This window comes from Xenopus laevis, chromosome 2L, assembly GCF_017654675.1.
Source record: "Xenopus laevis strain J_2021 chromosome 2L, Xenopus_laevis_v10.1, whole genome shotgun sequence".
NCBI classification, from domain to species: domain Eukaryota; kingdom Metazoa; phylum Chordata; class Amphibia; order Anura; family Pipidae; genus Xenopus; species Xenopus laevis.
In genome coordinates, this window is record NC_054373.1 from 156,472,343 (window position 1) to 156,544,431 (window position 72,089).

Below are 72,089 nucleotides of genomic sequence, written 5' to 3' on the forward strand. Positions count from 1 at the left end.
AGTGAATTTGTCCCCAGGTGTACTGCCAAATAAAGCCTCCTGTAGGCTGCCAGTCCATATAGGGACTAACTTAGTTGATCACTTCAAGATGGGCCACTATTGCTTCTTGTTGCTTTGTTCCTACTGCTCTGGTGCAATTTTCCTTTACAAACAAATATGTATTTTGAACAGTTTGCCTTCTTTTCCTGGTCACTCCATATCAGCAATACACCCGGGAGGCCCCTCCCATTCCTGCCCCTAGCTCAGATAGTCCCTCCCTCTCTAGACTTAAAAGGCACCCCAGATACTCACCTCCTTGTCTTTTTCTTTTCTGTTTCTGTCTATAGCAGGAGGGCTGGTTTGAGTTCCTTCTATCGGTGGTAAACCTTTCAAAGGAACACTAAGGCTAGAGAGGGGTCCCTTCCTCCGTTCCTGGTGAGGGTCTGGAGAGGGAAAGTGGAAGAAGGTCAGACTAATAGAGAACTATATAGTCACCTTCTATATATCCCCAGAGGCGTGCCAGGTGGGTGGCTGTGAAAGTTGCCCCTGTCACAAGTGATCCGACGGCTGTGTCTCAGGGTGCCTGAGGAGCGTGGATGTCTATAGCTCTCAGTATGTTTCTGCCCTATGCCGCTGTTATTGCCCTTTCAGCAGGCTTAGTGACCTGAGCTAACCTCACTATCATACTGCCTGGGGGCTCGTCTACATGCGAGGAAAGGCAGAAACAGGTCCCATAGGAGTTTTGAGTTAGGGCTGGGGGATCGAGAGCCTAAGGGCCTTCTACCTACTCAGCTCTTACCTTCTATAAGGGCCTTGCGATCTCTTTCCCCCAGCCGTTCCTTCCTCATCTGCAGATCCTGGGCAGCATTGGCGGTAGTACAAGCGCCAGACCCAGGAGATCGCGTTTTCCATTAGGCGCATTGGAATGACGTCAGTCTGGCTGCAGGGTGCGCACGGAGGAAGTGGCAGACGGTTGCGGGGGAAAGAGAGTAGGATCGGAGAGGACGTCTTCCTCTTCGTTAGCGTCTCTGTGCTATCCGCTATCCGGTAGCGGTAGCCAGAGAATGGAGCTAGATATTGATTGCCTGACACGCCAGTATGGGGGCATCATAGGCCGTTTTGGTTCTCTGCCTCCTCCAAGATGGCGGCGCGTTCAGGTAGCCTGCAGCAGTAGCGACCATCTTGGGGGAGGGGTTAGCTCCCCCAGTGGTTATAAGGGACGTCCTGGTTTTCACTACACTGGCTATTCTGCACTGCTGCTGCTAGGAATCGATTGCCTGTGCTTCAGGTAAGCCTCTACCTGTCTCTATCCGTTGGAGGAACGGGTGAGTGTTTTTCTCCATTGTTGGGAAAGTATTCTTGTTAAGTATATTATTTTATGTTGTTTTTAGAGGTGTTAGTTGGAACTATTGTGATGGATCATTCAGCCTCAAGTGCCTCTGCCTTTCAAGCTAGGTAAGTCCCTCCTTAAGTTGTGTATTGTTTTAGTAAGCCTTTTCTTATCTTCTCTCTCTCTCTCTCTCTCTCTCTTCTCTTCTTGGTCTTAGCTTGCCTGAGGATTCTCGTAGTAGAAAACGCAAGACTAAGGGAGCACCTATTTCTGAATGTGTGGGATGCTTCAAACCTCCCCTATTGGGCAAAAAATTTTGCGACACCTGCTGGAAGGATCTCTGCAGGTCAGCCTCTGAGCCCACAGGAGGGGATCGAGAGACCTCTGAGGAAGGTCAGGGGTCAGTTCAAGAAACTTGGAGAGATAATGAGGACTCATCGGAAGAGGAAGGATTGCCGCATGCCAATGCGATTATCTTTACAGATTCAGAAGAGGAATCTGAGATGGCCCATGAGTCATTTGATTTTGCATTAGTCTCTCCCCTGATTAAAGCCTTGAAGCTTACTTTAGGAGTAGAAGAAGAAGCAGCGGAATCAGCTAAGACCCCCAGGGTGTTGCCTACTCCTTCCAAGAATCGACAGACATTTCCATTGTTTGGGGAAGTGGCAGATTTAATTAAGGCAGAATGGCAGAAGGCAGCAAAAAAGGTCTCTTTTGTTTCGCCAGGTACCAGATTTGCCAAACTGTATCCATTCAAGGAGTCAGAAGTAAGGGACTGGTCCATTCCTCCTTCAGTAGACCCTGCAGTTATTCACTTGGCCAAGAAAACTACTCTGCCGATTGACGATTGTTCTGCCTTAAAAGATCCGATGGACAGAAGAGTGGAATCGGATCTCAGAAAAGCCTTTATAGTGGCGGGAGCAGCATGTAAGCCAGCTGTTGCCTTAGTGTCTGTAGCCAAAGCCATGTCTTGTTGGATTGAATCCATTGACAAAGCTGTGAATGACAAGGCAGACATTAAAGAAATTTCAGCAAGTCTAGCAGAGCTGAAAATCGCTGCAGGTTTTATTTCAGAAGGAGCAGTAGATTTGACAAGACTGTCCGCTCGCTCGATGGCTATTTCAGTGGCAGCAAGACGAGCACTATGGCTCAGGTCATGGTCTGCGGATACCTCATCTAAGATGAGTTTGTGTACTCTTCCTTTTGAGGGTTCTCGTCTTTTTGGAGTGAAACTGGATGAGGTCATAACGAAAGCTTCAGGAGGAAAGAGCCAGTTTTTGCCACAGGAGAAAAAGAAATCAAATTTTCATCCTTTCAGGTTCAGTGGCCCTCGCGGGGCGTCAGTGGGAGGTTCCTCCCACCATTCCTTTAGAGGGAATAGGGAGACATTCAAGCCCTTTGCTTGGAAGCGGGGCCAGTATACCTTTCCTAGGGGATTTAAGTCCAGGCCGACTCAACATCCTAAGAAATCTTCCTGACTATCCGTTGGAGGAAGTAAGGGTAGGAGCGAGAATAGGGGAGTTCTATCAGGTCTGGCAAAATACTATCTCAGACCAGTGGGTTCTGGATATTTTGAGAAGGGGATATCGCCTGGAATTTTCTTCTGTCCCAGGGAGGGACAGATTCATAGTATCACCTTACCCGGCCTCAAAGGCCAAAAGAGAGGCCTTGGATCAGTACGTACAGTGGTTGTTAGCAGTCAAAGCAGTAATTCCAGTCCCAGAAAGGGAACTAAGGAAAGGCATTTATTCTATCTTGTTCCTGGCAAAGAAGAGTTCAGGGGGGTGGAGACCGATTCTGAATCTTCAGGAAGTCAACAAATATCTGAAGTATCAGAAATTCAAAATGGAGTCCATCTTCTCCATCATTCAGGCAGTCCTACCGGAGGATTGGCTTCTGTCTATAGATCTTCAAGATGCCTATCTTCATATTCCAGTCATGCAAGCCCATCAGCGCTTTCTACGCTTTGCACTGGCAGGAAGGCACTTCCAGTTCCGGTGTCTACCCTTCGGCCTTTCAACTGCTCCAAGGGTTTTTTCCAAGGTTTTGGTAACGCTGATAGCGGCCTTAAGACTGGAGGGGATTTCCATATGGCATTATTTAGACGATATTCTGATGTCAGCAAGGAACAAGGAAACTCTTATTCTTCATCGGGAACGAGTCTTGGAGTGTCTACAGGCCCATGGCTGGTTAATAAACTGGGAAAAGAGCCAGCTTCTTCCCTCACAGACATTGCAGTATCTAGGAGCAATGTTCAACACCAGAAAGGGAAGAGTGTCGCTTCCTCTTCAGAGAGCACAAGACTTAGCTTGCTCATCAGCAGGCATAATAGAACGGAATCATGCCTCAGCCAAGGAATTAATGTCTCTGATAGGCTCCATGGCGGCGACCATCCCTGTCACGAAATGGGCCAGGTGGCACATGAGACCAGCTCAGTGGTTCTTTCTGGATCATTGGGACAAAGCAAGGAGAGATTGGAATCAGCAGATTCGGATGTCTCAAGCATTCAAACAATCTCTCAGATGGTGGATGTCAATAGAGAATCTCTGTACAGGCCTTCCCTTAACCCAACCCCAATGGAGGATTCTAGTCTCAGATGCTTCCACATTGGGTTGGGGAGCACATCTGGAAGAGGATTGGATCCAGGGTCTGTGGTCCTCACAGCAGATAGGAGTACCGTCCAACATACTGGAAATCAGGGCAGGAAGGAATGCCCTGTTTTCTTTTGCCCAGGTGCTAGAGGGTTCGGCAGTCAAGATGCTGATAGACAACACCTCAGCAGTGTCCTACGTCAGAAGGCAGGGGGGAACAAAGAGCCGATCTCTGCTATGCGAGGTACAACCAATTGTGGAATGGGCAGAGAAGAATCTAACCCACTTAACAGCAGCTTATCTCCCAGGAGTGCAGAATCAAAAAGCAGATTTCCTGAGTCGGAATATCCTGTCAGTCCACGAGTGGGCATTACATCAGGAAGTATTTCAGATGCTGGGGGAGAGATGGGGTCTCCCAGAGGTAGATTTGATGGCAACAAACAACAACACACAGTGTCCGACTTTCTTCTCCAGGAGAGTCTGTCCCAAGGCAAAGGCAACGGATGCTCTTCTACAGAGCTGGGATTTTCAGCTAATGTATGTCTTCCCTCCGTTTCCACTAATTCTTCAGACTCTTCAGAAGGTTATTCAGGAGAGAGCAGAAGTAATCTTGATAGCTCCAAGATGGCCACGCAGGCCATGGTACCCGCTTTTGTTAAAATTAGCAATGGCTCCACCATGGCCCCTTCCCAGGAGGAAGGACCTGTTAAGTCAGGGACCAATCTTACATCCAGATCCAGGAGCCTTATCTCTCCAGGCTTGGAGACTGAGCGCAAGAGATTGGAGTCCTTGGGATTTTCAGAGAGTGTGATCTCTACGCTCTTAAGATCAAGAAAGCCTTCAACTTCTACAACTTATTATAGAATTTGGGAGAGATTCATGGAATGGAAACTGTTACAGGAAGAATCAGTAGAGATTTCAATATCTCATGTCCTGGGTTTTTTGCAAGAAGGATTGGAGAAGGGTCTTCAATATAGAACCCTAAAGGTCCATGTTTCAGCGATATCAGCTCTATCAAATAGGGCATGGGCTGAGGACCCTATGGTTAAAAGATTTTTTACGGCGGCCCTCAAATTACGACCACCACGGAAGCCTGCTCCAGTAGTCTGGAGTCTTCCTTTAGTCCTTAAGGCCTTAGCCTCGGAATCTTTTGAGCCACTGGAAACCTTATCACCATGGTGTCTGACTCTTAAAACCCTTTTTCTGGTGGCAATAGCTTCCGCATCCAGAGTGGGGGAATTGCAGGCGCTCCAGGACATATTCTTTTCTTACATGACAGAGTTATTCTAAAACCAGATAAAGCCTTTCTACCAAAGGTGGTGTCATCTTTTCATTTAAAGAAAGAAGTCATTCTCCCCAAATTCAGATCAGAGGAGTCAGAGTTGGAAGAGATGCTTAAGATTGATCCAGTCCGATGTCTGGTTCGTTATTTGGAAATAACGAGACCCTTTAGGATTTCCAACAGGTTGTTCATAATTCCGGCAGGTTGTCACAGAGGACAGGCTGCTTCTACGACAACGATCAGTAGATGGATATGTCTCTGTATATCAAAAGCATATGAGTCTCAAGGCAAGCTAGCTCCGGAAGGTTTAAAGGCTCATTCGTCTAGGGCGTCTAGGAACTCAACTTGCATTTGTCTCTTAAAATAAAATATATTTTTTGCAGTATTGGAGTTGGAGTTTTGGTTCTTCCCACCCTTCTTAAGTTATGGCTTGGTAAATCCAGGTGTATTGCTGATATGGAGTGACCAGGAAAAGGGAGAATTGTTTCATACTTACCGTAATTCTCCTTTCCTGGTCACTCTCCATATCAGCATTTCCCACCCTAGAAGTGTAAACTTGGTATTAGACAAGGAGGTGAGTATCTGGGGTGCCTTTTAAGTCTAGAGAGGGAGGGACTATCTGAGCTAGGGGCAGGAATGGGAGGGGCCTCCCGGGTGTATTGCTGATATGGAGAGTGACCAGGAAAGGAGAATTACGGTAAGTATGAAACAATTCTCCCTTTTCTATGTTACATAAAAACTGCCTCAAAAGCCAGCAACAGTCTGTGTTACAGGCTGCTGGTGTTATTGCCCCACACTTGACTACCCAGAACTTTAAAAGCTATTTAAAGCTAGGACCCCCATTAGTGCAGATAATGGGTTCTCTTGGCCAATAACCTGTGAATCAGTCAATCAGATCAGTGGAATTTGTCAATGACTGATCCCGAAACAACCCTAACTAAGGGACACTGCAGCTAGTACATGTATCAATAATAAAATAGTTTTCATATATGATTGCCATAAGTGACAAGGGTGGTTCACCTTTAAGTTGAATGGCCAATTCTAAGCAACTTTTCAATTGGCCTTCATTATTTTTGTAATCATTTTAGAATTATTTGCCTTCTTCTTTTGACTCTTATTGCTTTCAAATGGGGGTCACTGACCCCATCTAAAAAGAAATGTTCTGTATAGCTACACATTTATTGTTATTGCTATTTTTGATTACTCGTCTATCCATGTGTCTCCTAATCATATTCCAGTCTCTTATTCAAATCAATACATGGTTGCCATTTTGAAAACAGATGCTATCTAAATAACACATTATTATTGCTACTATTTACTACTCATCTTTCTATTCAGTTCATCTGTTATTCATATTCTCTTATTCAAATCAATGTCTGGTTGCTAGAGTCATTTGCATCCTAGAAACCAGATTGCTGAAATAGCAAACTGGAGAGCTGCTGAATAAAAAGCTAAATGACTCAAAAACCGCAAATAATAAAAGATGAAAACCAATTGCAAAGTGTCTCAGAATATTACTCCCTACGTCATACTAAAAGTTAACTCAAAGGTAAACAACCCCCTTTAACACTGATTTTCCTATGGTTCGATAATCTTTAATAATGACTTCAACATCATGTGATATAGAGAGAAAATGACTGTGCTTTATTGTTCTTCAAAAGCAACCCATCTGATCATGTTTAGCTATGATTTTATATATATATATATATATATATATATATATATATATACATAAATACATACATAATCAGTGGCAGCAGAGTGGAGCTGACTTCAATTGCCTGCACCATAACAAAATATTTTTTTTCTGTCAATTTTGATTGGCAGCAAGGTGTAACTTTGTGGCTTTGGATTGGTGGCTTGATAGTATAATAATCATGGATTTCTTTTTGGCTGTCGAGCATTGTACAATATCAATCAAATAATGCCCGAGGTAATACATAAAGAGGTATATATATATATATATATATATATTTCCAGTGAACCTTATGTGCATATTTCTATGAGAACGTTGAAATGTTATATTCACTGGTGCCACTGACTGATCTACTTTGCTGCTTTAAGGATATGCATTGGCCTGAGGATGGGAACTACACAAGCTCTCTACCGATACAGCTCTCTGCTCTCCCACGGCTTTTACTAACCCAGCTCTTGGATTGAACACACAAAGCAACAGGTATGACATGTTCCTTACTTGTACAGTTTAGAGTGGGATTAAGGACTAAGTAGATGCCGTGGGGTTCAGACAAACATAGGACAAATACATATTCATAAATTATTACACTAGTAATGGAACCCCGGGCAACAAAATAGTTGTTTTCATCAAAGGGGTTGTTCACCTTTGAATTTACTTTTTAGTATGATGTAGAGAGTGATATTCTGAGACAACTTGAAATTAGTTTTCATTTTTTATTATGTGCAGTTTTTGAGTTTTTTTTAGCTTTTTATTCAGCAGCTCTCCAGTTTGCAGTTTCAGCAATCTGGTTGCTAGGGTCCAAATTACCCTAGCAACTATGCACTGATTTGAATAAGGGACTGGAATATAAATAAGGGAGGCCTGGATAGAAAGATGAGTAATCAAAAGTAGCAATAACAATAAATGTGGAGCTATACAGAACATTACTTTTTAGATGGGGTCAGTTTAGATTTGAAAGGTGGAAAGAGTCAGAAGAAGGGGAATCATTCAAAAACTATAAAATATAAATGTTGCAAAGACCAATTGAAAAGTGCTTGGAATTGGTCATTCTATAATATACTAAAAGTTAACTTCAAGGTGAACCACCTCTTTTCCAGTACAAATATAAGGATCATTTCTATTTGCTGGCTACAAGTGTTTGGGTGGCTTATGTGCAAAGTAAAGTAGATACTACAATGGTCAATTCTCATAGAGACCAGATGTGCCGATTTTTGGATCGTGTGTGGAGAGTGCCGACATCTTTCGTCCGGCGGAGATCGGTCGTTTGGTTGATTGGACAGGTTTGATTTTGACCCGACCAATCCAGCCGGAGCCCATTTCGCATCGTAATCGGATCGTTCGGCCATATGGCCGAACGTTCAGACTACCCCCGATATAGACATGCTTGTTAATGGCATATCGGGGAAAGATCCGCTCGTTTGGCAATATCGCCAAACGAGCGGATCTTTGTGTCTATGACCACCTTAAGATGCATAAATCCATATCGGTGCAACCCTTTGGTGGTTTTTAATGTTTTAAAGGGGTGGTTCACCTTTACAATAGCCCATTCCATGCAACTTTTCAATTGGTCTTCATTATTTTTTTGTACAGCTTTTGAATTATTTGCCTTTTACTTCTGACTCTGACCCATCTAAAAACAAATGCTCTGTAAAGCTACAAATGTATTGTTATTGCTACTTTTTATTACTCATCTTTCTATTCAGATCCTCTCCTAGTCATATCCCAGTCTCCTATTCAAATCAATGCAGGGGGCCATTTGTTTGTAAATGATGGATAACAAACCCTTGTTTGTTATCCACCATTTATTCCCTGTTTGTTATAACTAAGGTAAAGCACTGTGTATCTTGTCGGCGCTATATAAATAAATTATGATGATGATGATGATGATGATGATGAATATCACTCTCTTCATCATACTAAAAGTTAACGCAAAGGTGAACAACCCCTTTAATGTTTTGTTAGTAGACTTATGGCATGATGTCATGAGTTATGGAAAGACAAATGGGGGTCATTTATCAACACTGGGCCAATTTGCCATGGCAACCAATCAAATTGTTGCACTCATGGTTCTACCTGCAACTGGCTGAAGAAAGCCAATCACTGATTGGTTGATATGTCTTACTGCCCATGGGCAAATATGCCCAGTGTTGATAAATTATCCCCACTGTCTGGAAAATCATAGATCTCAAGCATTCCTGATAATAGATCTCATACCTGCCATTTATTTGTCATCAGACAGCTGACTCTGTGACTTGCAAGCCTGTTGATTTGAGTACTACAAGACTTCTCTAAGGCCTCTTTTCTCTGGAACTCTCTGCCTCGAGCTGTCAGACTTTCTCCTTCTTTCCGAACTTTCAAATGCTTCTTAAAGACCCACCTGTTTAAAGAAGCTTATTCAATGTACCTTAATTAATCAATCATTGCTGTATCATGAATCACAAAATTGTTTCTATAATCCAAATATCTCAATTGTCCAGTAACCTTTAGTCAATAAACTCTCGCACGTAGGCCCCTCTAATCCTATTGTACTCTGTAAAGCCTTGTTTGTTATCCCCCATTTATCCCCTGTTTGTTACAACTAAGGTTAAGCACTGTGTAACCTGTCAGCGCTATATAAATAAATGATGATGAGTACGAAATGGGGTATAGAGAGGTAATAAGCACATCCTCGGCTGTCAGGACAGAATGCCTGAGCCAGCAGAGGTTGCTGGTAGCTGTAGGAATTTTCAGAGACATGTACAGTAGTTGAGAGCACACAGTTTGGCGTTTACTTTTTAGGCGTGTGGTGCTACCTGACACATGCTAAGAATTCCATTCGCATAATGTATATAACTGGTTCCCAGGAGGCGACCTCCCTGATGAAAATAACAAGCAGCCTTTGCTTTGTTACCCAGGGAAACAGGAAAAGGTCTCCCTGCCCCTGTTCTCTGCCACTTTCTATGGAAGCATTGAAACCAGAATGCCTTTAGGCTTAGGCTTTACCTAAGGCATCAACTGACCAAACCAGTTCCCTGATCCCTCTTCATTCCATAGATATAAGCCATGCTGAAGATTCCTCCCAGGGGTATGAAAGACAGGTATCTGTTGAATTCTGACTTTCAGACCCAGAGAAGTATTTACAAACTCCAAAGTATTTACAAATCTCGTTCTGATTTGTGAGAATGGGCACATAGTTTATAGTGGTATGACCACCCCAAATGACGCCAGCAGTCGACTTCCTTATATCTTGAGCTGTTCGGCTGCATTCCTGCATTACAATGCACAGCACAACTGACTCTTGACCAAGTAAAATGTGTAAATGAAAATGCCTTGTCCAGATCTGAAAAACAGCAAATGCAGTGATTTGTCTTCGGGTTTTTATCAAGTTCTGCACATAAAGTTCGAGGAATATTGCTACAAATGTACAGCAAAATTAAAAACTGGTTAATGTCTTTCCACTGCAATAATATATTTTTGCTAAAGTTTGCAGGATTTATGTCTGAAAATAGACTCAAGACAAAGTCCTCTCATTTTCCTTCTCACATTTTCTTTATTATATAAATATGAATACCACAAAGCACCTCAACAGTTTGATACCAATATACATAGGACTAGGATATAGGATACCTGGTGTGTAAGAAACCCTGTAAACAAAACAAACCACCCTTGTTTTATGAGTTGTAAAAGCCCATATTAGTAAGTTGCCTCCATAAAACCATATATTTTTGGAAAGTACACTTCCTGAAGAATTACAAAACAAACTGGTAAATATTTCCTTGTACACAACAGGTTTCTGCAGATCGAGTCAAAAGTCTTATTTCACACATGTTCTTTGGTAGAAATAATAAAGTGGTCGGGGTTTAGGCAGAAAGTAACTGGGTAACACGCCTGGCTATCCTGCTAAGGTGCACCGTCCCCTGTGTTTTTAGCATTTTTTTCCATTACTTTGCTGATCTGGCACCAGAGTGATATCACTTCTGGTTTTACTGGTGCTGAGTTGAAATGTATGTGAATTATTTTAAAGCCGAGTTGGGTAGAAGCTATGGTTAGAGGAACATATCGGGTGGAGCGTGCAGGTTGGGTTAGGGCTCAGCAGTAGGTCCAACACAGGACTGCTAACCAGACCTGTACAGGACTGTACCATGAGCCTTCTTAATAGTGTGATGCTTCGTGCACATGATTACTCAATGTTTAGAATTCCATTCAATTATTACAGTAGAACCAGTGTGGAGTAAGGAGGAAGCAGGGTGATCAGAATTGCAAAAGATCACTATATATATGTATTGCAGTCTCATATGTGTCACAATTTTGTGATATACAAAACGACACCCAAGCAATGACCTATTATCCAAGCCACGCAATTATGTCTAATGTACCAGGGTATGGTACTCTCAACTGAACCAAATGGATATAAGACATACTGTAGCACTTTTGCTGCTTTAAGCAGTGGATAAGGATTCACTTTTTGCCACTGATACTATACATTTAATACCACAGTTGCCCATATCTTGGCCTTTTTATCCCAAGATGAAATACCTGTGAAAATACTTTCCCTGCTGCCAACCAGTTCTTGGGTTACATAAACACCAGGAGCTTTTTTTTTTTGTAACTTAAATTTTATTTTTCATCAAAGAAAGATACAGCAATAACATGTCTGATACAATTCTGGCACAGATCATTGAAAAAATGATATGAGCTTCAAATAACATGTTGGGGTCCAGTGCATACATGCATGATACATGTTATACATGTTACATCGTATATATAACAATGAGTATTGAAACATGTATATAAAGTCAGACATCAGACATCATGAGAAAGGAGGAAAAAAGACAGATAGAGTTCAACTAAAGAGGGGGGGGTGGGAGTAGTAGGGGAAGGGGTTCTAAATTCACTGAATGCTAATCCGTATTACCATACCATGTGTGTGTAGGGATCACAGTTGGGTGGAGTCTGAGAAAAGCTCCCAAGGAGACCAGACCTTGAGATACAGGGGGATTCTGTTTTGCATCCTTGCCAAATTGTATTCATACCGTTTGATACCATTAACCCTTTGTTGCACTTCTCGGAGGGAGGGGATAGAAGAGGTTTTCCATTTGGCAGCAATCAAGATACGGGCAGCTGAAAGTATCTGATTAGCCAGCTTTTGCATGTGCTTAGAAAGCTGCTTCTACGGTTTCCCCAAGAGTACATGCAAAATGCATTTATCCAGAGTTTGATGGGTCACCTGGTTTAGCAGAGTTATAATGTCATCCCAGAATGTTAGTAATCGGGGGCAGAACCAGAATATATGGGGTAAATCCCCTCGGTGCCCGCAATCTCTCCAGCAGCTAGAGGAAGTTTCTGGGAACAACCTATTGAGCTGAACTGGAGTGTGATACCAAAACATTAAAATTTTAAAAACATTTTCCTGCTGCCTAACACAAGTGATCCCTCTTTTGGTATTATCCCAGATCGCCTCCCATTCCTTAATATCGATCCTTCGTCCTACACAATCATCCCATTTTTGCATATAGCTGTGTCTAGATTCTGTTTCCAGGGAGGGGCTGACTAATAACTTATAAATGGAGGAGATTAAACACCAGGAGCTTTTTGCATTAAAGGGGTTGTTCGCCTTAAAATAACTTTTAGTATGTTATAGAGAGCTAATTCTGATACAATTTGTAATTGGTTTTAATTTTTTATTATTTAAGGTTTTTTAGTTATTTAGCTTTTTATTCAGAAGCTCTTCAATTTGCAATTTAAGCAATCTGGTTGCTAGGGTCCAAATTAACTTAGCAACCATGCACTGATTTCAATAAGAGACTGGAATATGAATAGGAGAGGCCTGAATAGAAAGATGAGTAATAAAAAGTAGCAATAACAATACATTTGTAGCCTTACAGAGCATTTGTTTTTTTTAAATGGGGTCAGCATCCCCCATTTGAAAGCTGTAAAGTTTCAGAAGAAAAAGGCAAATAACTACAAAACTATAAAAAATAAATAATGAAAACCAATTGAAAACTTGCTTAGAATTGACCATTCTATAACATAATAAAAGTTACCTTAAAGGTGAACCACCCCTTTAAGGCACACTAAGTGGGGACAGGGGCAATGTTCTCAAACTGAGGTGTACACAATTAGATATATGTGAAAAGACATATTTTAGAACTTGTTCTGCCAACCACCTTACAGAATTTCTTCCTCATACAGCAGTAGTGTACAACAGCTAACTGTTCTGCACTGTCTAACTAGTGACTCCGATGAGAGTTTGCATTTCAGTGCCAAAATCCACCGCATGTGCTTGCACCAATGCAGAAGATCTGGTTACAAAAGCAATGCAAGGGGCTAATACTCTGCAGGCTGAGTTTCAGTGCCGTGTGACTTCACAACATGGAGGAGTGTAGTAAGGACCCCCTTGTTTTAAAGGTTAGCAGATCCTACGGTGTAAAGAAATACTGATATGAAGTCTATTACCGTACATGCAAGATGTGGCAGGTTAAATGGAATCGGCAAGAATGCAGGATTGTTATTGTTTAACATGCATAGACAGGAGCTAACTGTCACCACTTTCAGTGGAGCAGCTCTGAGCTCAGGACATACAAAGCATGTAGTCATAATCTGTCTTTGAATAAGTAGCAATAGCACTGTGACTGTAACTATGATGACATACTGTGTGTGTGTGTGTGTGTGTGTATATATATATATATATAATATATCAAAACAGGGGGGTTGTGGGAGCACTCTAAAGGCTTTGTACCTTGACGTGGTATGGTGGCTTATCAATTTTATGATCATAACTTTGTAACAAAATAACCCCTGTTTTGGGTACATATGCAACAGCATTTATTATACTTATATATATATATACTTTAAAGCCTTTAGAGTGCTCCCACAACCCCCCTGTTTTGATATATTATATATATATATATATCCTAAACAGACAATTTGTGTCAATAAGGAATGCAGCATAATGAGAATTCTGCATGCATCTAAGTTAATGTCTATCTTGCCATGCAGCATAAGGCTTCTATGTGTTCTAGCTGTATCAGAAAGCAGGCAATCCTGATAAGTGTTTATACAGTATGTTTTAAACATATGTAATCCATGCAGAACGCTATTTGACTAAACAAAGGTGTTACTACTAAATTGTCTGTAAATATATAGATGAATACATAGATAATACATACATAATGTATCGATCATGTATAAAGATTTATATATATATATGCAATAGAATTCTTAATGAATCAGATGAAAATTGAGCATAGAACTGGCCAGATATGGGATGACTGACGTAGTTGGCCAGCTTAAATATATTGCAATATATGGACAAACAATCCCTGTTTTGTTTAAAGGGTAAGGCATTTTTCAGTAGCAGTATGCACAAAATGTCTCTGTCTTAAATATATTGATAATGGGTTGAGTGCAGAGGACTCTTGTATTTGTCTATATGTATTTTGTGGTCACAGCCTCATTGCACCCTCGCCTCATGATTTTAAAAATTAGTGGTGAGCACAACTTTCCCTTGTTTGTTATAGTTATACAGGAGCAGTGACCAGCTCCATGTTGTAGCTCCCACCCTTCCCAGCTATAGTCTGCTGATCCCACTGGTGTCTAATAAAAGGGCAGCCAAGTTTGGGAGTTTTACTTTGAAAGCAGCAAATAAGTTTCAGGTAAAACGTAGTCCCTTTGTAAAATGTATAATGAAGCAATAGAATTCTTAATGAATCAGATCAGAATTGAGCGTAGGACTGGCCAGATATGGGATGACTTTGACGTAGTTGGCCATCTTAAATATATTGCAATATATGGACAAACAATCCCTGTTTTGTTTAAAGGGTAAGGCATTTTTCAGTAGCAGTATGCACAAGATGTCTCTGTCTTAAATATATTGATAATGGGTTGAATGCAGAGGAATAAGATGAAAACTCCAGCACACGAATGCTTAAGGGTTCAAAACCCGTGTTTATTGTCAATGCCAAACAGGAAACAACGTTTCGGGGGCGTACCCCTTCGTCAGGTGACGAAGGGGTACGCCCCCGAAACTTTGTTTCCTGTTTGGCATTGACAATAAACACGGGTTTTGAACCCTTAAGCATTCGTGTGCTGGAGTTTTCATCTTATTGGTCATTGGTTGGAGGTGCCGTCCTCCTTTAACCCCAAGCACCGGTGAGGATTCTGAGGGACCAGGTGTGCTACTGCTCCTATTTGCTTGAATGCAGAGGACTCTTGTATTTGTGTATATATATATATATATATATATATATATATATATATATATATATATATATATATATAGCAGAGAAAGAGAGAGAGAGAGAGAGAGAGAGAGAGAGGATTTTTGGTCTACAGCAGGGGTCTGTGTCTGTGTTATGTGACAGAGACACATAATATTCTTAGAATACACAAAAGCCATGGTTGAACTATAAAATATCTCCAAAACCCTTTACTTTAAACTAGTAATAATAGTAGTAGTAGTGAATATTGAAAATACTAACCACAGACATGACATTTTACAATAGGGGGTTTACTATTTCCGATAGAATACTTGATCTTAAAATATATAGTGAAAGATCATTATTGTACACAAGAGCCATGAATATCCTGTAAATTATATTCTTATAAAATTTGCTCAGTGATGTCAGTGGTTATAATTGAAGCTTAATGATATCATTTCTGTCACATGACTCAGTAAAATTTGTGTATTATAATAAATAAAGTACCCCCTGAGGATATTAGAAGTTGGAGTTCCGTGACCTGTATGAAAACATTCTGCCTTCGGCCTTGTGTTTTTATATGGTTATATAATATACTTTTATTTGACAAGATTGGGTACTTTATTCACTATATAATACACAAGAGCCATGAGTATCCTGTAAATTACAGTATATCATGATAAGTGGTGCCCGGTGATATCATCAGTTATGATATGAGCTTAGTGATGTCATTTGCATCATATGACTGAAATGTATGAATTATAAATAATGTACCACCCTGTAAGATATGAGGATATTAGAAGTTACCTTGGAATCCCATGCCTGTAGAAAAGCTTTGTATCATTATATGGTCATATATGGACTTATAATATCATTATATTTGACAGTGTGGGGTACATTATTTCCTACGTATAATGTAAAATTGTCTGGCATTTTGGGCTGTTGGGATGCAGAGAGTTGAAATTTATATTCTGGAAAATACCAGGCCTACCAGTCAATCTACCAAACATCAGGCAAGGCGAATAAGAATATGTCACATGACACTCTTTTGAAAGCACTTATTGGGCGACTACCTTAAACCTCTGCACAACAACATATCAGTCCATTTCCTCTGGCAAAACCTGGTGCCATTCCTGTACACTTACTTGGCACACAGTTGTTTTCCCCAGCCCCACCAGACACTCTAACAGAGATTTTTATAGCTTTGGCACAGGAGGTAGAGGAAACATGATCGGCCCCTTCCATTTCCTGCAAAGCTCCACAGAAGAGGGACACACCCGACCTGCCAGATAGAAGCATTCTGCAACAATAAAGGCAGGGGCCAACCTCAATATTACAGCTCTGAACAGGCTGCTGGATCAGATTGCCCCATGGGTAACAAAAGGCACAATGTTTGCCCAGGTGCTGTAACCCATAGCAACCAATAAGCTGTTTGCTTATAAACTGGTTCTAAGTACATGCTGTCTGCTGATTGGTTGCTATAGATGACCAGACCTGTAGTCTACTTGAGGTATACATTTATATTAATACATAAAGTATTAGTATAAAGAAGCAGGCCGGACTGGCAATCTGTGGGTTCTGGCAAATGCCAGAGGGGCTGCTGTAAGATGTCGTAGACAGTCACTGTTTTTCTGGCCTGTTCAGGCCTCTGTGCACTTAAAACGCCAGGGTCTATTTTGAATCCTAATCCAGACCTGGGGTGCCCACCATTGCCATAACTACAGAGGAAGCAGATCCTGTGCGGGAACCAGAGGAAGAAAGGCTCCCCCTGACCATGGGGTCTGCTTCCTCTATAGCTTGAAAATCCCCCCTCCCTCCAGCCACTGCAGGCAGGAGAAGCTTGTGCACACTGGACCCCTCCAAAGATTTTTTGGGGGGGGGGGCGCCTGGTGCCCATAGATGTTGCATGTAGAAATTTCCTGGCATTCCCATACCTCCCAACATTTTGAAAGTAAAAAGAGGGACAATGTTTTTTTTTCGCACATAGAACAGTGAAATGTTTGACCACGCCTCTTTCTATGGCCACACACCCTAATTACCTTTTTTTTTTTTTTTTTTTACAAAATTTGGCAGGTTATGAAAGTTTAAGAATATTTCTCCATATCTAAACTGTTTTTTTGTCTCAAAATTGTTAGAAAAGTATCTTATTTGCACCTGCTGGTTGTACTGTGGTCTCTGCTAAAAGCCAATTAAGTGAGAAATTGTGTTTCTTTTTCTGCTGTTCCCTGCAAAGAAAATAGGGACATTCCAGTACAAATGAGGGACTGCAGGTTGAGCTGACAAAAGAGGGACTGTCCCTCTGAAAAAGGGACAGTTGGGAGGTATGCATTCCTTGCATGTTATTTATCTCCATTTCTGATATGTTAAATGTCAGGGTATTGCTCGTGCAAACTCATTGTACAAGATAATGACATACACAAGGGTAGCTGAATAAAGTAGAATTCTCTGCTGGTATTTGGCGCATTTTAAAGGTTGGGAGACACCCCATGATTATTAGGAGATGGAGAGACAGACGCCTCTAATGGTTTGAGCCGCTGATAATAGGAAGCTTTGCACACCCAGTACATACAAGCCTGGGCACGCATGTGACAATAAGATGTTTGGATGGGGGTGAGTGCCAGACACAGGCCTGGATATGGCTAAGGGAATATAAGAGAAAGAAGCAGTTATGCAACTGCCCATAGAGCAGGCAGGGCTTGTTGTTTGCAACTGAATTTACAGCTTTGGGAGATTTCAGCCATGAAACTGTTGGTGCGAATTCTTCCCCTTTTGCACTTTACACACACACAGTGAAACCTCACAATACAATATGCACTTTTAACTGCCAGGGCAACTCCCTCTGGAAAGCAGTAAATGGAAGTGTAATGGCAACAAGTAAACACAAACGTGTTCATTTACAGGGCTTATATGTGTATAATGGCTATAAAAGCATGTAGGCTCGGCATTGTTTCATTGCCAATACCCTGCCTCAATAAGATCCTTGAGCCAAATACCTCACGTATTTCTCATCACAAATGCATTTCTTAAGACAACAGGAATTACTACTTCTTGAGGGAAAAAAAAGAAAAAGGATTTCTGAAGACACTTGGCTGGAGAGTTTTGGCTCACTTATTTGGTTGGAGGATGAGGCACTAGCACCCCCATGTGAGGGACATCAGTAAGGAGGGAAGTCATAGATAATATTCATCAGTGTTTCCTAATCAGCACATGCACAGCTTGGAAGATGGGATTTATATGGTTGTTATTCCCTGACTCTATATATGTCCTGCACAATTCCAATGAGCCCCAATATGGGCAAACCAGTCTTTAATTAGGAGCTCATCAGTAATTGCCCTGGTTGTGATTTAATTCCCAGAGGTTGAGCTTTAGCCTACAAGGTTCTGACAATAAAAATGTTAAGGGCTAAACTTGGTTTTCTCCCCACAATCCCTTTTCCATATCCAAATATCCTCATTTTAACTATGCTGTCCATGAATAATATTACTTTGTAAAGTCCTAATTCACTTAGCTGACTAAATTAAACTTTGTGTTCCGGAGTCCCCACAGCACCATGTGTGCAACCGTTATGACACTTATTAAAATGTAGCTTTACACTATAAAGTAACCGTAGCATGGACCTTTGAACCACAGTTCACTTGTTTGCGTGCGTTATATATTATAAGAGTCCAAATCAGGCAAATTCTAAAGACTCAAACAACCATAAAATACCCTGATCTTACAGCAAAAAATAAACATAGCTATCAGCTCTGCATAATTAAATACAAAGCCTGATACCGAGATCCAAGGCCGGACAGGGGGGCCTGGGTTCAACCTGTGCTGCTGTCCCAGCCCCCCCCCTCCGGACCACTGTCCTCTGCTGCTCGTGTGCGGATATTGACGCGTGGACACGGTTTTTGACGCGCATGCATGTTTTTTACGTTTGTGCGTTTTATTTTCCTGCTGCTGCCCAGAAGGGAGGTCGCTGCAGGTTGACAGGAAGATTTTCCACGGAGGGGGTCTGGGCCAGCGGGACCCACAGGAGCAGAGGCCCACTGGGTTTTTTCCAGGTGTCCCGCTGGCCCAGTCCGACCCTGCCGAGAATACTTGTTTTTTTTACAGTGAGAGCTGTGAAGATGTGGAATTCTCCCCTGAATCAGTTGTACAGGCTGATACATTAGATAGCTTTAAGAAGGGGTTGGATGGTGTTTAGCAAGTGAAGGAATACAGGGTTATGGGAGATAGCTCATAGTACAAGTTGATCCAGGGATTAGTCTGAGGCAAATTGGAGAGGCTTCAAATGGGTTTTGCCTTTCTCTGGATCAGCTAACAGGCAGATTAAAACAGAGTTAAACGGTTCAACTTGATGGACGTGTGTCTTTTTTCAACCTAACTTACTATTTTACTATATTTTTATAATATTAGTGCAAAGCAGATATGCCCCCTTGAAGCCATTTAAAAGCTTTTGCCCCCCATGGTGCCAGTGTACACAGAGAATGCAAGAACTACAACAGTTGGAGCATAGGAAGAGAAGGAAATGCATAATAAATAGGTGGTGAAAAATACATTTTAGTCCTTAAAGGTTCATTTAAACAGACGGGTCCATGTGAAAGTGCATAGAGGTCAAGCCAGGCCTCGGGCCACATTACAGGGAAGAACGTAAGTTTGAAATGATCCGATTGCTGACAGAACAGGCCACGACTGCAGTGCAAGAATGTTGATGATATTAGGAACCAAAACCTATTAGCAAGAAATGTAAGCTCTAGTTTTACTTGAATTATAGGGAATGCTACAATATTTCAAACTGCAGCAGCATAAACCTGCAAATGCATTTGTCAAAATGAGTGAGCTACAGGCAGACAGACAACAGGGACAGTATTAATAAGTAACATTCATTATGGCCTGGGGACTGACCTTTCTGATGGATGTTTGAGCCAGTCCCTAATGCACTAGATAATGGGAAGATAATGGGAGAGCTTACTTACCTGCCTCACTTTATAACCTAGAGGTATTGAACCTCAGGCCCAGCAGCATGCGTGGCAGCCATGATATCATTACAAAAAGAATTTTAAAACACAGGTTCAGCTTCATGAAGGTAGGGGCCATTTCACCTGCGATAGAAATGCACGACTGCGAGAAACAAATCTCTTTAAATTGCCTCTTCATTGGAAAAAATTTAATTAGTCAGCAGTAAAGCGAATGCATAGCTTTGTTCTACTGAAATCGCCCAAAGTTGTCTTGGGAGGAAAGTTCGGGCGACTTCCCGATATGTTGGTCTTACCACCAAGATTTCAGTTATTTCCAATGGAGACGCATTTTCGGGAGATTTGTCGCTAGCAGTCGTGCATAAATAATTGCGGGAGACAAATCTCCCTGTTAGTCGCTGTCCATAGGGAAGCACATTTCTTCAGTACAGGCACACATAGAACTGAAGTAGTAGAACAGGTGCCAGTTAATACCTGCATTAATGTTTAGAGAACAAAGACCCTTAAAGGATTGGTAAAGCCTAACTAAAGAAGAAGCTAGAAATGTTAAACATTATATTTTCTGCTTCTGTATCAGCCCAAGGCAACCACAGCTGTTTAGCAGTAAAGATGTGTCTCCAAAGATGCCCCATTAGCTCCCTATCTTTTCTGCTGATTCACTGCACATGCTCTGTGCTGCTGTCACTTACTGAGCTTAGGGACCCACTCACAATATACAGTACACTTAGAATATAAATGTCACAATATAAGGCTGATTAGTAATTAATATAGATAATAACTACATGACAGCACAGAAACCAGTGCAACTAGCATTGTCTAGAGCTTACATTTCTTGCTAATAGGTTTTGGTTCCTAATAACATGAACATTCTTGCACTGCAGTCGTAACCTGTTTTGTCAGCAATCGGATCATTTCAAACTTACGTTCTTCCCTGTAATGTGGCCCGAGGCCTGGCTTGACCCTCTGTGCACTTTCACATGGACCAGTCTGTTTAAATGAACCTTTAAGGATTAAAATGTATTTATTATGCATTTTCCTTCTCTTCCTATGCTCCAACCGTTGTAGTTCTTGCATTCTCTGTGTACACTGGCACCATGGGGGGCAAAAGCTTTTAAATGGCTTCAACGGGGCACATCTGCTTTGCACTAATATTATAAAAAAACATAGTAAAATAGTAAGTAAGGTTGAAAAAAGACACACGTCCATCAATGAACCATTTAACTCTGTTTTAATCTGCCTGTTAGCTGATCCAGAGAAAGGCAAAAAAAACAATTTGAAGCCTCTCCAATTTGCCTCAGAGGGGGAAAAAAATTCTGACTCCAAAATGGCAATCGGACTAATCCCTGGATCAACTTGTACTATGAGCTATCTCCCATAACCCTGTATTCCCTTACTTGCTAAACACCATCAATTTAATAATCAGCATTTTAGCATCAGCTTATATTACAGACCAACCTAATTTTCTGCTTGATAATTTGTGCCAACCCCTAAGTTTAGCTTCTCAACAGCTGCTCAGAGTCCACTGAGCATGTGAGTGTCGCAGACACTTTCCAAGATGGTGACCCCCTGTGACAAGTTTGAAGTCCTGGGTCATTGCTGCTATTGACAAGCTGAAACTTTAGGCTGATGCAATAAGTTCAGTATATGAAATATTACATTTTTAGCCACATTCATTTTTAGGGTTTAGTTCTCCTTTAAGCACAATTCTAGCATTACCTTCTCTCTGCTGCCAGGTGCAATCTTTGTAGCAATGGTACTGCTCATGGTTTCCCTAAGGTAAGGTTGGAAGGGACATTACTACAAATTTATCAAAAAGTAGAACAATAGAAAAGAATAATGCACAATTTATATTAATGCCACTCTCATTAGCCACAGTAAGGATTTCTTTAGTGAGGCTATGATGCCATCTGGTGGCAAACTGAACAATGTTAAACACACAGAGCTGAGCACAGTAGACGTATAACTCTGATACAGGTATGGGATCTATTATCCAGAATGCTAAGGACCTGGGGTTTTCCTGATAGCGGATCTTTCCGTAATTTGAATCTTCATACTTTAAAGGAAAACTATACCCCCAAAATGAATACTTAAGCAACAGATAGTTTATATCAAATTGAATGACATATTAAAGAATCTTACCAAACTGGAATATATATTTACAAAAATATTGCCCTTTTACATCTCTTGCCTTGAACCACCATTTCGTGACTCTATCTGTGCTGCCTCAGAGATCACCTGACCAGAAATACTACAACACTAACTGTAACAGGAAGAAGTGAGGAAGCAAAAGACACAACTCTGTCTGTTAATTGGCTCATGTGACCTTACATGTGGTTTGTATGTGTGCACAGTGAATCTTACGATCTCAGGGGGCGGCCTTATTTTTTAAAATGGCAATTTTCTATTTATGATTACCCAATGGCACATACTACTAAAAAAGTATATTATTATGATAATGGTTCATTTACATGAAGCAGGGTTTTACACATGAGCTGTTTTACTCAGTATCTTTTAATAGAGACCTACATTGTTTGGGGGGTATAGTTTTCCTTTAAGGGGGCGATTCACTAACTTCGAGTGAAGGATTCGAAGTAAAAAAAACTTCGAATTTTTGTGCTCCTCGACTATCGAATTGGCGTAAATTCGCCTGAGTAGAATGATTCGAATAGATCGAGCGCAAAAACGCTGCGACTATTCGCCATTCGATAGTCGAAGTACTGGATCGAGCGCAAAAACGCTGCGACTATTCGCCCATTCGATAGTCGAAGTACTGTCTCTTTTAAAAATACTTCGACTGCTTACTTCGCCACCTAAAACCTACCGAATTGCTTTAAAAGCCTATGGGAAAGTCCCATAGACTTGTTTTCCAAGTTTTTGATCGCATAAAAAGGCATTCGATCGAATGAAAATCCTTCGAGCGAATATTCGATCGAGCGCCTATTCGCCTGGCGAATAGTCGCCAATTCGACTATTCGCCAGCGTGTAAATTCGCCCGAATTGTCTATTCGATTCTATTCCCCAGTCGAATTTCGAGGGATTTAACCCTTCGAAATTCGACCCTTGATGAATTTGCCCCTTAGTCTACTAGAAAATCATGTAAACATTAAATAAACCCAATAGGCTGGTTTTGCTTCCAATAAGGATTCATTATATCTTAGTTTGGGTCAAGTACAAGATACTGTTTTATTATTACAGAGAAAAGGGAAATAATTTTTTAAAATTTGGATTATTACAGTCTTTCCGTAATTTGGAGCTTTCTGGATAACGGGTTACCGAATAACGGATCCCATTAACTGTATTTTCTTCCACCACAAAAAGGAGAAGAATGGAAGGAGGGAGGCTGGTAAAGGTGAGGATCAACACAAATGAAGAGGACATCATTGTGTTTCCTGTATAAGTGTAAATAAATCTGGAGAAAGTTCTAAATTGAAGCAGACCATTATTCCTGTGATTATTCCTAATACTCCATCCCTGGGCTGTCGCCTTTGCATGTACAATCACCATACCACAGTTTACTCGGCCAATAGGCTGGTTTTGCTTCCAATAAGGATCAGTGATATTGTAGTTTGGATCAAGTACAAGGCACTGTTCTATTATTACGGAGAAAAGGGGAATTGTTTTTAAACATTTGAATTATTTGGATAAAATGGAGTCTATGGGAAATGGCTTTTATGCATTTTGGCGCTTTCTGGATAACAGATAACAATGCCTAGGGACATAACACCAATTTCCAATAGTACGTTATAGCCACCTCATCTCATCCTCCTGTGTTCCTAGTGGTGTCAGACCAGCTCCATAACAAAGTGAAGTGCCCAACTGCAAGAGTATCCATGAGAGAATATATGCATTAGGACTAGGGATGCACCGAATCCAGGATCCGGCCTTTTTCAGCAGGATTCGGATGAATCCTTCTTCCTGGCCGAACCGAATCCTATGCCTAATTTTCATATGCAAATTAGGGGTAGGGAGGGAAATCACGTGAATTTTTGTTACAAAAAAGGAAGTAAAAAATGTTTTGCATATGCAAATTAGGATTCAGTTCGGTATTCGGCCGAATCTTTCCCTAAGGAATCTTTTTGTTCGGCCGAATCCAAAATTGTGGATTCGGTGCTTCCTTTATAAGGACTGCTATTCACTATACAGTACCACAAAACCCATCATTCGATAAGTGCTATGAGGCAGCAGCCCAGGTCTGGACTGAGATTTAAAATGGGCCCTGGCATTTCAAGTACATAGAGGTCAAAACAGCCCCACACTAGCCTAATAAATATATCTTCTTGCAGAAGCCCTCTCTGGAATTTTCCACAACCCACAGTCCAGGCGTGCAGCAGTACCTAACTATAATTGTTCTGGATTTGATTCTAACCATGGCACAATTTGTGCAGTCTCTGTGTTCTTCGTTTTCTTTAAACAGAGGGCAAATGTGGCGTCAAGACTAATTTGATGTGAAATTGGAGTAAAATGTTTGTTTACACTAGAATTCATTAAACTCCAAATTCAGAATCATCTGAACTCTTTTATACTCTACTTTGCTCCAAAATTTTCCACTTAAACTTTATTTTCTGAATGATACTTTAACTGCAGCAAAAGTGTTAATTATTCCAAAATACAACTCCAGATTTCCCAGAAGAAATGTAATGCTCCAAATAGCGTTCTGAAACAACATATATAATGACCAAGTCTTAGCAGCTCTTCATTTGGTCGTCATTTTTTAAGTTCTTGAATGATTTGCTTTCTTTTCTACCTCTTTCCATGAGGGGGTCATGGAGCTGAGCAGCCAAAAAAAACTTTTGCTCTGTGAGCCTACATTGTAATTTTAATTGTTACTCTTTATTACTTAACTTTCTAATCAAGCTTCTCCTATTCATATTTCAGTCTCTCATTCAAATCACTTCCTGGTTGCTAGGGTAGATTGGATGCTAGCAACAAGATAGCTGCTGAAATTCAAAACTGGAGAGCCAGGGTCGGACTGAGGGGCCCGGGCCCACCGGGACTGCTGTCCAGGGCCCCCCTCGCCCTCCCTACTGTGATGCGATGCACACATTCTTGAACGCCACGCGCATGTGAGAACTGCGCGGCTCGGTGTGCATGTACAGAAGGCGCTGCACAGAGCTGAAAATTTTTTCGGTGCAATCCCGAATATTGGGAGAGGGGGTCTTGCCTGGCGGGAGAACTGCTAAAAAGAAAATCAGTTATATAATTCAAAACCACAAATAATAAAAAATTAAAACCAATTGCAAATTATGTCAGAATATCACTCTCTACATCATACTAACAGTTCATTTAAATGTGAGCAAACCCTTTAATAAGAGGTTGGACAACTGTGACCCTGCAGCTTTGGAAACTTGCAGGTGAATAACATGGGGAAAGATCAGGGCTTCATGATATATATATTATGTTTAACGTACTTGATTCATTATTATGTGAACGCAAATAAATTATTTTAGTTTTCTTGTGTTACTTCATGGAAGAAACCTTGATATTAGCTATTTTAATGCCTTTTATTTCCCCCGGATATGCAGATGCCTATTTAAAGGTTTATTTGCCATATAAAAAAAATAATATCATTGGCATATTTAAAAGTAAAGTCCCAAATGTCCAATGTTTATAAAGCCTACACAAGCAGGAGTGTCTAAATAGTACAGTAGGATTATTTTAACAGGGATGCCGCTGAATTTTAAACAGCAAGAGGCTACGGTCCCAGCTTGTATTTCCAAAGATGTGAATTAGCTTAGCCGCGCCCTCTGCAGTCAGGATTTGAGTTATATTCTCTGCCATATCCCCACGGATAGATAACGAGTGGAAATGGTCAAAATCTTGCCTTCCCAGCTTGCGCAGGCGGCGGGCAGCCGAACGGTAACATTTCCAGGGTTGTGGCTCGACGAGTAAGTAGTCACAAAGGTTTGCAAGGTGGCCAAGGAAAGTTACTAGCCCCTGGTCACCATAATTGAGGTGGATCCACATGGTCACCGACATGCAGAACGCAATGTCAAAGGTGGAACGGGCAAACTGTTGAAGAAAGTCATTTACGGGTCCCCGTACAGCAGAGGAATCCATGATGTCCAACGTGGCATATGAAATGAAATCAGGAAATGGGTTTGAGGCCCGAGCCCTGGTTATGAGATCTGGATCAATGTCACAGCACAGGAAGTGCACAGGAACATCAGACGACTTACTGTGCGGCTCTGTCAGGTGATTATACAAAGCTACACTCAGGTCCTGCAAGGGAACACAGCAACAAATATTTACTAATAGTCTCCAAAAACCATGGTGATATTGTCTCCAGTTGATTCCCATTATGGATAACTTGAATCAACACACGTCTGTCACCTTTAAAATAATACCCAGTTGAAAGTCCCTTTAAATGGGTTGTACACCTTTAAGTAAACTTGACATATGTTATAGGATGGCGAGTTCTAAGCAACTTTTCAATTGGTCTTCATTATTTATGTTCTATAGTTTATTTTTAATTATTTGCCTTTTTCTTTGGACTCTTTCCAGCTTTCAAATGGGGGTCACTGAAACCATCTAATAAACAAATGCTCTGGAAGGCTACAATTTCATTGTTACAACTTTTTATTACTCCTCTTTATTTTTAGCCCCTCTCCAAAGTGTCAGCCTCTCTGGCCTTATTTCAGTCACACAGATCCTGGGCAGCCACCAGCCCAAAATCCCTTGCCTGATTCCACAAGCACTAGCCGCAGTATACCCAATCTGCGCCCATCCATAGAAGCAATGGGAATGAGCCTATATAGTCATACATTTATTAATTGCCCCAACTCACCCCAGTGTTGCACCCCACGTCAAGTCCCAGTAGTGGCTGGGTGCTGCTGTCACTTTCTGCCGGCTTCCGGAAAAGCTTGTGAAGCAGCTCAGCAGGTAACAGGCTGATACGGTTTTCTGGTGGATTGAAGCTGTAGTAGTTTGGGAAGTTGCCATATGGAGCTGCTCCTGGATCCACGTGGGGAACCGACTCTGAGTTAGACATTTTAGTCACGTGACTTGTGCTGGCAAGACACAAATTGCCGCTTCTGCTCGTTGCCTTTAGGGTGCCATGTTTGTACTCTCATCACTCTGAAACCAGACAAATAGAATGGCTATTTTCAGCAGCAGATATTGCTATTCCAATCTTTTTCATAAACATTTTTAATTTCCCTGGTATCCTACAAAATGATGATCCAATTTTGGAAAACCCCAGGTCCCAAGCATTGTGGATGGCAGGAAAAAGGGAGGCACCAAAGGGAGGATTACATTTATGATGATATACAAATACCAGGTCCAGATTGGCAGTCTGTGGATTCTGGCAAAAGCAGGAGGGGCTGTTGTATGATATCACATACAGTAACTATTTAGTGGGCTGGTGGGGGACTATTTGGGCCACCCTAGTGCATTTGGATGATATCCCGAATAAGCTTACTTCATTTGAATGTTTTGGATTCCTGATGAACATTTTTTCCCCAAAAATTTGGCTTGTCAGGTTTTAGGTGGCGAGCATAACATTTAAAAAAAAAACACACTCTGGGACAAAAAAGATGGGAGAATCGGAGGTATTTGAATGATGAAACCACATGACAGTTTAGTAAACTTTTTAAAAGTTTTACTAGCCAAAAACTGGAGCCCAAAGGCACTTTTAGTTTGTTATTCTGAGCAAATTGCCGCTTTACTGTAATTCACCGGTAAAAGCTGCTATGGTTTGTTTTTTTCGCAAGGTAAAGCTGTTGTGGGTAATATATCAGCACGTGTAGGTTTCAAACCACCCAAATAAAAGCGTGTTACTCGTGAGTGACAGGGAAGCCACATACAGCAAACTGAGGACTCACGACTGGGGAGATATAAAACTGCCAGTTAAGTAACCCTTTTTATTTCTATGTCTAAAAATGACAGTAAATAGTGCATACAATACAATACCTTTCTCCCTGTGTTCAGACTCGTGTGGTTTTCTGAGTAACAGGATGAACTCTCCGGCTCAATTCAGCTGCTTCCGGCTTTAGCGTGAAGCCCCGCCCCCTTTCTCTCTGTGCTCTCCTTATTCCTTCCGCAGTGAGAGTAGTTGCAGAGGAGCCGACTGCACGTGTACATAACAGTAGTAGTGATATAGGGACCAGTGTGCACCGGCAGCTTTATTCCTGTCAGTCTGCCTGACTCACAAGCAGTGCAATGTGGCTTATATCAGGAAGAGCTCTGTAACTCTCCCCCAGTTCATTATATTTGTTTAACCAATTGCTGAGCATATACCTAGTACTTACAACAGAGCTAATGCAGCACTTGTCCTTTATTCTTTTTTTTTAGGCAGCTTCTAGTAGTTTGCAATGTGACTGGCTTTAAATTGTACCCAGCGAAACTATATTCCTTCTTCCAGGAGGCAGGCAGAAGTTATGAGGGTACGGAACGCATTTTAGGACATCATCAGGAGAACACACGCTCCTGCATGCGCTCTCATAGAGAAGTATACTTATTATACTCGCTTATCCGAAGAAACTGCATTCACACCTCCGTGTTGCCCACATTTGCTGTTTCAATCTCCTCCCTTGTGGCTCATTCCTCAGCCCTCCCTCCTCGGTCCTCAGCCCTCCCTCCTCATTACAAATGCCCTCCATGCTCAGCTTTTAAGCCAGGCTGATAGCTGAGGAGGGAGGGCTGAGGACGGAGGGCATTTGTAATGAGGAGGGAGGGCTGAGCCCAGGGTTGCCACCTGGCCGGTAAAAATGATGGTTGATCCCAATGTTATTAATAGGGAAAAAAGATAAATATATAGAAAGGACGGTATTTTTTTCTGTAAAAGGTCGCAACCCTAGCTGAGCCACAATGGGGTAAATTGCAACAGCAAATGTGGGCAGCACGGAGGTGTGACTGCAGTTTCTTCGGATAAGGGAGTATAATAAGAGACGAGTCTGCAAAATTCTTCTTTACAAGAGCGTGTGTTCTCCTGATGATGTCCTAAACTGCGTTATGTAAGAGGGGACCTGTCTAGCAAACAACAGCAGTTACAGCAGCCTGTGCAGGAAGAAAGGAAGCAAGTTACTTATGAGCAGCACGTGTGTCTCCCACACCTGGATACAGTGTTTGCACCAGGGTTGCCAGGTCTAATTTTCAAAAACAGCCAAAGTCAGCCCAAAACTAGCCAAGAGACACTTCAAAAGTAGCCCAAAAATAGCACAATATGTGCAGTGAAAAAGTCTAAAAAAATAAATGAAAATATGCCGTTTTCAGACTTTTCCATGAAGCAAAATGGGACAGATTCACCCGTGGCGCCTGGGAGGGGGGGACAAGGAGGCCCGAATACATTGAAAATTTTTGGCTGATCCCAATGTTATTATTAGGGAAAAAAGATAAAATAAGGGAAGGCCGGTATTCTTTTCAAGTAAAGGTGGCAACCCTAACCTCAATACATTTTGGTGGCCAGCAGATTTTTGCCCCAAAATTGTCTGAAATTGAAGAAAGACAATGGAAAGAGCAAGAATGCTTACGGGTGACTGGAGACTGTTGTACAGATCCCAAAATCTGGCAACTCCGGACTTCTACATAAGTCAGTCCCATTGCATTCTGGGTATTGTAGTCCTACATTAAACTTGGCAGTTTGCAAAAACTACATTAACCAATATGCATTGGGAGATGCAGGCTTGGAACATTGAGGCAAGAAAAAACTTTGTCTGGTTTCCAAAGTACAAACCAACCAAAGGCCCTAAAAGTAGCCCAAATCTGTACCTTGGCTAGTTTGTACTTTTAAAACCCACTTGGGCTATAAATAAGTAGCCCTATTTGGCTGTAAAACAGCCAACCTGGCAACCCCGCTGTGTCTTCACCCACCTGGGGAGATAATGTATCCACATGCCTGCTTCCTCCAATGTGATGTATTGTGGCTCCTGCTCCTGTGCTGGAAGATTTCAAATATGGAGCCTATGACAGAGATACAGAGGCGCAACGCATGATATAAATAACCAAACAAGATGGCAGAAATGTTAAATTTAAATTTTCAATTTTTTCCAATTGATTGATATTGGACTATGTTCTGGACTTTTTTTTTATACATACTTATGATGATTTCACTGCAGAATTTTGATGCATTAGGGCTCTTACACATGAGCGTTCTGACCTGCGCTCCCCTGCGTTCCGTTTTTTGGCATTCAGCCGCAGGGGAGCGCAGGAATAGACGCAAGTCATTATTTGAAATGGGGCTGTACTCACTCAGGCGCGTGTAGGCGCCGAACGCAGGAAAAATGCAGCATGTTGCGTCTGAACCTGCGTTCGGCGCCTACACGCGCCTTAGTGAGTACAGCCCCATTTCAAATAATGACTTGCGTCTATTCCTGCGCTCCCCTGCGGCTGAACGCCAAAAAACGGAACGCAGGGGAGCGCAGGTCAAAACGCTCATGTGTAAGAGCCCTTAATATATATACAAATTGTATTAATCAATTGATAAGTTAGCAATTAAGCTTTTGGGAAGTAATGAATATGCATTAGGAAATGTTTAAATGGTTCACTATTTAAACATTTCCTAATGCATATTCATTACTTCCCAAACGCTTAATTGCTAACTTATCAATTGATTAATACAATTTGTATATACATTAATGCATCAAAATTCTGCAGTGAAATCATCATAAGTATGTATAAAAAAAAAGTCCAGAACATAGTCCAATATCAATCAATTGGAAAAAATTGGTGTGATTTGCTGTCTGACGAAGGGGCATGAAGCCATGAGATGCTTCTAGAAAAAGGGAAGAGTCCAGTTAGGATAAATGAACTGTTACCATGGCTTGTGGAGTACCCAGACAGGGACAAAGCCACATTAATCAGGGATGAGTTTTTATTTGTTTTTTAATTCCGTTTCAAGAGGGCAGGACAGCAAGAATTTACAGTCAGCCGCAGACCATCCAGAAGTGATTCGAGAAAATGTTAATATGTACTTGTTATTTATATTTATGATTATGTATTACTATGTCTTCTAATAAAGCTGTGGCCAACAAAGCTTCCAATGTAAGGACAGTGGTAAGTGTTAATTATTTCTAGGCCAGTTGGGGAAATGTCAAGAGAATATGTTGAGATGTTGAGCGCTCCAAAGATATATTCTTCAGGGCTGAGAGAGTAACGCTGACTCGCCATCAGCATTTGTGTATAAAAAAAGCTGTGGAAAGAGTCTTTTCTATTACTATTTTAAGAATCAAATGGATTGAAACTTCCTGTCTTCAATATCAGAAAATTCAGCAAAGCTTTTATTTTTGTAATATAAGCTGATGCTACAGGGCTGATTATTAAATTCTGATGCCAATTGCACTGGTTTCTGTGCTGCCATATAGTAATTATCTGCATTAATTACTAATCAGCCTTATATTGTGACATTTCTATTCTATGTGTACTGTATATTGTGAGTGGGTCCCTAAGCTCAGTAAGTGACAGCAGCACAGAACATGTTCAGTGAATCAGTAGAAAAGAAGATGGGGAGCTACTGGGGCATCTTTAGAAACAGAGATCTTCCTTATTAAAGGGCTGAGGTTGCCTTGGGCTGGTACAGAAACCTAAAACATAATGTACATTTCTAGCCTACATCTACAGTTAATCTTTAGTTCTCCTTTAAGGCACAAAATGTCTCAATGTCTTTAATATGTTGATAATGGGTTGAGTGCAGAGGACTTCTTGTGTTTGCCTATATGAATTTTGTGGTCACAGCCTCAAGTAGCACTGGAAGAAGGGGCTTGCCCCGAAACGTTTGCTGGGATCTCACTTAAAATAAAATGAAAAGGATTTGAACTTTTTGCAGAAGCATTATAGTGAGTGTGCCTTGTTTCTATTTGTTCGTGTGTCACAGCCTCATTGAACCCGTTTAATATTTTTAAAAATTAGTGGTGAGCAAAACTTTCCCTTTGTTATAACCCATGTGTTTTAAAGCCAGTACAGGGCTCCTTCATGAGTGTGTCAAATAGATTTGTTATTTATTATAAATACTAATGATGGTCATGGACAACTCCAGCACTGCTTCGATCTATTCATGAAAGAGATTTTGGTGAGTGCTGAATATCTGCCTCAGTATAATTTTCTTTGATCTGATCCAAATATTGGAGGCTGCCTTGCATGGAGTCCTGGTGTAATGTTACTGGAGGCTTGAGGCCTGCACTGACCGACACTAATACATTCATATACTATTAACACAAAGCAATTTCACAAGAAAATAATACTCTTTATTATATTAACATTTCAGTCTGCAGCATATATCAGCCTGTCTATCTACATGAAACTGAACCACAAAGGTGTCAACTACAGCTTCTATTGGGCTGAAGCAGAGGAGAAGTCAAGCAATTGTCTGACAAAAGCAGCACAAATTTATCAATACGAGAAAGCTGTGTCCAAAGAAATGTAACGGTCAAACAAACAAGCCAATCATTGCTAACTAATCAGTTGTAAGTTTTGCAAGCACTATGCTTTAGGTGCACTACTAAAGTAATATTAGCACATTAAACCTTGCCTCTTCTCTTATTTTGTTTCAGCTTTTGTTTTTACACTGCATGACAAGAGGCTTCAATTCCTTATATAACAAATAAAAATCCAAATAATCCCTTAAATTGCAAAATCGGTAACAGGTTTCCAATAGAGAAACTTAACACTGCATGAACTTCAAAAGGTTTTTTTCAACTTTGCATGAATAGTTATTTGTTAGGAATTCAACCAGTGATCCCAGACTTATTTCTACTTCAGCAGTTATGTTTTTTTTTTTGCAAAGTAAGGTTGCTGTGGTTATATATTGACACACATAGCTTTAAAGCCATCCAAATGAAAGCATGTTATTCGTGAGTGCCAAACACCTGGAGTAAGAATGAGAATATGTAGATTATATCCAGGTAGATGTTGAGCGCTCCAAAGATATATTCTTCGGGGCTGAGAGAGTAACGCCGACTCCCCATCAGCAATTGTGTATCAAACGCCAAAAACTGTAAAAAAAACAACAAATGGTCAAGTCTTTTTCTCTTCCTATTATAAAAGAACAGAATGATATCTCCAGTCTACAATATACATTGTAAATACAATACAGACAATTCAGCAAAGCTCTTATTTTTACTGATAGCAGCACAAACAGGCAGTTTTGGGCACCTGTTGGTCAAGCCCACATTTATCAGTTTCAAACCAGCCATTTATCTGATGTTGTATCCAATGCATTTGATTGTTTCTAGAAACAATAACAAATACGGGTATGGGATCTGTTATCCGGAAACCCAGAAAGCTCCAAATTACTGAAAGGCTGCCTCCCATAGACTCCATTTTATCCAAATAATCCACATTTTTAAAAAACGATTTCCTTTTTCTCTGTAATAATAAAACAGTACCTAAGAAATAATTGATCCTTATTGAAAGCAAAAACAGCCTACTGTTTAGGGGCAATTTCAAGGGTCGAATTTCGAATTTAAAAAACTTTGAGATTTGAATTCAAAAAGACTAACCGAAATTAAATTGTAGGTTTTTTTTTTGGCCAAATAGGTCCATTTTAGATCTAATAGGCCAATTTGATCAAATTTGAACCGTAAGAATCGAAGTAAAAGCACAGCCGCATCGTACGATTCGAAGTTTTTCCCAAAAAAAAAAAAAACTTTGATTTTTCAAGGTCCACTAATCGGGTTCTAGGGGGTCCCCCATAGGCTAAAACAGCAATTAGGCAGGTTTTAGATGTTGAATGGTCAAAGTAGAATTTTTAAAGAGATGGTACATGATAAATTTCGAAATTTGAATTTTCAAATTAGAATAGTCGAAGTACACAAACATTAGCTCGAAATTCGAATTTTATTAATTTGAATTTTCAATTTGACCTTTGATAAGACTACATTACAATTTGTGGGGGGTTCCCTAACATTTGGCATCCCCCATGGAATTGAACTTTCTTTTCATTTCTAGCAAGCTTTGGATAAAATTAATTAACGCCCAAAACAAAATCCATAGTATGTCGAATGTCTCCAGTATAATTCAATATCTGTAATTTCTTGGACATTTGATATATTGGAAAACATGTCAGTGGAAAAAACAAACAGTTACCGTATGCCAGGTCTTACCATAGTGAACACAATTGCTCCTAATACACCATAAATAGCATGTAGCCAAGGGATCTGTAGATAATAAATAAAGCAAAACCAAAATATATTAAACAGGGTTTGAAAGATAATAATACAATGTTTGTAGGCCTAACAGTGACCATACAGAGACAAACGAGTAGACCTTTTCCCATTTTGGCCACCCTAGGTCAACAATGAGATCACATGGAATACTCATGCAGAATTATCAGGAAGGACCATATTCATTGTCTATCACTGTCCTTACCTTATGGATTTTTTTCAGGATTCATGTGGACGAGGCTTTAATTTTTCCCTATTGTCCCATTTTCCTAGACAGATATACCTTAGTGTATATTTGTATATTGTTATGCACAAGGGCTTAAGCGTAAGGGTACACAGGCAGATTTGGGGAGATTAGTCACCCCGGCGACAAATTGCCTCTTCTTCGGGGTTACAATCTCCCCGAACTGCCTTCTGGCCTGCTATAATGAAAAGTCGCCAGCGGGATGGCACTTGCGGCGCTTTGTTTTCTGATGTCACCCGAAGTTGCCTTACAAGGAAGTGCATTATACCATGTATAAAAGAAAACCACTGCCACACAGGTAATGCTGGCAGGATAAACCTTGCTTGAATTTTATTGCAGCATGCAACGTTTCAGGGTTACCCCCTTTATCAGCATGATGCTTTTTTTGTATCCATTGGAAAGTGAGGTAGCTGATTCCTCCATTGCTGTGCACCAGGGAATCATTTCCTGTGAAGGCCAGGGTGTGCGAGTACGTTTATACAACTTTCCGCATTATACCATGTGCCTTGTTTGTTTTGCACTGGAGTGAATCGGCACAACCAAGAAGCACAGGGACCTGTATTGTGTATATGCTTCAATGCAATTTATTGACTTTTTCTAATTAACGTCACACTTGAGTGAGAGGAATTTAAGCTTCTTTTAATTTCACACTTATTGAGGCCTAAGCCAGGAGCCGAATTTGGATGAGCTCTATAAAACAATTTTAGTGTATCTGGCCAATATAAGCAAATTAGGGATGCACCAAATCCACTATTTTGGATTCGGCCGAACCCCCGAATCCTTCGCGAAAGATTCGGCTGAATTTGCATTTTTTACTTCCTTGTTTTTTGACAAGAAGTCACACCTTGCATATACAAATTAGGATTCATTTTCGGTTCGCCGGGAAGAAGGATTTGACTGAATGCAAATCCTGCTATAAAAGGCTGAATCCCAAACCGAATCCCTAAAGCAAATGCACCCTAAAACAATAAAAACGACCCTAATCATTTATAGCACAGGAATGATGTACTACTTCCCATGTCCAGCAGCACTGTGCTATATATATACTACATGGCCCAAACCTTTCTGACTTATGTGTAAAATAAAGGACACAGCCATGTTATCTCCAGCAACAAACACTGGCAATACAATGGATGGTACATGTCAATGTGGCACCATCATAAGATTCCACCTTTCCAACACATCATCTCATCAAAGTTCTACCCTGCAGAAGGAGATTCCAGGGGAACCTAGGCGGTATGTTAAAGAGATTGTGTCACGGAAAAACATATTTTTTTCCAAAAAGCATCCTTTACTAGTGCTGCTCCACAGAATTCTGCACTGAAATCCATATTTCAAAAAAGCGAACTGATGTTTTTTATATTTCATTTTGACATGTTGTCAGTTTCCCAGGTGCCCACAGTCATGTGACTTGTGCTCTGATACATTTCAATCACTCTTTACTGCTGCACTGCAAGTTAAGGTGATATCAGCCTTAGAAGGCAAGTCAGCTTGTCACGTGTCTCGACCCCCTTCCATTTTATAACAGGCTTGATAAAGGGCCCTGTGTGGCCCGAAATGTTGCCTTTTGTCTACTGAAATTAGCCAATAAACATATAAAGCACAACAGAAGCTTATTGTCAGTGTGCTAGGGTCGCATGGATGGGATATATGATTTCAACCCTTGGCAGAGAGGGTAATTGACTACTAAGCGCCTGGTCTGACGAGACAGAGCACAAAGGTTGAGCACTTCATTATCGCATCAACAGAACAATGGGAAGGTAACAAAATAACAGCTCGTTGACACAATATAACAGCTGCCTGGTACATATGAGACTAGTACTCAATAGTAAAAATCCAAGTCCCAATGCGACTCCTTCTGTTACATTTGAAGACAAAGATGGCTGCCTACACACCAATATTACAACTTAAAAATACTTGTTGGTTCAGGAATAAAATTTTATATGGTAGAGTGAATTATTTGCAGTGTAAAAATTGTTATTTAGAAATAAAAACTACACCATACAATCATGACAGAACCCCTTTAAGCTAAATGGGAGCTTTCTTATATAGCACAGTGCTGCTGACTGTGGGATGTGTCCTAGCATAAAAGTATATGAAATAATCAAAGTTAAGTATAGGCTTTAACTTCTCTTTAAAGGCTTACAACTTACAAGGTATCTTAATAGAATAGGCTAGTTCAATTCACTTACATATTGAAATGGTATGAGGATAACAAGGAAGATGCCACTGAAAAGAAGGACCATAGATAACACAAACAGAACTCCTTGGCATGAAGTGAAGTCGATCTAAAAAAAAAGTAAATTATCATATTTATATGGATAAAACATGTTTTGTAGTAGACACTATACACTTGTTGCTATGGGCAACTGCACCTATACTTGTAAATAAGTTATCTAATTCTCCTTGCCCATTGGGGTCACTCTGAACTTCTTACCTTAGTTTGGAAGCTGAACAGTGTAACAGACATGCAGACAAGGGCAGTGATTCCAAGACACAAAATCACAGATTTGGTATTGTAAAAGCTGAAAAGAAAATAGGATATTATAAGAAACTGTTAATTTTTTGCATCAGAAGTAGAAAATGATATAAAGAGTTTCTATTCATGTAAACTACTACCAATATCTACCTGACTTCATTATATGTGCAAGAATATCTGGAATGCTTGGGAGCTGGTATATGTTGCAGCAAATACATTACACTACACAAGCCCGGGAAACCTTAATAAAATAGAATAAAGTTGTTATATTGACCTACACATGAGCCTAGTGTATAGTTTATGTGCCATATGTTAGGAAATGTAGGGGGGAAGCCGGTTACCCCAAAAAAAATGTATGCTCTTTTTCAGCCTATCACCCTGAAAAAGGAAAAGACGCTAGCGTTTTTTGGGACTTAGAACATTTTTCAACAATTTTTTTTAGGAACTCCTATCTACTCTATTGCACTTCACCTGGTCTGAGGTGGGGAAGGCAAGTCTGGCGCAAGAGGTAACGTTCAGTAAAATCCGCATCTTAGTGAATTTGCGTAGTTACGTCCATTGGCCACAGCGCAAATTCGGCAGGTGTTAGGGAGCGAAGTACCACTAGAGTCTCTCCTTCGCTAGCGAAGTTACACCGGCGACCTTTAGTAAATCGCAGAAGTACTGAAATGACCTCACGCTGGCGAATTTTCACTTTCACTTCGCCCTTTAGTAAATTTGCCCCTAAGCCTATATATAACCTGCCTAACTACTAGTTCATCTAAAGGAATGCAAAAAGCCTCTCCAATTTCCTCAGAGGGGGAAAAATTCCTTCCTTCCTTCCAGTCCCTGGATCAATTTGTACTATGAGCAATCTTCCATAACCCTGTGTTCCCTCACCTGCTAAAACGGTAAACAAAAACATTGAATACACCCAATAAGATTCTTTTGTAAACTTCAGGTCATGTAAATGTTATTTGTACATATATAGAGCACCAGCAACATTTCTTGCCGCCCTTCCCCTCTTCTGCTCCACGATTAATAACCATAGTGATGGAGCGGGTCAAATGGGGCCGCATCCCTAATGCAGCGAGCACTAGTGGAGCCGAATTTCCAGTTAAAAATCGGCCAACTGCAGAAGGAAGGAGTCAAAGGCATAGTCACTGGACTAGGGTGAAAGTGGTGCGTAACAGAGTTCTGCACTGTCTCCACCATTTTAAATGGAGGAGGGCAATGAAAGTTGTAGTTGCAGATTATAGAAACTATACAGAACAACTAAATCCAGGGGCATAACTAAAGAGGAAGCAGACCCTGTGGCTGGACGTAAAGGGGATCCATGAGGCCCTAATTCATATACTATTTTAATAAATATTGGCAAAACAAGTCAACCTCTAAACATTTTGGGGGATGTACCATTCTTTTATGAAGATCTAATCATTTTGAAGAAGGAATCTAAGTGGCTTATCACTTTTAGTGCAAATAAATTTAAGGTTATGAGTTTAGAGGTTACTTTTGCAGTTTAAAAGGGCTATGTGATTCCTTGGAGAAGTACCTAGAAATAGTTGTGGATATTAAAGGAACAGTTCAGTGTGAAAATAAAAACTGTTTCAATAGATAGGCTGTGCAAAATAAAAAATGTTTCTAATATAGTTAGTTAGCCAAAAATGTAATGTATAAAGGCTGGAGTGACTGGATGTCTAACATAATAGAACAGAACACTACTTCCTGCTTTTCAGCTCCATAACTCTGAGTTAGTCAGCGAATTGAAGGGGGGTCACATGGGACATATCTGTTCAGTGAGTTTGCAATTGATCTTCAGCATTCAGCTCAGATTCAAAAGCAACAGATATGAACCATGTGGCCCCCCCTCAAGTCTCTGTTTGGTTACTGCCTGGTAACCAGGGTAACAAGTCAATGTAAACCAAGAGAGCTGAAAAGCAGGAAGTAGTGTTCTGGCTATTATGTTACACACCCAGTCACTCCAGCCTTTATACATTACATTTTTGCTATATTAACTCAGAAAACATTTTTTATTTTGCACAGCCTATCTATTTACCCAGTTTTTATTTTTACACTGAACAATTCCTTTGAGGATAGCTGTAACATGTAATCCCTGTCTGTAGTAATGAGGGTCAGGGACTTTCCTGCTTTTAATTGGGGGGTCACTGACCCCATCTAAAAAAACAAATGCTCTGTAAGGCTACAAATGTATTTTCATTGCTACTTTTTATTACTCATCTTTCTATTCAGGTCCTCTCCTATTCATATTCCAGTCTCTTATTAAAATCAATGCATGGTTGCTAGGGATGCACCGAATCCACTATTTTGGATTCGGCCGAACCCCCGAATCCTTCGCAAAAGATTCCGCCGAATACAGAACGAATCCTAATTTGCATATGCAAATTAGGGGTGGGAAGGGGAAAACATTTTTACGTCCTTGTTTTGTGATAAAAAGTAACACGATTTCCCTCTCTGCCCCTAATTTGCATATGCATATTCAGCCGAATCCTGCTGAAAGGACGAATCCTGGGCAAATCTTGAACCAAATCCTGGATTCGGTGCATCCCTAATTGTTTCTAGAGTCAATTGGACCCCAGCAACTAACTAAAATAATAAAATCCAATTGCAAATATTCTCAGAATATCACTCTCTATATCAGGGGTGTCCAACCTGCGGCCCAGGATGGATATAAATGCGGCCCAGCTTGAAACGCTCAGTTCAAGAGGAAACGTCATAATAATTTAATAATAAGTCTATTTAATATCCAGGTGTCCCATATTCCAATGTATAGCTCCATCTGGTTATCCAACTGGTATTGTAGTTATTTTCTGTGTATTTACTTTACTTTTACAAATCAAAAGTGTTGGTGTATTTCATGTGTGGCCCCAGACAATTTTTCTTTTTCCAATGTGGCCCAGGGAAGCCATTTTTTTTTTTTGCAATCCCTTTTAATTCATTCCCTTTCCCAAGCTCCACAATGCGAAGAAAACAAAGGAAAGCGGAAAAGAAGGAAGAACAACCGTAACATGGGGAAGGGGTGAAATCAGAAGCTGAAGGGTGTCTATCCCTCTTGTTGTTTTCCACCTGAGATATTTGTCTGTTTACCTGATTGTTGAGCTCTCTATATCAAAATTTGCCTGCACCATTGCCAGGAACATGCTTAAAGTACCTGCCGACATGACTTCATTACCTGGACAGCATTCCTGTTATGTAAGCCATGGAAAGGGTCTGAAAGACAGAGAAAGAAATTGTTGTTTGTTATAGTTATAAATCTGGTGCAGTGACAAAGGCTGCATTCAAAATGTTTAATAAATGAGCTAGCATTTGAGTTTTGTAAAACCTTAAGATTGTTCCAATTAGAAAAAAAATTGAAAAGTACACAAATTCAGATTTGGTAATATAGGCCTCTAAGGGGCAGATTTATTTAGAATCGAGTTGTGTGTTCCAAAGAAAAATTCGCGTTTTTGAGGTTATTTTTTTGGTCAAAATCGATTTTTCAGGAGTTTTTTTTTTTTAAAACTAAAATCTTTTGATATTTACTATACCCCGACACTGGAAATAGCTCAAATCCAAAAGTACACCATCTAAAACATGTTGAGGTCATGTAGGGGTCAATGGCAGAGGTCCCTTGAAAAATTTGAAGATGTTAATAGTATTCATGATGTTTGAATTTTTGTCAGTGGGTTTCACTCGAAATCTCTTTTCGATCATTTCAAGGGTTTTTATTTGTCGAAAACTCAATCAATTCAAATTTTCGTGTTGTTAACCCCAAACTTTTGATTTGAGTTTTTTCTTAAATTAGAAACCATTTGAGTTCATTCAAGGTTTGAAAAAGCTCACACAGCTCTAAAATTCGACCTTTGATAAATAACCCCCTAAGTGTTCAATCACTGGCTTGCATTGGGGAATTTAACGCTCTCTGCATCTAACTCCAGATTAAAAATCTGCATGATGCATAGGATGAGGGGGATGGGGGACACCTATGTGACTCCCCCAATATGCCCTTCATGAATACTATGCTGCCAAATACTGTTAGTAATGTATCCTCAGACTTTTAATTCATTATAAATTACTCTTTATGTCTTTGGTTCAGTTTATTTTTAACCTTAAAGCTGCTAAAAACTGCACTTTATTTTTCCATTCTTTCTGTCTTCATCAGCTGGCAAATTTAAGGCTAATAGAGGGGCATTTTACCTGTGGTCTTTAGGTGGCAAATGGTGGTCTTCAAAATGCCCTACGCAATATATATGCAATATATAAATTATTTAACCCTCTAGTAGCCAGCAGAGCTAATATCAGGAACATTGAAATTCCATGTTAATTATAAAAGTTCTCATAAGAGCAGTTTTACATAATTTTTAAGGTATTAGGATTCCCTGTAAATATCTGTACTGATTTTATAAAGTATATACACTATTGGCTTTTAATGGTATATTGATACTTACAAAAATGCAAAGAAGAATCAGGTTCCATGGAAACTTTCTCCTGTGAAGGAAAAATAATAGTGTCACATTCAAGTAGAAGCAAAAACCAAACTGAACTGTTTCCAAGATTTCCCTACATTTAATCTGAAACTAGATGCAGACACTATTGCCATATTCTAATATAAAGTTAAAAAACAAATCCTCTATAGATATCAAATTCATCCATGTTATATTGTTCTATATTGCTGGTTAATGATACATTACTAATTAACCTCTATTTGTAGTAGGCACTGTGTTTGTATTTATATTATGAGCATTATTAATGCCTGCATAAAGCTTATGGCCACACTGAGCGAAACCAATTGATTTATTTTCAACCACTGACTCTTAGGGTAATGAAACCTTTGGTCTGCTTTTGGGCACTTTGAGCATCACATTTTTAAACAAACAAGAAATGTGCAAATAGTATCTGAAATTGACCCCAATTTACTTGTATTGTAATCTTCTAAAAGCACTTTTTTGGTTTCCAGGCTGCTATCACCTGACAAGCTGGAGCCAGCTTAAACAAATAAATAAACCAATTTAAAAATAGATAATAAATTGTCAGTAGGCTCACACGTCTTACCTTGGTCCAGAACAGCAGGCCAGAACTAGGTAGGTGGAGAAGAAAACTGCACTGTGGGGGAATTAATAACATTGATTAGGTATTTCTTATTAGATTATATCTGCCAGTAATTTTCCTGACTTCCTGCTTCTGGGAAGCTAATATTTTATACTTACTAAGAAGCCCAGTACCATCCTGGATTGGCTTGAATATATTCCTTCACGGGGTTGCTTTATGAAAACACAAGGGATATAAAATGAATTAATTTCTATTTCTAAATAAATAAATAAATGAATGAATTAATTAATACATTTTTCTAGGAACAGTTTTTACGTTCTCTTATTCTTAGGTATTTTTCATTTGTTGCTTAAAGGGGTGGTTCACCTTTACATTAACTTTATTATTTAGTTTTTAGGGCTCTTACTGATGAGCGGTTGTAGCTGCGCTCCCCTGCGCTCCGTTTTTCTGCGTTCAGCCGCAGGGGAGCGCAGGAATAGACGCATTACGTTTTTTTCCAATGGGGCTGTACTCAAACCTGCATCTCAACCTGCGTTAGGCGTCTACACGCGCCAGAGTACAGCCCCATTGGAAAAATGCATCTATTCCTGCACTCCCCTGCGGCTGAACGCAGAAAAACGGAATGCAGGGGAGCGCAGCTACAACCGCTCAATGTAGGGATGGGCGAATTTTTTCGCCTCGTTTCGCTGCAAAAAAATGATGCCCATAGACTTGTATGGCGGTGTGCGTCAAAAAAAAAGACGCGCAACAAAAAATTTTTGACGCCCATAGACTTTAATGGGCGTCTGCGAAATTTCAACGGCGGCTAATTTTCTCGAAATGAGACCAGTCAAATTCGCCCATCCCTAATACAATGACATTCATGAAAGTGCCATGCTTCATGAGTGCCAACAGTTTTTCCAAAAGACTATGCTGTTATAGCAGCAAAGCAAAAGTAACATCATATTATAACTCTGCCACTGTTCTGTCCAGACACTTTTGGCCATATGGTTTATGCCAAATACATTCTGGCAATGGTGTAAAACTGGTACCTGGTTGTGTGTATAAAATATCACTACAGAGCAGCACAAACAAACAAACCTATTGTAGTAAACTTCAGTAACTAAAGAATTTGTGTGGGACTTTCCATTTTATCAATTTCTTTTTTTTGCTGTGTTACAGTAGAATTATCACTAAAATGTACTTACACCTAAGTGGACATTTCTATGAAATTACCGTTGCCCAGTATAAACCTTATTACTTAGAAACCATTATTAATACTGTACTCCGTTTTCTCCATGTTCCATTTTTTCATGCCTGTTTGCAATCAAATATTGTTTTGTTTTATAATGTGTTAGAGCTCAGAACACCATTCCAAGGGGCAAATTTACTAGGGATGCACCGAATCCACTATTTGGGATTCCGCTGAAACCCCGTATCCTTTGCGAAAGATTGCAAATTAGGGGTGGGAAGAGGAAAACATTTGCATATGCAAATTAGGATTCACATTCAGTTCGGCCCGGTAGAAGGATTCAGCCGAATCCAAATCCTGCTGAAAAAGGCAGAATCCCGAACCCTGGATTCGGAGCATTCCTAAAATTTACTAAAGAGCAAAGTCGCTAGCAAAAATTCACCAAAAAGACACTTTGCAGGGACATTGCCTATTTACTAATTTACTACAGGCATAGATATACATATATATAATTTTTTTTTTTACCATTTGAAGGTCATGCCACATTAGTTTTAGGGTGGGCTCATGTCTAGGACAATAGAGGATCTCTTTTGTCTTTATTTTTGCTTCCTTGTACATTTTTAATAATAAGTAGTCACTTATTTCACCAACATCTCTAATAAAGACATATGACCTATATGTACCCACCCTATTCAAAGTGACAAGTGTGTTAACGAAGTTTCACTAGGATGAAAGGAACAACAGTGAAAGTTCGCTTTGAAATGCTCGTGCTGACAAATTTTTGCTGGCGAAACTTCACCAGCATTCGTCGGCCAAAACCTAACTTCGCATTTTGATATATAATCGAATTAACGTCTGACGAAGTTGCACAAAGTGTGGCGAAGTGGTCCGAGGCAAAAATTCGTACCGAAGTAAATCTGCCCCCAAATCTTTGTCTCCCAACAATTAACTACAATTGTTATCAGTTAGTAACAAATACAGGCAAATGATACATCATCCCCTAGTTCTCAAGCAATCTATATAATAGACCCAAATGCTTGTAAATGTCAGGAACTACAGTTTCTTTAAACATGTTGATGTGAGCACATTAAACATGTCACACTAGACCACAAAATCTGAACAATAACGTGTTCCGCACAAAAGCCGATTTCAATGTGATCTGTTTTTCATGCAAGTTCTAAAACTTTTGTGGTACCTCCCATATATTATACTAGACATCTCCCCAATTTTACACCATTTTTTCTGGCCTCCTGAATAATGTAAAATGGGGGTTCTACTCTAATGAGAACCCAAATAAACAAATGAGTCACAAACAGAACACATTTTATTTATAGAGAAATAGTGAAAATTCAAAAAGGTTCAAAAACTTTAAGCACCACGTGCATTGTATCCCAGCAACTCACCAGAATGTAAACAGGGCCACAACTGCCACAGTAACTAACAGCTGGACCATAAGGATGGTGTAAACCTAAAAGAAAAAAAAAACATGTAAAAACATATATGAAAGTTGTTTAGTTCTGTTATGTTCAGTGTCTTCTTAAGAACAATGTCCTGCTGGGATTTCTGTTATAGCTGCTTTCTCACAATCCAGCTCTTTGTACCCACATTTCTACAGAAAGCAATCTATTCTCTTTATTCTCTGTTGATATGCCAGATGCTGCACATTGTCAAGGGTATATACTGTAACATGCCTTTCTCATAGTCTGTTGCAAACAATACATACCTTCCTAATAAACCCTCTGCGAACAGTTTCATCATCCCAGCTCTGTGTAGTCAACATCTCTGTGTCCCCGGAATATATTCCACTGCTGTTATCTGGACTATTGTCTGAAAAATAGAAGCAGTCAGCTGCCGCTTCGTACAATGATCTGAATGCCAGCTCCTCTCCTACTACTCAGCACAGAAAGAGAAACAACATGCCTCTTGCTTTGGTAAAATAACTAAAGATGAGTCCATGATTCAGTTCTGGATTCTGACAAATGCCAATAATTTTTGCAAAAATCCAAAATGTTCAGCTAAACTGAATCAGAACTAATAGGACAAGGGAAGCATGAATCATTGGAAGGGTTCTGATATGCCACCCCCCAGGGAGTCTAATAGTTTGCCTCTTAATTCGGGTCCACACCAACCCCTACCTATCCAGGCATAGTCTGTGTCTTTTTAGACTTGTCACAGTACAGAACTGATTAAAAATGTTTGTTTTGTACATGCGCCATGCCTGAAAGTCTAGTGTTAAGGAATTGCCTGCATAGCTAAGGAAAGGCGACCGTTTTCCACCATGCTGAAGAATATAAATGTCACAATAAAGGCTGATTAGTAATACCATTGATACCAATAATTACTACATGGCAAAACCAGTGCAATTAGCATCAGAATTTAATAATCAGCCCTGTAGCATCAGCTTACATTACAGGCAAACTTCATTTTCTGCTTGATAATTTGTGACAAGCCCTAAGCTTAGCTTCTCAACAGCTGCTCAGAGCCCACTGAGCATGTGAGTGTCACAGACACTTTCCAAGATGGTGACCCCCTGTGACAAGTTTGAAGTCCTGGATCATTGCTGCTATTGACAAGCTGAAACTTGGCTGGTGCAATAAGTCCAGTGTATAAAATGTGCCATTTTTACCCATATTAATTTTTAGGGTTTAGTTCTCCTTTAAAGACCTCAAGAAATTACTTCAACAACTATACAACTATAATGCAAGGGATACAAACATAATTCTGCCTATGTACAAATCAGTGGTGATTGGTGATACATAGATACCAGTACAGAATCCCATTGATAAGCCCTTTGTGATTGTTTTGTTAGCAGGACTCTCTTATGTTATCTGTGCACTGAAAATCTAATCATCTACCTTGCAAAGAACAAACATGGAGTAGCTTCAATTTCCCTGTTTTCATTATTAAAACAATAAAGGTAAAAGCATGTTTGGTAAGATGATGCTTTGTAGAAGCCAAAACTAGAAACCAATCGTGCAACATACTGTATAAGCAACTTTCAAAGGGCTACTTGTTAATTCAGTCTTGTAAGTCACAGGTGTCAAGTTTTGCGATGCTCTGTCTAGAGTCTTTTTTTTATTCAAGCATTGCTAAAAACATTATTATAATTGCCACATCTCCATGGAACCAGCCTGGACTTAGAACTTACATGGTTCCCCATGTTGCCATGAGTGATGTGACACTGAAGGAGATGTTGCTTGCAGAAAATCTGCTTTCTTTCCATCGCCTGTTGTAGCCTCTTCATAGGTAGGGGGAGCTGATGAAAGGTTATTGCTGGCATCTTTAACTGTATTGTTGCCCTCATTTTCAGCACCTTTGCTGCTAACAGAGACCTTAATGAAAAAACACACAAGACAGTTACTAACTGCATTTTAATGTACTTGCAGCAATTACAAGGTAAGTGAACTGCAAGGCATTTTCAGGGAGATTTGTCGCCCCTGGGAGCAAAACTTTAAATGCAGTCGACCAAACCTCCCCCTCATTAATCTTATGTTTACAAGAGAGTAGATTCTGAAGAAAATTGTGTCAGTGGAAGACATCGATAGTGTAACTACACTAAGAGCCTATATATACATATGTAGAGCTAATATTACACCTGGAACACATGAACAAACTTTCGTTAATTTGACCTCACTTTTGAGTTAACTTTTAATATGATGCAGTCAGTGATATTCCGAGGCATTTTGCAATTGGTACTTATTATTTATTTGGTCTTTCAAATGTCTTAGCTTTTTGTTAAGCAGCTCTCCAGTATGGAATTTCAGCAGCTATCTGGTTGCTAGGGTCCAAATTACCCTAGCAACCAGGCAGTGGTGTGAATGAGCAACTATAATGTGGCTAGGAGAGGGCCTGAATATGTAAGTAATCAAAAATAACAATAAGATTGTAGCCTCACAGAGGAACAGTTTAACGGTTGCTGGGGTCAGAGACCCCCATTTGAATGCTTGAAAGAGTTAGAAGGCAAATTGAAAACAATATATTGGCTATTCTATAGCATACTAAAGGGCAGATTTATCAAGCGTCTAATTCCGAATTTGAAAAATGTTGAAATTTGAATTCAAAAATGCCAACAAGGCCAACAAGTCAGCACCTATTCCTTCCAATTTGCTTCAATCTGGTGCAAGTCCAACAGTTTCCACCTCCAACTTGTTCACTGAATTATGTATCATCGACAGCACCAATCACAAGTTTCTTTTCTTCAAAATGCCGTTATTGAGACATAGGCTCTGACCCAGACAATCGGCAACTTTTCAGAACGCCATATAAAAAAGACCAATGGTGGTCTGAAACGTTGCAGATTGTCTGGGTCACAGCCCATGTCTCTATAAAGGCATTTTAAAGAAAAGAAATTGGTGCTGTCGATGATTCGAAATTCAAAAAGACCAACCGGAAATGATTCAAAGTTTTTTTTGGCCGAATAGGTCAGTTTTTGATCGATTAGGTCAGTTTTCGATTGAATTTGAATCGTACAAATCGAAGTAATAGCGCATTCGAATCATACGATTCAAAGTTTTTCCCAAAAAAAACTTAGATTTTTTAAAGTCCACTAATTGACTCCAAATAGGTTCTAGAAGGTCCCCCATAGCAATTCAGCAGGTTTTAGATGGCGAATGGTCAAATTTTTAAAGAGACAGTAATTTTTGTTTTTTTTCAAATTCTATTCAAATTTGGACTAATCCCTAATCGAAGTGCACTAAAATAAACTAGAAATTTGAATTTAAAAATTGTCATTTTTAAATCGACCCTTGATAAATCTGCCCCAAAATTAGCTCGAAATTTAAATTTTTTTAATTCGAATTTTCACTTTGACCTTTGATAAATCTGCCCCTAAAAGTTAACTTGAAGGGGAACTACGCCTTTAGGTTCTTAAACTTACTTTATACAGTGACTCAGTTAACATATACCATTGAATCTACTGGAAGTTTTTACCAACTTTTTGCAAAAATGTGTTTCCTTCTACTTTTCACTTCATTTTGCTACCACAAATTTTGTCTGGAAAGCCAACAACCAAAAAAAAGTGGGGAATTGTCCTGGAATGCTTCCTTCTGTGGACAATAGGAATTGCCCTGAGCATAGCAATACAAATATTAACTTCAGACATGGCCTTCAACAAATTCTGGGGTCGTCTGAGCAGGAGTGTCCTACTAAAAGTGATTTTCACTGGCCAATATGGGAAGCAATACATTCATATTTCATATTTTGTCAGTTATATTTCTGGCTACAAGTCATGATAATATTATCAAAAACAAGCTCAGCTATAGCTGTGAATGTTGACATAGAGGTGTTTGCAAACTTGCATAGCAAGTATAACTGAAAAACCAAACAGTTGTTTAAAGGAAAACTATACCCTTTAAACAATGTAGGTCTCTATAAAAAGACATTGCTTAAAACAGCTCATATTGTAAAACCCTGCTTCATGTAAATAAACCATTTTCATAATAATATACTTTTTAGTAGTATGTGCCATTGGGTAATCATAAATAGAAAATTTCCATTTTAAAAAATAAGGGCCGCCCCCTGGGATCCTATGATTCACTATACATGTTAGGTCACATGACAGAGAGAGAGTTTCACACGTCCTGTTACAGTTAGAGTTGTAGTATTTCTGGTCAGGTGATCTCTGAGGCATCACACAGACCATCATGGAATGGTGGTTCAAGGTAAGAGATGTAAAAGGGCAATATTTACTTAAATATATATATATATCGGTATGACAATATTCTTTAATATGCCACTTCATTTGATATAAACTATCTGTTGCTCAAGTATTCATTTTGGGGGTATAGTTTTCCTTTAAGACGAGTCACAAATGAAAAAATACATGACCCATGTTATGCCGTTTTGCCACTCCACACTCCACACTGGAGTTGCTGAAGATAAATACTGTACTTGCAAACACTGGAAAGAAATGAAAGATCTGAAAGTGAGGCTTTTTAATTTTTTATGTTACTAATCCTGCACAGCATCTCTGACTAAGTATGAGCTTTTCTCTCACATCTTCCTTTCTGTGACATGGGTTTTCTTTTAAGTAGCAATTTTTAGCTCAAACCATCACATGAGGTAAAGCATTTAGTGCCTGGTCATACATACATTTACAGACATACATAATTACTGCTATTTCAGTAATTAAAGAAAGGCTAGTTCTCTTGTGGTTCGCTGGTGTTCTGGATCACCCACCGTCACAGTCCCTTCCCAGAGGTTATTATATCTACTGTTACTATAGGCACCATCTCTCCCTACTATACCTGCTATCCCACAGTCACAATCCCTTCCCAGAGACTATTATCCCACTGTTACTATAGGCACCATCTCTCCCTATTATACCTGCTATCCCCCCAGTCACACTCCCTTACCAAAGACTATTATCCCACTGTTACTATAGGCACCATCTCTCCCTACTATACCTGCTATCCCACAGTCACACTCCCTTCCCAGAGACTATTATCCCACTGCTACTATAGGCACCATCTCTCCCTACTATACCTGCTATCCCACAGTCACACTCCCTTACCAAAGACTATTACCCCACTGTTACTATAGGCCCCATCTCTCCTACTACCCCACAGTCACAATCCCTTACCCCCACTACTATAGGTACCAATTTTCTCTGTAATTTTGGGTCCTATCTACAGATTATGAACCCCTGCTACAGGCGCACAGTGCTGCTCTCCTCACTTCTGTTACTGTGTACTCAGTAAAGAACAATGAGTGCTTGTGGCAAACTGCTGCAGGGTGTGATGTTGTTAGGCTGGCTTCACACAGACTAATCTCGGCCTGCAAAAAAATCGCAGACAGAATTAAATCCTGTGTGGCATTACCGTAAGGGTTTGTAATCATGGGTGTGATGCTTTTCCACTAGCCACATCTACAGCTTCATGTCTCCCGTGTTGTTTTGTGTTCAGGGCCCAGAGCTGTCACCCCTTTCTGGAGACCCCAGGGAAGTGTGGATCTGTCTCCTCCCTCTTGCTGCTCAGCCTCTAACTATAATTAATTTAAAGGAAAACTATACCCCCACTATGAATTCTTGAGCAACAGATAGTTTATATCAAATTAAGTGGCATATTAAAGAATCTAATTAAACTCGAATATATATTTAAGTAAATATTGCCCTTTTACATCTTTTGCCATTGTGTAATCATAAATAGAAAACGGAAAATAAGGTCAGCCCCCTGTGATCATATGTTTCACGGTGCACACAAAAAACCAAACAAACCATATATGTTACGTCATATGAGCCGATCAAAGGAAAACTATACCCCCCAAACAATGTAGGTCTCTTTAAAAAGATATTGCATAAAACAGCTCGTATGTAAAACCCTGCTTCATGTAAATAAACCATTTTCATAATAATATACTTTTTGAGTAGTATGTGCCATTGGGTAATCATAAATAGAAAATTGCCATTAAACCACCATTCCATGATGGTCTGTGTGTTCCCTCAGAGATCACCTGACCAAAAATACTACAACTCTAACTGTAACAGGAAGAAGTGTTGAAGCAAAAGACACAATTCTGTCTGTTAATTGGCTCATGTGACCTAACATGTATGGTTTGTTTGTGTGCAGCGTGAATCATATGATCCCAGGGGGGCGGCCCTTATTTTTTAAAATGGCAATTTTCTATTTATGATTACCCAATGGCACATATTACTAAAAAGGTATATTATTATGAAAATGGTTTATTTACATTAACCAGGGTTTTACATATGAGCTGTTTTATGCAATATATTTTTAAAGAGACCTACATTGTTTGAGGGGTATAGTTTTCCTTTAATCGCCTCATGTAACCTAACATGTATGGTTTGTTTGCGTGCACCGTGAAACATATGATCCCAGGGGGCGGCCCTTATTTTTTAAAATGGCAATTTTCTTTTTAGGATTACCCAATGGCACATACTACTAGAAAAGTATATTATTATGAACATGGTTTATTTACATGAAGCAGGGTTTTACATATGAGCTGTTTTATGCAATATCTTATTATAGAGACCTACATTGTTTGAGGGGTATAGTTTTCCTTTAATAGGTACAGCGGCTAAACTTCACCTGAATTGGCACAGCAAACAAATCAGCAAATAGTTCAAGGGGGGGCTACATCAGTCAGAGGCCTTGATGATAGGGATGCACCGAATCCACAATTTTGGATTTGTCCGAACCCCCAAATCCTTAGCGAACACCGAATTTACATATGCAAATTAGGGCTGGGAAGGTGAAAACATTGTTTACTTCCTTGTTTTGTGACAAAAAGTCACAAGATTTTCCTCCCAGCCCCTAATTTACAGATGCAAATTAGGATTCGGATTCGGACGAATCTGAATCCTGCTAAAAAGGCGGAATCCTGAACTTGTTGATAGGGTCCAACACTACCAGAGCCGAGAATAGCAGTGGGCTATTAACGAGGGCCCCCTGTGGGCTATTAATAAGGGTCCCTTGTGGGTGAGGGTCCTGCTATCTTAGTAGTATGGGGCCCCATGATTGCTGATGGCAGCCCTGAGTTTTAAACAATCTGCTTTAAGTTAAAAAAAATGACAGCACAGACTTGAGTGGTTGCTAATGGCAACTTGTTTCCCTCCCCTAGTTTCCTAAATGAAACGAGCCCCTGTGCTACCCTGGATATCACCTCACCTGTCTGAGTGGCGCAGTATTATTTAGCTGAGGAGGGGAAGCGCAGTTCAATTACACATGCCCCTTCTGTTACCATGGTTACTCAACATGAAGGCTCCTGACTGACAATCACATTAGTACAACAGCTTGCCCACATATTTATAGTCATGTTTAGTCACAGGTACTGTCCAGTCACTACAGGATCCCTATACCCCACACCACATTGTGACGTTCTTTTCAGAAAAATCTACATCTATGTGAGATTTGATCAGGGTGCCAGGAATCCCCCCACGTTGCAGTTACCTTTCCTTGGGTCATGGTGCTGAGGACAAGGCGCCCCTCACAGCTGCCTGTGTACAATGGAGACCCTCAGTAGACTGCCTGCATGCAGTACCAACACCTCTGCTTCTAGCACTATCCAGGAGCTGTGTGGTGACAGATAGCAGGACTGTACCACTGCTGGAGGGGAGTACTGTGACAATGTGCTATGCCAGGCAGAGGGCTCTGTTACATGCCTGTGTGAAACAGACAAGTCATTGCTGGAGAACTGCTGGTGACACCACTTTGATTACTGAAACAGCAGTAATTATATATGTTTATAAATGTGTTTATGGCCAAGTACTAAATGCTGCACCTCATGTGATGGTTTGAGCTGAAAATTGCTACTTAAAAGAAAACCCATGTCACAGAAAAGGGAGATGTGAGAGAAAAGCTCATACTTAGTCAGAGATGCTGTGCAGGATCAGTAACATAAAACATTAAAAAGCCTCACTTTCAAATCGTATTCCCTTCCAGTGTTTACAAGTACAGTCTTTATCTGCAGCAACTTTAATGTGATGTCCAATGCTTAAGTATTCATTTTGGGGGTATAGTTTTCCTTTAAACCACTGTTTGGTTTTTCTGTTATATTTACTATGCAAAATCAGCCTTTGTGTCCGCAAATACATCTCTGTCAACATTCACAGCTCCATCCCCAGCGGTGCTGCAGTTACCTTTCCTTGGGTCATGGTTAGGGTTGCCACCTGGCCGGTATTTTACTGGCCTGGCCGGTAAAAATGATGGTTTATCCCAATGTTATTAATAGGAAAAAAAAAAATTCAGAAAAGGTGGCAACCCTAGTCATGGTGCTGAGGCTCCCCTCGCAGCTGCCTGCATAGTATGTGCCACTGCTAGCGCCATCCAGGAGCTGTAAGGCGACAGATAGCAGGATTGTACCACTGCTCAGGAGTGGGGGGAGCGGTACTGTGGTAGTGTGCCATCCCAGGCAGAGGGCTACTTCACATGCCTGTGGGAAACTGTAATTGCTGAAACCCTCGCTGGATGGGGAGAACTGCTGATGACACTGCTAATATCAGTAGGGGTCAATTTAATAATTCAAGTACTACAAACAAACTATTTTTACTTACATTTTAGTCAGATAATTTAGATCCATTAAAGGGGCTGTTCATCTTCATCTTTAAATTTGTGTAATGTAAAGAGTGCTATTCTGTTAGAATTTGCAGTTGGTCTTGATTTATTATTACAGGTATGGGACCTGTTATCCACAATGCTTGGGGCCGAGGGTTGTCTGGATAGGGGGTATTTCTGTCATTTGGATCTCCAAACCTTGTCTCCTAAAAAGTAATTTAAAGGAAATCTATACCCCCAAAATGAACACTTAACCAACAAATCACATTATCATATTAAGTGGCATATTAAAGAATCTTACCAAATTGGAATATATATTTTAGTAAATCTTGCCTTTTACATCTCTTACCTTGAACCACCATTTTGTGATGGTCTGTGTGCTGCCTCAGAGATCACCTGACCAGAAATACTGCAGCTCTAACTGTAACAGGAAGAAGTGTGGGAAGCAAAAGACACAACTATTATTATTAAAATGGCTTATTTACATAAAGCAGGGTTTTACATATGAGCTGTTTTATGCAATATCTTTTTATAGAGACCTACATTGTTTGGGGACTATAGTTTTCCTTTAAGCATTAAATAAACCTAGTAGGACTGTCTTTCCTTCAGTAAGGATTCATGATACAGTATCCTAGTTGGGATCAGGTACAGTATATGGTACTGTTTTATTATTATTCCAGAGGAAAAGAAAGTCAGTTTTACAAATCTGAATTATTTGATTTAAATGAGTCTATGGGAGATGTAACTCAGAGCTTTCTGGATAATGGGTTTCCAGATAACAGATCCCATACCTATATTTGTGGTTTTAAACTTAATTCGCTTTTGGTTAAGCGGCTCTCAAGTTTCCAGTTTTAGCAGATTTCTGATTGCTAGAGTCCAAATGACCTTAGCAACCAAGCAGTGGCATGAATGAGAGACAGGAAGATGAATGGGAGAGGGCCTGAATTTAAAGATAAATAATAAAAAATAAGAGTAATAATAAAAATTTTAGCCTAAAAGTTTTTTGGCCGCCTGTGTCAGTGAACCCCATCTCAAAGCTAGAGAGAAAGTCAGAAGATAAAGGCAAATAATTAGAAAAAATTAATAATGAAGACCAATCGAAAATTTGCTCAGAATTGGCAATTCTATAACATAGTAAAATACATACATACTTAAAAGTCAACTTAAGGGTGAACTACCCCTTTAAACTGCTTTGCAGGGTGGCACGGAATTTTTACAGCTGGGGGATGATGATCCCTGAGGCTGCAGGTCCAATACTGTACAGTATATACAATAGAGACCAGCACCCTCATATAGTGGATAAAAAGCAAACTTCATTTTCCAATCACAGACCATTTTTGTCCACTCACAAATGGTATGTGATTGAAAATTGTTTTGCTTTTTAACAACTATGAGTTATATACAGTCTAATCACATGCCAATTCTGAGCTTTAACATTTTGCCCAGATAATGTGGTACAATATAGATTACATATCCACAAAAATAGTAACAAATGGCACACTCACTTCAATGCTTCTGCTTCAATTCAAATCGTGTTCTTTTTATTTCGGTGAGATCAATAAGCAAACGTTTCGGGGTCAAGCCCCTTCATCAAGTGCTACCTAGGTAGCACTTGATGAAGGGGCTTGACCCCGAAACGTTTGCTTATTGATCTCACCAAAATAAAAAGAATTCATAGCAAGCTTTCAGAACATTTTACTTCCTTTTTCAAGCTGATTACATTGAAGGTGTGGTGTTCTCTGGTATATACTGTATATCCAACACTCAGCCCATAGGTCAAATGACCAACAAAAAGAAATATCAGTCTATGTGTGAGGTGTCAAAGTCATTTACGAGGGGATCTGCAAGAGACAAGCAGATAAGTTACAAGATAATGTGGGTCAAAGAGGCTGAGTATAAATTAGGGATGAATTATTGGAGTGTAGATTCAAAGGAATTCCATATGATCTCTTAGTCCAGATCCACACATGTTGGTATTTCTGACCTGGCACAGTCCTTTCTTAATTCACATAATTAGCCATAAATCCAAGGCCCAGGTTTAGTCCATTCTTCAGAGAATTGAAAGTTTCCATTAATTTGTATTCCCACACTTTTCTTTCATTATCTATTTTAAAATTGCCCTTATGAACCAAAATTATTAAATCCTTTATGGAGTGATGAGGGCTAATGAAAGGATTTCCTATTGGTGTGTCCAGTTTTTTATTGGTTATAGTGAATCGTCGTGTGTATTTCTCTTTCTCAGACTTTGCCCAGTCTCTCCTATATATAGTCCCCCTGTTATCCATTTAGTGGATTGAGAGTTTGGGGCCCCCATGGATGGGGAGTCCTGGAATCCTCACCCCCCTGCCCTGCATCAGCCTGCCTTGTTCATCCATCTGAGCAGCAGCAGTGAAGGATCACTCTCCTGTTTCAGCTCTGTCTCCTTGTTCAACTCCCCCTGTCCTTCATAGTACTCTCCTTCTCCTGCCCGAGTCCCGTCCTGCTTCCACCATGCGATTTGCTCGCAAGGAATCCACCTCTTCTCCCAGCAGCACCAATGAAGTCCCGATTGTGGCCAGTGCAGAGCGCGCCTGCGGTGACGTCACACGCAGCGTGCCTGCGGTGACGTCACACACAGCGTGCCTGCGGTGACGTTACACGCAGCGCGCACACAGTTCAGACTCCAGCAGCCAGTCCAGAGTAGCTGCGGGGGTAGGGCGGCACTGTGACTTTGCTCATGACGTTCAACAAGGCAACGGATCGTTTTATGCTGGGCCGCATGGATCTCCATCCCAGATCAGCTAGGTACAAAGGATAATTTTTGTGCAAGCAGGCCTTACTCGAGTATAAGCCGAGGTAGACTTTTTCAGCTTATTTTGGGCGCTGAAAAACTTGGCTTATACTCGAGTATATACGGTAGTGACTTTAGATTAGGAGGCTGTCTGAATGCTAGGAGTGGTGGCTCTCGTCCTTATGAAGTGTACCCTGTAGATCCCTGGCTATTTTTCTGAGTGCCCTTAGTTGTGGATTGTATCTGACCACTAGGGGAACCGATTTATTTCAGGTTATTGTTTATATTGCAGCAACTTTACCCATATTTATATAAACAAAGACTAGCTTGAAAGATCTGTATAACAACATGCAATTCACTCTGCCTCTAGGTATGATACTGGATCAGCATTCTGACTGTGCAGCCTACTTAAATGACTTGTTCACCTTTAAATTAACCTTTAGTATGATGTAGAGAGGGATATTCTATATTTATATAGCTTATTTAGTATTTTATTCAGCAGCTCTCCAGTTTGCAATTTCCGCAATCTTGTTGCTAGGGTTCAAAAGTACCCTAGCAACCATGCATGGATTTGAACAAGAGACTGGAGTATGAATAGGAGAGGGCCTGAAAAGAAAGATGGGTAATAAAAAGTAGCAATAATAAATGTGACACATTACAGAGGATTTGTATTTAGATGGGGTCAGTGACCCCAACCTGAAAGCTGTTCAGAAGAAAAAGGCAAACTATAAAAAAAAAATATAAGAAGGCCAATCGAAACTATCCCTTTAAGGAATAACTATCCTTGAATTAGGCACACATTGGTAATGTATAGTGGACTATATTACTTTCTCTTTGTGCGTGCCATTGGTGCCCTGTTTACAGAAGAATCATGCTGGGGTTTTGGATCTGCAGCTGAAATGAGGTAGATTGGAAATGCACAGTCCAAAACTATTCTTTTTTTGCAAACATGAAATGAATAAATGCCGTATATTTAGGGCATTATTTATTAAAGTCCGAATGCATCTCAGACCTGCCGAGGTTGTATATAAGTCAGTGGGAGAAGTCGCGAAGATATCCTGCACTGCTCCGGGTGGAAAATCTGAAAAGTTCGCAAGATTCAAATTTTTGTATTATTTTTAGATTTTTTCTTGCACTGGACTTTTTCGGGAAAATGTATTGATAAATAATATAATAATAATAACCTGTGTGGATATGGTCGGTATATTTCAGAAAATAATTAGATAAATTCAGATTTTTGACATGTGAATGTTGCATTCCAAGTGACCCTGGTTGTCAGGGAGAAGTGTGTGCCAAATGTAACAGAAGAAGGTATCAGGAGCCGCAGTCTAGCCTTAAGGGTATTTTATGCCAGGTACACATTAGAGCCATGGGGTAAAACGTCTAGAATGACTTGAATGCTAAACAACATACTGAGTTTCCCATTCTGCTTAAAGGGCATGTAAAGGAAAAAAAATAAAATCCAATTTTTCTTTCTTTAATTAAAAAATGTGTACTGTTTATTAAAAGAAACCTGACTGTATGCAGTGAAATTCTCCCTTCATTTACTGCTTTGGATAGGAATTGTCAGATGGTCCCTAACTGCTGAGCAGGGAAACAATCATTCTTATGAACAGCAGGGGGAGCCCCGCCTTACTTCCCAGCCATGCAGAACTCAAGCTTTATTTATGATGATCCCTAAACAGCCCAGACAACACTAAGCATGTTCACAGTCTAAAGGTGGCCATACACGGGGCAGATAAAGCTACCGATATCGGCCGTTTGGACTAATTTGACAGCTTATCTGCCCGTGTATGGGGGCTTCCGACGGGTCTTCCCGATCGATATCTGGCCACAATATCGATAGGGAAGGTTTGATTTTTAACTGACCGACCCGTCGGAGCCCCTTGGCACATCGTAATTCGATCGTTCGGCCGTACGGCCGAACGTTCGAATTACCCCCGATATAGCCATGGCGTTAGTGGCATATCGGGGAAAGATCCGCTCGTTTGGCGATGTCGCCAAACGAGCGGATCTTTGAGTCTATGGCCAGCTTTAGTCTTGCAAAGATGTTTAACAAAGTTACAAGATGGTGACCCCCTGTAGCCAACTCTGAAAGCATAAATTATTTGTTTGATTAGGCTTGTGGTGCAGTAAGTTCATGTTTATATTTAGTATACAAAATACAGCATTTCTAGCATTATTCTATTTTAGACTTTATATGACCTTGAAGCTTATACTAAAAAAGACCCAACGCCTGACATTTCTCATATGGAGCTTGATTAGTTTGAAGTAGCGTGTAGCTTTTATTTAAATTAACTTTTAGTATGATGTAGAGTGATATTCTGAGACAATTTGCAGTTTGCTTTAATTTTTATTATTTGTAGTTTTTGAGTTATTTAGCTTTTTATTCAGCAGCTCTCCAGTCTGCAGCTGCAAATTTTAGCAATCTGGCAGCTAGGGTATAAATTACCGTAGCAACAATGCATTGATTTGAATAAGAGACTGGAATATAAAGAGAGAATTAAAAGATGAGGAATAAAAAGTATCATAACAATAAATTTGCAGTCTTACAAGGCATTTGTTTTTAGACGGGGTCAGTGACCCACAATTTGAAGGTTGCTTTATTTATTTATTTAATTTTTGTAACCTTTTTTGTAACTTTTGAACGAAATGAAATGATGTGAACTTTTTCTTTGAGAGTGCAACCTTCATCTTTTTTGAATTTGCATTAATCATTGGTGACTCTGTTGGGCAGTCCTGGTAGGTGTGCACCTCGTTTTTATTATTGGGTGTGCGCCTTTTAAACTCTTTTGTTTTTGTGACCCCACATATGAAAGCTGGAACGAGTCAGAAGAAGAAGGCAAATAATTAAAAAACTATAGAGATTAAAAAATGAATGTCAAAGTTGCTTAGAATTGGTCCTTCAATAACACACTAAAAGTTAACTGAAAGTTGAACTGAAAGATGAAGCACCCCTTTAAGGCAATCCCCAGAAATGTTTTCTATTGACTGGGATTCTATATGGCCTGGACAGAACAGCACATGTGCTACATGTGCTGATGTGTTACATATTTATAATATTAACAGAGAACAACTACTAATTTAGAAGCAGCTCAGAAGGAAATACTTGAGATTTTGGGAAATACTACATTTGGCCACAAATTGCCACTTTCTTTACCAACAATGCATCTTTCTTTTGTAATTTAACTTTTTATTGATCTTCATTTCCAAGGAAAGATAACAGGCACAACAATGATGTTAGAAAATATGCAATTGACTGTATCAGATGTTTCACAACAGAATATATCCCTTCAGTTAGCTCAATCAACACTTATGCATCATATCTTGAAAATGTACATTGCAATAACGAAACATGGAATCCACATGGAAATGAAAGAAGTTTTTGTAGGTTCAAGAAACAAGAGAAATAGAAAAGTAGACAGGTCTGACTAGGTGTGGGGGTGTAGTAAATTCAGATTACTGCACGGTACCTCGAAGTTGCAAAGTCTCCAGATGTTGAGCCCACGGATACCACTCCAGCTCCCCTTCATAACTTCTATCCTGAAGTCTGTTTCGAATGGATTCCATCGCTCTAATCCAATTTACCTTAGATATCAGCATTTGTAAGCCCGGAATTGTAGGTCTTTTCCAGTTTGCTGCCAATAAAGATCTTGCTGCTGTCAGGATATGTGTGGCTAATTTACGTGTTTGTTTCAAGTGTATGGGTCTAATTTTCATTCCCAAGAGAAAAGTGTGTGGAGAAGCTTGTATAGCACAATGTAGAACTTCAGAGAGCAAAGTTGCCACCATCCTCCAAAATTCCCGGGCTACTGTACAGGTCCACCAGGTGTGCAGGAAGGAACCCTTCTCCCCACAACCTCTAAAGCACTGTGAGTGATCCGGGTTGCCGCTTAATTTAGCAATGCGTGTAGGGATGTAGTACCAACGAAATATTATTTTATAAGCTCTCTCACTAGAGGCTGCGCAGATTGAGGTTCGTTTGGCCGTTTCCCAAATTTCTGTCCAGGACTTTTCAGAAATTGTGAAGTCTAAATCCTCTTCCCACTTTAGCATGTAAGGTTGACGTGTGTCTGTATTGTCTGTCGCGAGGTTCATATACAGAAGTGAGATAAGGTGTGTTGGGTATGAGTGTTTGTGACACATCCTTTCAAAATATGTAAGGGTTTGAGACATTTGGGATTTGCAAGCAGTTTCCATATAATGCCTTATCTGCAAATATCGATAGAATTGTGTGTGGGGGATACTACATTCTTCCCTAAGCTGTTGGAAAGATTTAACTGTCCCATCAGTAACGAAATCTAGTAAGGTTGTCAGATTCGCAGATATCCATATTTGAAACTCTATGGGAGAGCTTCCTGGAGGGAAGTCTTTATTGTTAAAAATAGTTTTGTATTTCGTGGTAGTATTGCTTAATTTCATCCTGAATGCTATGGAGTCCCAAAGATCTAATGCTTGCTGTGACGGGGGAAGGAGATGTGGAGGGGAGTCCATAGCTGTCTTAGGGATCCAAAATAAATGGGTGAGTTGTAGCGGGGCTGAGTAATGGTTTTCGATGGCTTTCCAGGGTTCTTCTGTTGGTGCATGTGTGTGTACCATTGCTTCTAGCCTACTAGCAAGGTAATATCTATATAGATGGGGTACTCCCAAGCCGATTTCGGCTTTGTCATGATAGCTGCCTTAATTCTGGGCTTCTTACCCCCCATATGAGGTTCGATATAGCTTTTTGAAGCGAGGAAGCTACTTTTTCGGGAAAGTGTATCGGTAATGTTCTAAAGAGGTAAAGTATTCGAGGTAATAGTGTCATTTTAATAGCTGCTATCCTACCAAACCATGAGAGGTGATATGAGTGCCATTTGTCCAGATCCTTCTTTAGTTTATCGATTAGTTTAGGGTAATTAGCCATGTATAGATGATCATAGGAAGGAGTAAGGTATACTCCTAAATACTCCAATGAGTCTGTCTCCCACCTATAGTCAAAGTTAAGTTGTAGTATTTTAAGTTCCGCCTTGGACATATGCAGTGGTAATGCGTGCGATTTGGTAGGGTTTATTTTGTATCCTGAAATGAGTTGGAACTGTGTTAAAGTTTGCAATAAGTTTGGAAGCGTGGTTTGCGGGGCTGTCAACGTAAGGATGATATCATCGGCGAAAAGACTGATTTTGTATTCCTTTTCTCCGTTTCGAATGCCTTTAATATTGGGGTTTTGTCTGATAGCGTGAGACAACGGTTCTAGGGAAAGGGCAAATATCAGGGGAGACATGGGGCAACCCTGGTGAGTCCCTCCCTAATGGCAAAGCGGTCGGAGAGAAGTCCCATGCTAAGCACTTGAGCTGATGGAGTGGTGTAAAGCTGTTTAATCCCCGTAAGGAATGGTGTAGGTATCTGCAATTTGTGGAGCACCGCAAACATATATCTCCAGTCTAATCTGTCAAACGCTTTTTGTGCATCTAAGATAACAGACTCCACCAAGTTTTCAGTAGTTAGACACTTGGTTAAGTGGAATCTTGAATTTGAGTATTAGGAGTTCTTCCTGCCCGCACATCTTGAGACCTGTCCAGATTATTATTCAACGTTGTATTAAAATCTCCCCCTACAATAAGTCTACCCTCTGAAAGCTCTGCTAGTTTGTTGAAAATTTTTTTAAAGAAGACTTTTTTGGAAGAATTAGAGGCATAGACTGATGCTAACGTGGTAAGATGGTTCTGTAGGAGGCCTGTTAATATTACATATCGACCATCTGGGTCCATAAATTGCTGTTTGAGTTGGAATTTCACATTCTTGGCCATTAGGATAGCTACTCCTTTGGTTTTAGTCGAAGAACTGGCTAGGTATACCTGTGGGTAGTGTTTTGACATATATTTGGGTGTAGATGATTTGCTAAAGTGCGTCTCCTGCAGCAGCAAGATATCTATTTTCTGTTTAGCATAATCTGAAAAGGCCGTTGTACGTTTCTGTGGAACATTCAGGCCATTAACATTGTGTGAGCATACCTTTAAATCGAAGGGATGGGTGCCGGGAGCGGTCCGTGGGCCCATCATTGTTGCCATTATGTCAGCCTGAGTTGTGTCCAAAAAGACCTGTTTGAGAAGAAAGTATAGTATAGGATAGATTAAAGAAAGAGATAGCAGGGAGGGGAATAGACAGTGGGATAAGCAAATACGCTCAAAATTTAGTTACAATTTTGTGAGATTTGTCTCAAAACGTGATTCCACTGAGCAACTGTATAGAATTAACTTAATAAATAATCACAAAATATTGTAGTCTCGCTAAATGGGAGACTATTTAGGGGTTCCAAGAGGGCGGGCAGTTCTAATGCACCCCACTGGGAAAACCTAAAATGCGGGGGGTCACGGATCAGAGCCTCAATAGAAAGCTTGTCCGTCTGGCCCGCCAACTACATAAATCAGAAATTTCCTAATTCAAAATATTAGGTTACACATATTCCTAGGACCCTAGATCTAAAGCCTTGTATATATAGGGTAATGTACCAACTAACTACATTTAAGTTATAACTCAAAACAACTGATATACAGATAGAGGTCAACTCTTCGGAGTGTGGTGTGTCAACCGACACAGCAATGCTGAGGAGCACGTGTCTGTCTTGTTTACAGTAGAAGTCCACCGTCACAATAAGCCTTTCTGGTGCTAGGCACAGATCTTCGTGAAGTAACTCTCGGCACAAAGTATGATAAAGATCAGTGCGGTAATGTCTGTTCCTATTCAGAAACAGGTCGGCAATAGTTCCGCATGGTTAGTTGTATCGTCCTTCTACAAAATGTCTTATCGGGTTAAGCCATTTGAACCGGTTCCTCTGAGTCTGGAATCGCTGCTTCTAATGGAGCTTCAAGAGATTATTGGAGGTAGTGCAGTGCATCCTCTATGTCGTTTGGATGCCGGACAGTATATGTCAGGCCGTTCTGTTGATAAGTGAGCCTGAAGGGAAAGCCCCATCTGTAGGGGATGTTTTTCTGGCGAAGGACATCCGTCAAAGGTCTGAAGTCCTTTCTTTTCTGCAGAGTTGATGAGGCTAGGTCAGCATAAATTTTGGGGTATATCCCATCAAGCTCTACCTGAGCTGTTCGAGATGCTCTCAGGATAGTCTCCTTGGTCTGATAATAGTGAAATCGCACAATCACATCCCTGGGGGGCATATTAGGTTTCGGTCCAGCCCGGAGTGCTCTGTGTGCTCTGTCCAGCAGTAAAAATTTGTCCTCTATGCCAGGAGTTAGCGCCTTGAAAAATTTGGGTAGAAAGGTGTCGATATGCACAGATTCAGGTATATCTCTGAGACGTAGATTATTCCATCTAGTACGATTCTCTAGATCTTCATGTGCTTCCTGGAGGTCTCTCACTTGAGTTTGGAGGTCCTGGATCAAAATTTCCATATTCGCTGTGGATTCCTGAATGGAGTCTTGAGTTTGTTCTAACTGTAGGACCCTATGGTCCACTGCTGTAAGTTCTGTTTTGACCTCAGCCAGGGAGTTCCTTATGTAATTTTGTATCTCATCTTTGAAGCAAAGGAGGAGAGATTTTAACTCGTTTATATCCTTCTTGGTGCATGGGGCTTCTGACTCTTGTTCCATAGTTGAGTTGGTATTTTTTGCAGCCTTTGCTGTTGCAGATCTGCTTTTGAAAAAGTCTGATGTCCCCTCAGCAGGATTATTTGTTGATTTCTGTCTACCTCCTGTCATATTGTTTGAATCTGAGAGGTAGCGTAAATGTTTGACGGTGGGGGGTAAGTCCCGCAGTTGCAGAGCAGACCTTCTACGGATTCAGGACTATAGGACTCCTGAGGGGTCCCAATGTTGTTGTCAGTCTCGGAGCCTGTCTTTAATATGACAGGGGTGTTCGGAATCTGTCAAAGACCTGTTATTCAATATACAGCGTTGTAATGGTTGGTATTTGTTCAGGGGGAGAGTAGGTGATCAGTTGCGTAGAGTGGTATAGGACATGGAAGTTCCAAAATGTTGTCGGAATCGTTGCTGTCAGCTATGAGCAGAATGTCTCTGTAACCGACCTCCGGAGCAGCCCGGTTCTCGGTAATAGCTGTTGTCTTGTGGGTACGTTAGCCTGTTGTGTTGGTGGGGTTCTGGGAGCAGGTCCTCCATCCGAACTAGCAGTTCTGCCGATCACTATATGCCTTGTATTTGCCTGGTACAAAACTGCAGACAGGGCCCCTTATTTATGGGACAAGGTGCCGGCGCGTGTCTTAATGGTAATGAGGTCGAATCCCCGTCCAAAATGTCCCCACTCCTCCAATGGTGGAGGGTGATTGGCCGTGCACAGGATATGCGTGCTGCAAGACTTATGGCCTGCTATGGGGCCGTGTGCTGTCTGCAGCTCACTATTGCCCTTTATAAGTTGTGAGGGTGTGAAGGAGCGCCAATGTCAGGGAGTCGAGTGGCCCGTAAGTCGCTGTAGGGTTCTGACACACTCCAAAGAAGTGCGCAGCGGGTCTGTGGCCTGAAGGCGCGTCCTGTAGCAGTTCACACAAGGCCGCACAACGTGCGCTGCAAATGGCTTCGGGGCTAAGGTCGGATCAGGGCCGCGGACTTCACTAACCTCCGGTTCAATACACACCGAACCGCATTGTGATCCGGGTGAACCCACCACTCTTCACCACGATCACCGGACTCGCTGCTGAGGAAGAAGACGCGGCTCCAGCAGTCGTCTCTCAGGATTGTGCAGATCGCCGGTTTACTTCATGTGTAGGTATCGGAGTATTCTGTGTTGCTTGCGGGGTCCGTAGGGAGTGTTGTAATCCAGAATTAGGGTCCTTATGGATGCTTTTAGCGGGCCGTAACGGAGGAGCTAAAGGTTTACGCCGCCATCTTATTCAGCGTCCAGGCCACGCCCCACATTGTTGTGTTTATTAATAAACCTTATTGCTTAACACTTTTATAGCCAATGACAACGTTTACAGTTATCCATAGTTTAATCCATCTATAATTGCTTCTGGTATAGTTCCATTGCAGTCAACCCACAGGCGATCAGTGACAGTCTAGAACTAAGGCCAAGAATGGGCTAAGAATATAATATCATCCAGTTGATTATGAGCTGGCTACTTTGTGTATGTGATTGTTTTTAAGATTGACTTTAAGAAAATTAGGGGTTTACAGGGCAAAAAAGTAATATTGTAGCAGGTATACAAAGTATATGACTATATTTAACACAAGGTGGCACTGTTGGATAATGCATGACTTTTTACTATTCTGATGCCGTTTACTTTGAAAAAACAGCACAGGCGTCTCTCGGCTGACTCTCACCTGACAACGCACATGTTGTGGTGCTTTTGTGCAATGCTCATATGGGGAAATGGAGGATGTTTTGATGCAGTAAGTTGTAAAACTTGGGGCAGGCAGAAAACCCTGTATATCACTGATCTTGATAAGAAAGGAGTTTAAATGGGGTTGTTCAACTTTAAATTAATTTATAGTATGATGTAAGAGAGTGACTCTAAGACAATTTGCAATTGGTTTTCAATTTTTATATTTTGTCAATTTTGAGTTATTCAGCTTCTTATTCAACAACTCTCCAGTTTGCAATAGAAGCAATCTGGTTGCTAGGGTCTATATGCCCCTAGCAATCATGCATGGATTTGAATACAAAACTGGAAAATGAATAGAATAGGGTCTGAATAAAAAGATGAGTAACAGAAAGAAGCAGTGACAATAAATTCATAGCCTTCTATAAAAAATGAAAACCTTAAGGCCAGTTGAAAAGGCAAATTAGACATTCTATAACATATTAAAAGCTACCTTAATGGTAAACCACCCCTTTAAAACACTAGACAAGTAATTTCAGTATTGGAGCAATGAGGTATGTGAGACATTGCACTTCCTCTTTTATAGCACTGCTTCTTATATCTCGTCATGATAAATACTATACAGAGGTAAACTAGATACTGTAAACTAGAGGAAAGCTATAGATAGGCTCAAGCTGTTCTTCTACAGAGTTTTCTAGAGTTTTTCGCCCATTGTATCACCCAGCAATGACAAATATTAAATGGGCCTTTCTCTCTGTAACAATAACTATGATTCACAATCTCAGCCTGTCAGCTCTAATTAAGATAATGTCCGGATCTGCAGAGACCCCAGTGCTGCACTAGGAAATCAGTTCCCAAATGCATTTTAAAAAATGGGTTATCTGTAATGAACACACTTGACATTTCTCATGAAACAGATTCGAAGTCAGAAAGATGAAATTTAAACAGGGACAAAATTAAATGTAATGGTGTTTTGAGGCAGGATTTATTTGGAATTCTAATCCATTGCTCACAACCATTAAAGCCTGGGACATAAGTGCACAGCTGCAGTGGGAAAAAAGAGTCGACTACCACCAGCACTTAAAATTCACATCTAAGGCGTTGCCATTTCCCCAGCTCATTTACCAGTGGCACTAAGGGGCCTCCCATGGGATTTTTTCACATGGGTGCAATTTGGGAGACAACCACCAAAATTGATTGGGCAAGCTTTGTGCCTATATTTTCACTTCACACCCCATCACCGGAGCTATGATATGCAAATTGTGGATGGCAGTCCGGGGGAAATTGGTTTGCGGCGCATGCAACGGGTGCATGTCCGGAGGGAAAGGGCCAGCAGGGGACCACGTGTACCTGGGCACGGCCAAGGCTAGTTAGGCCAATGACTGCCAGTCTTTAAAAACTGGGATAATATTACTAAATCCACATTCTGTGTGTGTGTGACTGGTAGATTTAGATGCTTGGAGCTGGCTTCTGGAAAGTCATGTAGGAAGCTTTGAAATTAATTGCTAATGCAGCATACCATCCAACATTTGAAAAATGGAAAGAGGGACAAAAAGATCTGCCACGAGTAGCGCAGCAAAGATTTTTGACCATGCCCATTTTGTGGCCACACCCCTTTAAAAGTCCATTTTACAATATTTGTCAGAATATGGACAGTTTGAACACATTTCTTAGGGTTTTAGGATCTTGTTTTATGTGTAATTACAGTTTGTCTTATGAAGGCGAATTGCCCTTTAAGCTGCAATTCAGAGTTCCCCCAAGAGACCTGCTTATCTTAAATAGTTGCAATTGTATCTTTGCTTAGTTTAAATAATTACAAATGTATACAAAAGCAGGTGCTGAGTAGTCTGGCCTCTCTGCCAAAGGGTAGAACTACACGGTCGATTTCAATGCGTTTTCGGCAGATCCGACGTGGTGTGCCAAAACTCAGGTGTCAAGACGGATGCGATGGAAAATAAGGTTAGCAATAGCAATGTCGGATGGTGTCGCAGCGTTCATCCAACACGACTGTCGGATACAGAAGTCATGCCGACAGTCATGTTGGATGAACACTGTGACAAGTTCTGACATTTGTATTTCTTACCTTATTTTCCGTCACATTTGATTTGACACCTGGGTTTCGGCGCAGCGCGTCGGATCAGCCTGAAACGCACCCCAAAATCCTCTTATTTAATTAAGTTTCTGAAACATTGTATCTTTTTCTGGCATCAGTGCAGTATATCAAAAAGAAACTCTGGGCATTTCAGTAATAAACCAGGACTGTGGGTTGAGCTGTTAAAATCGGGACTGTCGCGACTCGCGAAAAACAGAACAGTTGGGAGGTATGATGCAGCATGTTGATTCTATGTGTGCTTGTACCTGTGTCTGCCTGTCTTACCTCAATGTTCTCTGGTTTCCTCTTGAGTTCCAAAAACATACAGTTAAGTTAACTGTCTCCTGATAAAACTGACCATAGTGTGTATGAATGTGATTGTAAGCTCCACTGGGGCAGGGAGAGATGTGAATCATTTATAACTTCTCTGTGCTGTGGAAATGTGTCAGCTCTATATATAGATAACAGCTAATAATAAAAACCCTTAACCATTTTTTTAGGCTAATGTCAGATGCAGCATTTTCAAGCAGAAAAGTATCCAGCAGTGAAAAAGCCAATACCACCTGATACAACCTGTGCCACATTAATGTCACACTAGCTTTCACCACAGACACAGGGCAAATTGCTGCGCGTCAAAATTATTCAGAAGCCCATTGACTTCAATGCGTTTCTCAAATTTTTCGGTAAATTGTAGAATTTTTCGTTGAAGCGAAATGCTATAGATGTGCCCATCACTGTTCAAGTTTCCTCTGCTATTGACTTCTACATAACCGCGACAGGTTTTAGATGGTGTATTTTCGGATTCAAGGTATTTCCAGGGTCAGGGTATAACAAAGCTTGAAAAATTTGAGTTCTTTTTTGACTCAAAAATAACCTTTGAAAACTTTATTTTCTTTTTGTGCAGAACACAACTTGACTCTTAATAAATCTGCCCTTAATATTTTTCATACCATTCAGTTTAGCCACAGATGTAGTATATGCAGGACTGATTATATCTGGACCCTGCATTGTCTGTGGCTAAATGTACAGCAATGTTACTGTAATAATATTTTATCATATCAATAGATTACTATATATTAAACAAAAATGCCAGAACTTGTAACAATTTACCAGCACTTGGTGGCAGTATTACATTTGTTTAAGTAGCTAGACTTCAGCTCATGCTTATTTTCCTGCTCTTATAAGAGAAAAAAATAACCCGGTCATTGATAAAAGGAATATTGGGGCTTAATGGAGAAATACAATGACTATGCAAGTCACTTACCTCACTAGCTTAAAATGCCATGCATTTACATTTGTTACAATTTGATTGCATGTGTACTTGAAACTACAAATATTTCTCCTGCCTGTTTGATGTTCAACACCTTTAGAGGAAGGTAATTGTACAACCGCTCGGTTCTGTATTCTCTCTTATTCTTTTAACAACATACACTGCCTTAATTTGTCAATCAGAGTAAACAAAGGTCAAGGAAAAGTAGAATGAAATATAACCCAGTGTCCATTGCCGTTCCATTATTACAATTTAGTCAGATGAATACAGAGATCTCAACAAACCCTATGTCATTATGGGTCCAATCCAGACCCAGGCTCTAATTCACATTATAAAATAGAATCTCAAAAATAATTATCACCCTATTAATATGGAGTTAGTTGACATAATATATATATCTATATATATATATATATATATATATATATATATATATATATATATATATATAATATATATATATATATATATATATATATATATATATATATATATTTGTTTTTACACTGAATTCCAAATAACAACTGAGCAGGTATGTTGCCCACTGATTCAGTTTTGGGCTTCTTCACATACTGGCAAACTGTGGGGTTTGTTTATTTTAAATTTCAAGCTCAACCCCAAATTCGAAACAGCCCAGCATTCTGATGTGTACGTAGTTTGCAAAAGTTGACAACTAAATATCACTTGATGAACAGTCACTGTTCCTCTTTGATAATATATACCTGTACTACTATACTATAACTTGGGTTGCCGGACTTGGATATATACAATTGAGTGCTGTTCTCATATCTACCACTTGGGCATTGGAGCATTTTTAGCAATGCAGGTGTAAGGGAGCTGTTACCGTCCCATTGTTCTGCTGAAGGGCTGTTTGAGGTGGGGAGAGATGTGTTATCACTAACTTGCAGTGCAGTAGTAAAGAGTGACTGAAGCACACGTCACATGACTAAGGGCACCTAGGAAACTAACAACAAGTCTAGCCCCATGTCAGATTTCAAAATTAAATATATAAAAATCTGTGTGTGCTTTTCAAAAATGGGGTTAATGCAGGATTCTGCTATTCTGATATTGTTCCTCATATATGTTTTACCAAAGATTCACAAGGACCCTATTAAACCGCCAGGTAGATCGAATATGGCAGGTATAGGGGTTGGAAGGAGTAAAATGTATCCTAAGTGACAGTGGACAATATCATGAAAATGAAATAAATTTTCTTCTGGAGATGTTGATCTTCATATTACATAGAAATGGGCTCTATGGTCCCTCCAGCCTATGCCAACTCATTTATGTGGCAGGTCAGGAGGCATTCTTCACTGGGCACTGTTTGGCATTGTGGAGGTACATCGATGACGTGTTTCTCCTCTAGTGGGTTCACCCAGAGTTTCTGGGTGAAATTCAATTAATTATCTCTAAAAGATAGCATTTTTAGATGTAGAAGTCTCTCAGACTCAGGTAGGCTTCCAAACTCAAATTTATACTAAACCCGCAGATTGGAATCAGTTACTTGCTTTTGAGAGCTTTCATTACCCTGTGGTCAAAAGATCCAGAAGCTTTAGCAGAGGATCTTTAGAAAATGGAGAACAAATTACTAGAAAGAGGGTATCCCAGTAATGTGGTGCAAAGAAATAAGCAAATGGTTCAAAAAAGAGAGTCAAGGAGAGAATACAAAGGGTGACTGTTAATTATCAGTTTAACTCATATAGCAATAATTCTGAATAAGCATTGACACCTATTAAGGGATACATATCCTTCTATCTTGGTCTTTCAACAACCTCCCATGATATCATATCGCAGGGGTGCTACGATTGGCAGTAAACTAGTATGTGCCAAAGTACATCCACCTCCTAAGAGACACGTTTTTAGAATCTAACAGGTTGTGTATGCAGGGCCGCCATCAGAAATCGCAGGGCCCCATACGAAAAAACTTCTTGGGCCCCCTGGGCTGCGCCCACCACGAGCCCCACCTACAGGTCCGCCCTCCCCACCCCAGAGGTCCACCCCCCACCACACACTAAAAAAAAACATTGGTGGCTTTGGTTCCCACATGTTAATAAAAAAATAGAAAAATATTGGTGGCCAGGGCCCCCCCATTGAAAAAAACATTTGTGGTCAGGGCCCCCCATTAAAAAATATTGGTGGCTAGGACCCCACATGGGGAAAAAGATTTGTGGCCAGGGCCCCCCCCCCCACGTTATAAGAAAATTGGTGGCCAGGGCCCCCCTTAAACCTCCATGTAAAAAAAATTGTCCCCGCCCAGAAATTTTAAAAAATTTGGTGCGCAGGGTTACCTTTAGGGGGGCCCTGCCATGTTACACTTACTTCATTAGGGTGGCCCACCTGCTGTCAGTGAGCTGCCAACTACAGAAGGGAGGAGAGGAGCACAGGTGGCTGCATCTTCTTCCAGTGACAGCATTTTCTTCCCTTATTGGTCACAGAATTTCAAGTCCTGGTAAAGCTGCATGGTGATTGGATGAGCTGGAGGAGAAGTTCAAACCTCAGCTATCCAATCCCTGAGCCTTCCCGAAGTCAGCAGCTCTCAAAAAGGAGGGGGGCTTGGCTAATCAAGAAAGTGCGGCGTGGCCGGGCCCCCCTTACCCTCGGGGCCCCCTACAACTCTCCCCCCTGTCCCCCCCTGATGGCTGCCCTGGGCGTATGTATAGGTGCAAGGGATGTTCCCAATGTCGATATGTCCTTGTTGTCTCAGAGTTTAATAATAGTAGTAATAATAATAATAGTACTGAGGGGTTATATCACAAGTTTTGTATTGTATATGTTACTAATTTGATTTTTGTGGGGGAGACTACCCAAAAAGTAAGGGATAGATTCTCTCAACATAGATCAACTATTAACACTGGTAATAGAACTCTTCCAGTTCATATACGAATAGTCAGCCAGCACTCACCACTTTGATTTTTGGTTGTAACTCTTCCAGTGTCAAGACGTTGTGTAGTATTGGGGCATACATCAGAGTCATTTAACATGTACCACCGTTGAAGAAGGGAGAGTACTGTGTATTTGCACTTAAAAAGGATGAAGTACAGTGTATCCACAGGTTAAATACACTGGTCCTGAAGGGATCAAATAGAGAATTTATTTACATCAGTTTTTATAAGGTGAGATGGTAATCATACTTTCTATTGCTGTACCTTGATAGTTCTGATTATATGATATAACTAACATTACGATAAATATGTATGTATTTCATAAATTTAGACTTTTTGCAGGATATAGATGTTGCTATGGCCGATGGACAGTTACAATAGCGTGAGGTGTTGTCCCCACTTCCGTGTAGGCATGATGCATCGCGTCTCTACGTCATTTCCGCCTTCTTTATTAAAGCAATCTGAAATGGACACTATTTGCTAAGAGACACTAAAACAGAGGCAAGCTTGAAAAATGGAACGTGGTGCTCTAGAGACGTCGATGAACTATGTACAGATAAGTTACGTTTCTAGTACTATTCATGGACTTTGATCCTTTTATGCAAATTTTATCTATGTGTTTTCACTAAACACTATGTTTTACCAAGATGAGTGTGATCCAGTTGGACAATATATATTTATACAGGTATGGGATCCGTAATCTGGAAAACTGTTATCCAGAAAGCTCCAAATTACAGAAAGGCAGTCTCCCATAGACTCCATTTTATCC

The 72,089-nt window shown here is 40.3% G+C and overlaps 2 protein-coding genes across 2 annotated transcripts; both read right to left on the reverse strand.

Annotated features, from left to right (window-relative positions):
• Positions 1 to 25,496: 25,496 nt before the first annotated feature.
• On the reverse strand, positions 25,497 to 27,967 carry bcdin3d.L (BCDIN3 domain containing RNA methyltransfease L homeolog; the record flags this gene model as incomplete). Its single annotated transcript, NM_001086431.1, is given in 3 exon segments — positions 25,497 to 26,235; positions 26,801 to 27,090; positions 27,925 to 27,967. Coding segments are annotated over 2 exon segments (768 nt in total). The 3' UTR covers positions 25,497 to 25,671.
• Positions 27,968 to 32,170: 4,203 nt separating this feature from the next.
• faim2.L (Fas apoptotic inhibitory molecule 2 L homeolog) lies at positions 32,171 to 52,046 on the reverse strand. The gene is given in 12 exon segments (NM_001092690.1): positions 32,171 to 32,939; positions 34,050 to 34,103; positions 36,546 to 36,641; positions 36,791 to 36,878; positions 40,002 to 40,039; positions 41,257 to 41,296; positions 41,861 to 41,911; positions 42,016 to 42,069; positions 44,432 to 44,496; positions 44,752 to 44,855; positions 46,177 to 46,360; positions 51,935 to 52,046. Coding segments are annotated over 12 exon segments (936 nt in total). The 5' UTR covers positions 51,950 to 52,046; the 3' UTR covers positions 32,171 to 32,792.
• Between the last annotated feature and the right edge of the window lie 20,043 nt (positions 52,047 to 72,089).